The following is a 70064-nucleotide window of genomic DNA, read 5'->3' as shown; positions in this document are numbered from 1 at the left end:
CAGGGACTCGGTGCAAGCAGCCCTTGGCCTAGAAGGTCCTCAATATTTTTTTTTTCCTTTAAAGTCATTTTCCTCGGGTATTTGGGAACAGCCACGGAAAGCTGTCATGGAGACCCCGACGACGGGCAGCCAGGGGCATCTCTGTCCTCCTGCGGCCACTGGTCCCCGTGCACATGGGGGTTCCCTGGAGCCTGGAGCCTGGGCTGCACACCAGGCCTGTGGGCACCGGTGCCCTGCCCGGCCCTGGAGCTGGGGAAACGGAGGCCCGCAGTGGGGGCTCACGGGGGGCGAGGCTGCAGGGGGAGGCCGGCCAGGCCGGGCAGGGCAGGGCAGGGGGGGGCCGAGGCCACTTCCCTGAGCCCCCCGCAGGGCCTCCGCCTAATCCCGTTTTCTGCCCAGCTGAGCTGTCAGGAGGAGGCCTGTTTCTCATCCCATTTTAATGCAAAGGAGGCTGCCCGGGGCCTGGCTTGTTCTGAGCCTGGTGACAGTGGCCGTGAATGGGGACCCCAGTAACGGGGACAAAAATGTGACAGGGCCCTCCATCATGGTGTCGCCCGACAATCAGGACATTATGGCTGGTCCTGGAACCCACTCTGGGAAGGGCTGGGCCTCCGCCCGCTATGCTAAGCAGACAAGAGGCCAGGCCTCCGGGGCCGCCCGGGGCTGGTCAGGGGCTCCATTGTGTGGGGCGCTTGGACCTGAGGACTCAAAGGGTCCCCAGCTGCCCGTCCCTCCACCTCCTGCCACCGCGGGGGCCCCCAGATGGGGCAGTGGGGGAGGGGCTGCAGACTCCCCTCCGACCTGCTGTGTGTGCCTGGGGCAGGCGTCTCCCTCTCTGGGCCTGGGCTGGTATTATCTCAGCGAGGACAGTGACCACACCACAGGGACCCTTCACACCAACTCTCACGGTGGCCCCCGGGTGAGGGGGGGGAGCACTGGTCATTTCCAGTCCCCAGGGACACAGTCAAGTTTGGGGATGGGAAACTGGCCGGTCGCCCCATCTAAAAATCCAGCCAAAGACACGGGCGGGATCCAGTTCAGTGGCACAATTCCTGTGGCCACCTATCTCCCCTGCATCGGCTTCAGCTTTCGGTTTCTGTTGAAAAGGCTGTGAGCCGGACGCGGTGACCACGCCTGTCATCCCAGCGGCTCGGGAGGCTGAGGCAGGAGGATCGCAAGTTGGAGGCCAGCCTCAGATCCCGTCCCCGTGTGGACGGCCACACTGCGAAGGCTGGGGGCCTCTCTTTGGGCTTCCTCAGAGGGAGCAGCTTCTCCACGCTGTCCCCTGGGACGGAGGCGGGGGCAGTGGGGTCCCAAAGAAGGTTTCCCCGTGACAGATCTTCCCACACAGAGCCCAGTTTACAAAAGGTGTAGAAACAGAAGGTCACCCTGTCCAGAGGCGCACAGGGAGGGAGTGGCTGCCGAGCAGAAGTCCCCTGTGTCCTGTAGGGGTCTAGCTGGGCCAGTCTCACCCACACCCTGTTTGCTCTGGGGGCTCTGGTGAAAAATCAGGGACTGGATCCACCTTCAGGTCAGGCTGGCTCTATCCGCTGAGCCACGCAGGTAAGTCACTTGCCCTCTCTGTGCCGTTTCCCCAGGGGCAGGTCTAAGGTCCTTGCTTCAGGGTCAGGGGGGAGGTGAGAGTCGGGCAGTTCCCAGGCCAGGGCTGGAGGGTGCAGGTCCCCGGGGTCACGGCTCCCTCCTCCCCCCTCCTTCCTCTGCCCTCCCTCCCAGACCCCATTGATCAGCGGAGGCTCCTGTCCCCGACCGCAGAGTGGCCTCCCTGGCCAGGCCCGATCCTTTCCATTTGCGACTGGACAGTTTCCAGGCCGGAGCTGGGAGCGGCGGTAATGGGCCACCGGGTGAATTATGGAGCCGCGAGAGGCGACCTCAGAGGGAGGTGGCCGGGGCCTGGCCGCGGGCCCAGCCACCTCCCGGGGGCTCCTCCCGCCCAGCGTCTCCCCTGCCCGTCCTCCCTGAGTCCCCCTACTGCCCACGCTGGCAAATGGGACTGAGGCCAGAGGAGGAAAGGGCCGGTCGAAGGTCACACGAGAAGCCAACTCTGTCCCCTGGTCCCTCTGCCCCCCTCCACCTACCCACTGTGGTGCTAAAGGATGGAGTCCGCGTCCTTCATGCCTTCCCCGCTTGGTGCTGTGCGCGAGGGTGGCCAGGCCCCTTGTCAGATGCCCATGATTGGACAGGACAATGGACAGAACAGAGAGGGAACCGCATAGCCGGGGCCAACTTGACCTCGGGTCTCATTAATCAAGGTCTATGCCTTTAGATGAGGGAGTTGAATTTGGGGCTTTATGCTGCTCAGAGTTTTTTTCTGGGTCTGGTCCCCCGCCCCGGGGGTGGGTGGCTGAGAGGACCCAAAGCCAGGGCTGGGTGCAGACCGCGGGGGCCCTGTGGGACACGGGATCGGGGTGCTGTGTGCATTTAGGGAATCTAGATGTCAGAAGAGTCCCCAGCTTGGGAGAGGGAAGCTGGTCCCCAGGGGTGGGACAGCACCCAGTGAGGAGGGGACTGGGACAGGGCTTGCCACTGGCCTCGAGTGTCGGGAGGGGCTGGACTCGGGGACCCGCGGACCCTCCTGCTCCGAGCTGCGCGCTCAGCCGGGGAACAATGTTCCCAGGGAGCCTCGGCGACAACGGCTGCTGATTACAAATTGCTCCGCGATTTTCTCCCGTTGCCATGGCGACCGCAGGCGGCATCTCAAGCAGCTCAGGATGCAGCTGGACCCTTTCAGGCCTCGGCTCTGCGGCCTCCCTGCCCTGCCCCCCTCAGCCCGCCGCCGCCTCCCGGCTCCCGAGGCTCAGCCCTGCGTCCTGCTCGCCCTGAGACCCTTGCCTTCCCCTGGGGACGTCCCCGGGCCTCGGTCCCCGGCTGGGCACAGACCCTTATTCATCCACTCACTTTTTTCGGGTGCTGGGGACGGAGCCCAGGGGCCGAGCCCTGTCCCCAAGCCCCTTTGTGTGTTTTGTTGAGACACAGGGTCTCACCAGGTGGCTGAGGCTGGCCTCCAACTTGTGATCCTCCTGCCTCAGCCTCCCGAGCTGCTGGGATGACAGGCGTGGGCCGCTGTTCCCGGCTGTCCTTTGTTCACACTTGCATGGGTCCGTCGACCTGCGATGTGACAGTCGGTCCCCACCAGCCACGTGTGGCTACTGAGCACTTGGAACGTGGCTGTGCCGCAATGTGTGGAAGAAATATCTGGGCCGTGTTGAGTCACCTGCCTCTTTTTTTTTTTACCTTTTAGGACAATTGATGTCACCCACGTGGCTCATATGTCACTCCTCTGGCAAACGACCCTCAGCTCACATTGGGGATGCATGCTGGGTGGCAGGGGTGATGGCAGCCTCCTTGACAGGGCGTGGTGTCTCATTCACCTGGACGGAAGCCCCCGTGGGTGTTCCTGTTGGACAGGGAGGACATAGAGACCCAGAGAGGTGGGTGGCCTGCCTGTGGCACACTGTCCCAGGTGGCAGCAGGTGCCCTCGTCCCCCTTGGTCATATGCCCACGGCCATGGCGTTAACAGGCAGCCACTTCAGAGCTGCGTGGCCGGGGGGACACAGCTGTCGCCGGGCAAGCAGTGGGGTCAGTAGTGACGGCCAGTTGCTGTCCAGGTATCAGATCGTGGTCACCCTCGAGGGTCGCAGCGTGTCACCCTGAAGATCCTGCTCAGGTACCCCCAGGTGTGTGACGCCCTGGTCATTGGGCACCGTTGGTCCAAAGTCTCTGAGGTCACAGTCCATGGGAGAAAGCGGCTGGTCCCCAGGCCAGAGATGCCACCAGGCTGGCCTGGGTGGCTTCAGGACGCTTGCTGCTGGGTGGCCACCTGGGTCTTCTCTGCACAGCCCCGGGGAGCTCAGGACCCCGCGTCCACCGCCTGGACCCCCATGTGTCTCTGTGCCCCACTCCTTCTCCGGCGCCCACTGGACGGTGCCGTCCCTTGTCACAGTCCTCCTGGTTTCGAGGCACTTTGCCCCCGGAGTTGACTTTGGTTTGGGACACGGGACAGCGAACAGCGGCCACCTTACGGGGTGTCATGCAGGGCGTGGCAGGGTGGCTGGCTTGTCACCAGTGCTAGGCAAACAGCAGGGTCAAAGGGAGTCGGAAACACCAACCCGGGAGCCACTTGGCCCAGGCTCCGGTCCCGGTCCCTGGGCCCATTTCTGCCTGCTGTGTGACCTTGGGAAAGTTGCTTGGCCTCTCTGTGCCCGGCTTGTGTGGTTGTTAGACCTCCTGTGGGGGTCCCTTCGACACCCTGGACGCGCCCACAGCCAGCACTCACGGGTGGTAAACGTCGTCCCCTGTCATTTCCTCAAGCCCCCACATCCCCTTGTCCTCAGGGAGGGGGTCAGAGTCCGGAGCACCGTGTGGCCTTGACCATTGTTGACCTTGACCAGCGGCTGACCTTGACCAGGGGCTGACCGACCTCACGAAGGAGAAAGCTGGTTGAGCCCCGCGGCGTGAGGAGCCGCCTTGTCCTGTCTTCTCTGCTTCCCGCCCAGTGGAATGTCCCTTGTCCTTGTCACCTCCTGGTCCATGTGACCGCTGGCCGTGGACAGCATCCTGGTGAGGGTGGTCTCGTGGCGGGCGAGAGGCCCAGTGTCCCTCTTCTTCACCCCTTGCCACCCCCGCGGCCTCTTGCTTCGGCCCCACTCGGGGTGGTCACTCGTGTCGCCCGCTGTGACCGTCCAGGGGACTCGAGCTGGGCGCGAGCCTGGGCCTCCCCGGGCAGCGTCCCTGTCCCTCCACCTGTAACTGGAGCCGCGGCCCGGAGGCCGATCGCACAGGTATCGGCTGACGCCACTGTCCCACTTCCCTCCCTAGGAGGGCCAGGTGACAATGGCCACCAGTCCCCAGGGCCCGTCCCCCCCCCAGGGAGAGGCCGCGGTGCTATCGGGCCACACGATCTCGGCCTCGGAGGCCAGCCCGCCCGGGGGACACCGGCACAAACGGGGCCTTCACTGGGTGCCAGTGCCCGGGACCCGCCGTGCCAGCTGCGTGTCCCCCCATGTGACCTGCGACTCACACACCTGTCCCCCCGCCCGGCTTCGCCCGTGAAAGCCCTTTGTTCCTCGGCCTGGGAGAGACGGGTCCTGGCACCGTGAGGGGCACTCGCCCGCCACAGCCCGGGGGCCACCTGCCTGGGGACCCTGTGGCTGACCCCCTCTCCGTGGGGACCAGTCTGGGCTGGGAGTGGGGCTGGGTGGTGGCCCAGGGGACCAGGAGCTGCGGCTGCCCAGGCAAGGCTGCCTCGTCCCCCCCTGTCACCACCAGGTCCTTTGTTCTAGAACCTTCTGGGCAGCGCTCGGGGGGGAGGCCGGGGTTTGGGCCCAGTGCTGGCCCTGCCTCCCTGGTGGCCCGGGCAGCCCCTGCCCCCTCTGAGTCTTTGTCATGCTCCAGCACAGAATGGGGACCACGCTCTGTCCCTCCCAGGGGACCCTGAGATGGCATTGGCCAGGGGGTGGCCGGCCACAGAGCTGGGCAGAGGGTGGCCGTGTCCATGTGAGGTCTCCACCTGGGCACGGGGCGCAGCCTGCGCTCGGCCCTGACACTGGGAGCCAGGCCTTGGTGACTGCACCGGCCAGGGAGGGGACCAGCCAGGGAGGGGACAAGCCAGCGAGACCCAGTCGGACAGGGACCCGGGGAGCCTGGGACCTGGCGAGGTGGCTCTGCTTTGAAACGGGTCTGAGTTTACAAGGACCCCAGGTCCCAGCGGCTGCTCGTGCCCAGGGCCAGCTGGTCCACGTGTGGCCTTCACGTTCGGAGGCTGGACGGTCCAGCCTGACCGTCCCTCGGCCATCAGGGGCTTTGGTCTCAATTTTACTTTTTATTTGTCCACATTTTTCTTTTTGGTCCTGGGGATGGAACCCACCTGACCCCTGAGCCCCGTCCCCAGCCCTTTTTCTATTTTATTGAGAGACAGGGTCTCGCTGAGTTGCTTAGGGCCTCGCTAACTGGCTGAGGCTGGCCTCCACCTGGCGATCCTCCTGCCTCAGCCTCCGGAGCCGCTGGGATGACAGGCGTGGGCTCTGTGCCCGGCTGACCATGTGACTGTCCTTTGAAAGCCACTCTGTAGCTGGCTGAGGGTGCGGTGCCCAGAGCCAGGTCATCTGGGCTGCAGAATTCCTCAGATTCCTGTAGAATGGTGGGTCCCGTGGGGATGGGGGTGGAGGGTCTGCACAGAGAGCCCTGCCTGGACCCTGGGGACTGTCACCACTGCGTCCCACCCTGGCCATGGATGCTCAGCCCCCAGACCACGTGGCCCCGAGGAGGAGCAGGGCCGGGCCTGGACACCGGCCCCTCCGCCTTGGCTGCCCCCGCCCCTCAGCTGTCCAAACACGGGGACCCCCCAGGAGCGGCCCTGGGAAAGGCTGGGGCGGCGCAGGAAGCCCCTGTCCCTCGGCTTCCGTCCCTCCGGGGTCTGCTTTGCTCTGCAGCCGCTGCCCGCGGTGCGGGGTGACCTGGCCCGGGCCCAGCTGCTTCCCCCGAGGGTCCGGGAGCAGCAGCGTCCTCTCCTGCCAGGTCCAGGTCCCCGCCCAGCAGCAGGGACACGCTGTTTGTCACTCTGTCCTCGACGCCCCGGGAGGCTCGGGGGGACACGTACAGGCAGGTTCTCAAGGCCAGCTGGACCTGGGCACGGCCCTGGGCCTCCCTTCCCCAGAGTCCCCTGTCCCCGGGCCCTGGACTGGTCACCTGCAACTCCAGGTCCCCGGCCTCTGGCTCCCTCTGCCTCCCCTCACCCCTGTCACCTGCATAAATCAGCACCTGCCTCTGAGCATCTGGGGACTCTCGGTGGCCCTGATCACAGCCTTCCCTGGGGACGGTGGGGACAGGCCACCGCTGAGCTGACTGTTTGGCTCCCGGAGGCTCCAGACCCCCAGCTGGGGGTCGGGAGGGACAGGGCAGCCTAGGCTGGCTCAGAACGGCCATCCTCCTGCCTCAGGGCCGTCCAGGGACCGCTGGGGGGGGGCTTGAGCAGATTCCAGCCGGGCTCAGCCCCCCGGATGCGGGGGACAGAGGACGGTCCTCCCAGGGCCTGAGGGAGGAGCTGGCACTTCCTGTCCTCCTTCCCGGCTGGACAGGTGTGGCTTCTGGGGACAGTCACACAGCGCTGCTTCTCTAAATGCATAGGATCCAGGGCGCCGTGACGATGGACCACCCCAGGGTCCCCTCCGACGTCCCCAGCTGGAGCCCGGGGGACCCCATCTGCACAGCCTCACCCGGGGGGGGGGGGCTGTGTCCCCAGAGTGAGGCCGGTGGGCTCCCGCTGGTCGAAGCTCAGGAAGCAACTTGCACAACCGTCCTGGACGCGCCTGTCCACGCCGGCCACCCCTGGCCCTCGGCGGTCAGCGAGGGGGTGGCACTTTGGAGGAGATGTTTAATTCTCACCCTTGACCTGAGCGACTTCCGTGTGTGCTGCTTCCAAACACAAAGAAGGGCTGGCCCCGGGGACAGTGCCCACCCTGGGTCACCATCAGCGCCACGTAGAGATAAATAAGTGGCCCGTGGGGAGGAGAGGGGACACCATCCTGGCTTCTGATCCCTGTCCCCGTCTGGCTCTGGTGTGTTCCCGCCCCTGTCCCCTGTTCCCTGGACGGGCAGCCTCGCTGGACAGCCAGCCCCCAGCTGTGTGGAGGACGGGGCGGGTGGGGTCAGCCAGAGGGGCTGCGCTCAGAGGAAAGGCCAGCCACGTCCTCTCTGCCTCCTCTTTCCCTCCCCTTCTCTCCTGGTGACAAAGCCGTGACTCCCGAGCAGCCCCTGGGCCTCGGGGGAGAAATGTGATGGACCCCACAAGCACCAGGTGGAGCGCAGTTAAAATGGCCCTGGGAGCGGCTTCAGGAAGGGCTGGATCAAGCACACAGGGTCCATCCTGGCCTCCCATCCAGCGTCCACGCTGCTGCCAGAAGCCTGCTTCTCCTGCCTTACCTGCGTCTCAGAACCACTCGGCAAAACATGGACAACCTGATGACCAGCCTTGACATGGGGCAGGAAGGAGAGTCAGGCTTGAGCAGGGAGGGGAGTGGCTCAGGTCACCGCATGCTGGGACTCCAGGAACTCCGAGGAGGGGACCGTCTTGAAGGGAGGGAGGGTGGGGATGAGCAGGGCAGCGAGACCCAGCTGGGAAGCTCCAGTGGTGTCCACAAGGGAGCAGGGACATCCAGAATGCTGGTGGTCAGCAGGTGCCAGGCCCCAAGGACCTCTGGCCACAGCCGGGAGCTAAATGATTTCTGTTTTGATGGCACACGGTGCCTCAAGCACTGCTCTGTCCCCCATGATGCCATACCTCGGGCTCCAGAGTGACAGGCCTCACCTGCCCGGCCAGAAGCCTCCGAGCCCTGAGCAGAGGAACCTTTCTTCCTTATAAGCCCACGGCCTCAGGCATTGTGTTACAGTCACGGAGAGCCGACCACAAGAGCTTTCCCTGCCTTGGTGTCTGAATGTGACCTCCCAGCAGGGGGGTGGCACTGGGTCTCCTAACTGCATGTCCCCACCCAACACACACACATTTGTGAACACAGGGAACCTGCCATGGATCAGGTGACAGAGACTGCAGGAGACTACAGAGATCCAGCTGTGGCCCCTGAGCCATCTGCTTGGATGTGACCTTGTCTTTGGGGTGGCCCATGTGCCCTGGGCTCAGCCCATGACTGGGGTATGTCTGTTCCCCTCTGTAGGTGTCCACCGTCTGCTGGCCGTAAGGGCCCTGTGGGCCTCGGCCAGGGGTCTGTGTCGGGCCTGGGTCTCTGTGCAGGCCGGCCGCGGGGCTCCCTCCGCCATCCCAGGGCTGAACTAGGGGTGGTGGCCAGGGCTCTTCTGGTCTCCACAGCATTCCCCCAGGGCCAGAAGCGTTGTCCTGGCGACCAGTGGCTGTCTGTCAATGGAGCCCATGGGCCTGTGACCACGACGAGGGGGCTGGCACTGTCCCCACGCTTCCCTGCAAGGACGCACCTGCCCTTGTCCCTGGCTCCTGCAGGCACACGCCGCAGCTGAAGCCCAGGCAGGTGGCCTGGGGACCCTGGGAACAGGCCCGGGGTCTCTGTTCTTTCTTATTCAACGATGCTGACCCCACTGTGTGCCGGACACAGGGGACCCAGCAGCCACCAAGACAGTCCCCGCGAAGCTCAGGCTTCCACCAGAGTCCCGGGGCGTCTGTGGACTGTGACCAGGAATGAGTGAAGTCAGGGGCCACGGAGGGTGACCGCACCTTACGGGAGGGGCGTGTCCATGTGTGTGAGAGGGGCGTGCCTATGTGCATGAGGGGCGTGTTCACGTGAGGGGCGTGTCCATGTGCGCGAGGGGCGTATCCATGTGGGAGGGGCGTGTCCATTTGCATGAGGGCGTGTCCACGTGCTTGGGGGCGTGTCCATATGTGTGAGAGGGGGCGTGCCCATGTGCGTAAGAGGGGCATGCGCAAGGTGTGTGTTTGTGTGCGCGTGCGCAGAGCTCTGTGCACCCAGTGCAGGGGACCGACCAGGAGGAGCAGCTGCGTGAGGGACGTCCCGTGCGGCCCCCCTGGTTCCAGTGACAGCCCCCTGCCGCGCAGGGCGCCCACGGTGGCCTCAGAACACGGACCCCACCAGGTGGAAGGATTCTTTTTAATTAAATAAATTAATATCATTTTTTTTTTATCAGAATAAATCGTTAAATATCGCTATGCGGAGCCCGAAGGTCCAGAGTCCTGCCGAAACACTGTGTCCCTGCCACGAGGGACCCGGGGGCCGGGGGTGGAGTGGCGACAGGTGGGGGGTGGGCAGAGCCATCCAGGGCTGGCCGGCCTCCGCGGGGTCCACAGGGAGCAGAAAAGCCCAACGGGGGTCCTCTGTGAAGCTCTCCCACTGGGAGATCGCGGTGCAGTGGCAGTCCGGTCCCTCCTGCAATCTCATTTGCAGCCGGTCCCCCCTGAGATCTGGCTGGCAGCCAGTCCCCCCTGCGGTCCCACTGGCACCTGGTCTCTCCCTGCAGTCTCATTGGCATTCGGTCCCCCTGTGGTCCCACTGGCAGCCGGTCTCCCCTGTGGTCCCGCTGGCTGCCGGTCCCCCCGGAGATCTGGCTGGCAGCCGGTCACTTGCAGGTGTACATCTCGGTGCGCTCGCTGCAGGTGTTGCAGCGCACGAAGCAGCACCAGTGGAACTTGCAGTTGCACTGCCACACGCGCGCGTACTGGTGCGTGTTGTAGCCGCGGCCGCAGCACATGAGGTCGCAGCCGCTGGCCTGCGGCGCCGTCTTGTTGCAGGCGCGGCCCTGCGTGCCCACGCTGCCCGTCACCGGATCCTCCTCGCAGTAGTTGGGCGACTTCTCGATGTAGACCAGGTCGGTGTCCATGGGCTTGCGGTAGGACAGGGGCTTCTTGATCTTGAGGAAGGTGGGCCTCTTGTTGCGGCTGGCGCGCACGGGCTCCACGTGCACCGCCTCGTTGTACTTGTCCTTGAGCACGTAGCCCAGCTCGCGGAAGCGCGGCAGCGTGGTCCAGCAGGTCTTGGTGGTGCACGAGCCGGACACGCCGTGGCACTTGCACTCCAGCCGCATGTTCTCCTCCAGGATCTGCGGGGGACAGGCACAGGTCACTGGGTGCCCGCCAGCCCCGGGGGTCCCTCTACCCAGGCGTCACCCCGTGGGATCCCTCTTTGGCCCAGAGACCAGCCCAGCCCAGAGCTCTCCCAGATGTCCACTCTGGGCCCAGGGATTTGAGGTCCATTTTGCACTGACATCTAAAAACAGGGAGGACTCGTTGGCAAACATGGGCCATCAGGCAACGGCTGGGGTGATGTCCAGACACGTAAGAGCTGGAGAGCTGGGCATGGCACGGTGTCCACGCCCCTCATCCCAGCCGCTTGGGAGGCTGAGGCAGGAGGATCCCAAGTTGGAGGCCAGCCTCAGCAACTGAGTGAGGCCCTGAGCAGCTCAGTGAGGCCCTGTCTCTAAATAAATGCAAAATAAGGTTGGGGACGGGGCTCAGGGGTCGAGGGACCCTGAGTTCAATCCCTGGTTCCAAAAAATGAAGAACTGGGAGAGGTGGGCTCTGCCCACTGGCACAGATGCTGTCCCCAAGGCCAGCCCCTCAGCCCTACCCTGCAGGGGACGCAGTGGAGACACACCGGGAGACGTTTCCCAGTTCCCAACCACAGGGACACACACAGGACACAGAGGTCTCATGTCCTTGCCCTGTGGAACTCGCCTGGTATCATGTGCACAGTGAATAGGTCCCACAGTGTCCCTAGTAGCCACATCCCCAGGACCTCCAGCCCAGGTGCCAGATGGACGCCCATCCAAGCTGAGAGGACAAAGGGTGCTACCCACACTGTGTGGGCCGTGGGGGACAGAGACAGTGAACCTCACCAGCCAGCCCTGGGGACAGGAACGAGCCTCGGAGATGCAGGGGAGACAGAAGCTCGTCACTACAGCCAGGACCTGGCTTCTTTCCATCAGGCTCAAGGGTGGGCGGGACTAGACCCTGTCCCTTAGGAGCCCATTGGGGGGATCTGATGAGGACCTCAGATGTGGGGGAACTGGCCAGGGCCACCAGGGTCCCCTGGGGCAGTGGAAATCAGTTCCTGGATGTCCCTGGGGCCACGTGTGTTTGAGATGGCTCTTTAGTGACCACTGACACTCTTAGTAGAGTTTTGCACACACACCGGCTGTCCCCGTGGTAGGACGTGCCGTGGGTCTGACGGCCAAGAAGCAGGTGACAAGATGCCAACGTCCTTAGTCGGCAATAACATGCAGATCCAGGTCACAGGGAGACCTCCACCTCCCACTTGCTGGGGTGGCCGGGATGAGGACATGCGGTGGGTGACGATGTGCAGAAATGGGGACCCTCCCGCCCTGCTGTGGGGACTTAAAATGTCACTTGAGGAACGTCTGGAAACACGGACCCCAAGACCCGGTGTCTACAGACACCAAGGGACATGGAGACACGTCCACGTGGAAACCTGTGCATGGACGCCCGCAGCACCCACCAAGGGGACGTGGGCACCCAAGGCTCCCAGCTGACGGACGGGCACGTGGGGTGTGGCAGAGCCCTGTGTGGGTGCCTGTCCCTGTCACCCAGGGAGGGACCTGAGAGCCTTGCTCAGCAAGCTCCAGACCCGGGCAGCAGGTCTGAAGGCTCGTCTGTGTGTCCGGACAGGGTGACAGAGACGAGGGGTGCTGGAGGGGACACAGGGCGCAGCCCCAGGTTTCTTCTTAAGGTGACAGGATTCTATACAACTGAGTGTGACGTCACCTCAGTAAGGACAGCTGCTAACAACACGAGAGGCCATAGCTGGGGCAGGCAAGGGTGTGGACAGAGGGGTCTCTAGTGCATGGAGATCACGACGTTCAACTGGAAGAGCTTGTTGAGAGTCGGATGATGGCAGCCGGGGGCCGGGGAGAGGCGGGGCCGGGGAGAGGCGGGGCCGGGGAGAGGCGGGGCCGGGGAGAGGCGGGGCCGGGGAGAGGCGGGGCCGGGGAGAGGCGGGGCCGGGGAGAGGCGGGGCCGGGGAGAGGCGGGGCCGGGGAGAGGCGGGGCCGGGGAGAGGCGGGGCCGGGGAGAGGCGGGGCCGGGGAGAGGCGGGGCCGGGGAGAGGCGGGGCCGGGGAGAGGCGGGGCCGGGGAGAGGCGGGGCCGGGGAGAGGCGGGGCCGGGGAGAGGCGGGGCCGGGGAGAGGCGGGGCCGGGGAGAGGCGGGGCCGGGGAGAGGCGGGGCCGGGGCTGGTCAGCAGGTACTGTGTTAGACCGGAGCAGTGCGATCCACGGGCTGTTGCACGGTGGGGTGACTGTTCCAGAAGCCCTGCCAGGCCACCATGGGTAGCAGCGGGCTGTACATTTTTACAAGCCAAGGGGACGAGCCTCTGGGTGTCTTCCCCAAGAGCTTAAGTGGCTGTGTTCTGGGGTCTGTGAGTTACACCTGAGAAGGTGGTTTTGTTGAAAAAGGCAACGAGAACAGCCAGGGGCGGTGGCCCACGCGTGTCCTCGCAGCAGCTGGGGAGGCTGAGGCAGGAGGATCGCAAGTTGGAGGCCGGCCTCAGCCACGTAGTGAGGCCCCGTCTCTAAACATTTTAAAAAGTCTAAAAAGATAAAAATTTGAAAAGGCTGGGGCTGTGGGTCAGTGGTCAAATGGCCCTGGATTCGATCCCCAATCCCTACCCACTCCCCAAAACGGGAGGGCCCTGGAAGGCTCTGGGGAGACACCAACAGGAACCCTGGGCGCTGGCAGGTGGCACAGGGAGTGTGATTGCTTTGGGGACCCTGGGCACGATCCCCAGATCCCAGGGCTGGCCGCAGGGTCCCGGGTCCCTGGAGCTCCACTCCTGACCGGGTGGCCTGCCCCCTGAATGTCCTCTGTGGCCCTGATGGCCTGAGGCCCTGGCAGCGCTGAATGGGCCCAGGATCAGGTGACACCAACGAGACCTGCAAGCACTGCACTTCGGGAGCCTCGGTGATCACATTGTGTCCCCACTAAGCCGGGCACAATCACGGCTGCCCCAGCCAGGGCTGGTCACCCAGCGGGCACCGGCCTCTCCCCGAGGTCAGGGACAAGAGGACATACGGGAGGCACAGAGCTGCTCTCTCCCTCCCCCAGGCCTGGGGGGTGTCCAGTGCCTGGGCTGCCCCCAGGGGACACTGTCCTCCCCATCTCCTCCCATGGGACAGTCTGGCTCCTGTCCCTCGAGGCGTTGCTGGAGACCCCAAGGTGACAGCCCTGTGCCCACCTCCCCAGAGACGGCCCCACGACCTTGCCTAGCAAATGCCCCAACTCAGCCTTTGGCCTGCGCAGTCACCTGCGGAATGTTCCGGAAGCCCTGCCAGGCCACCAGGGTCAGACCTGCGAGGCTGGAGGGAGGTGAAGTCTGGCCCCGAGAGGGACCAAGCCGAGGGGTCAGCTGAGGGCTTGAAGCCACTGGCCTGAAGGACCTCAATACGGAGGTCTGCATGGTGCCTCGGGGTCCCGGGTTCGGGACCAGCTGCGTAAGAACACGGGGCTGCACCATGTGTCCTCCGGCCACCGCATTCCCCTGACCCACCTGCTGTTTTCATAGGTCACCCCCTGCAGCCTCTCTGTCAGGGGAGTCGGACCCCACGGGACCTTTGCTGGGTCCCACGTCCCTTGTTGGGCAAAGTTTCCAAGTTCATCCGTGGGGTAGCGTCTGGTGTGTCAGCTTCCTTTTTCCTGGCTGAATAGTATTCCGTAATACAGATGGACACACCTTGTCCACCCATCCCTCAGTGGCTCAGCCGTCCCTCCGTAAACTCTCTTTCACTTCTCAGTCCCAAAATGCCCAGTCACCTGGCCACCCATGCGGGGACATGTATTGCATGGCTTCTTGGTGGCAGGGCGGAGCCGACCCACAACCCCTTGACTCTGCCTGTTCCTTATGGGGAAGGCCCATCTTTGTCACCACTCCAGAGACCCAACACAGCAGGTGGCCCAGCAGGGACGTGGCCCACAGGGTGTTCCCGTGGCTGGACGCGGGCTCTGGGGACCGCCCTGGAGCAGGGTGGGCTGAAGGGACGGTGCTTACAGAGGCAGAGGGTGGCCCCGGCTGGAGGGGACCGTCCTGGGCCACAGAGCCTACCTCCGCCCCCAGGCACACCCGGCTGGCGTCCCTCCAGGTGACGGCTCCGTCCTGGGAGCGGCCGGGCCTGGACAGGGGCTTCCCGCAGCCTCTCTGGGGTGAGGCCACACACTGAGGCCCGTCTGTCCCCAGCAGAGCCCGGACCTGCTGGGGACAGGAAGGACATTCTGCATGGCCGGTCGGGGAATCCGTCCTCCTCTGACAGGTCCCCCGGGGAAGTGCCACCAGAGCCCAGGACGACTCGGGTGCGGGGCCCACGCCCAGGAGAGGAACTCTCCAGACAAGTCCTGCTTCCAAGGGCCAGACGGAGGTCATCGGGGTCCCCTCGCGGCCACCCAGGCCCTTACGGCTGCCCGTGGGAACGGGGGACTCGCCCGAGGGACTTGGATAGTGACCACAGGGTGGTGGCCCTGATGAGCGTGCAGAGTGCAGTCCCCTCCTCTCGGCCGGGGACCCCGCGTGGGTCCCCTCCCCTCCAGCTGCCTACCCTCCCCAGTAGAGGTCCCCAGCCTGGACATGTCCCTGGCCTTGTTCCCAAGCAGGTGGGGCCCAGCCTTGGGGCTCAGAGAGTGCTGGGTCCCCGCCACGGACACTAGGGTGCCCCTGTCACCCCCCAGGTCCCACCAGGTGTGCCTCAGGTCCCACCCATCTTTTCTAAGGGTGGCTGGTGACTCAGACCTGTCCCCTCCCCAGAGGGGACAAAGCAGCCCTGAGAAGTGGGTGGACTTGGGACCCGTGCATCTGGTCCCCAGGGCTCAGGTGCTCCTGGATCAAGCTGGACCTGAGTTCATTACCCAGGACCCCGATGGCTTCTCTGCCTTCTTACTCAAGACCCCCGTAGCACCCCGACGGGGACAGAGGTCCTTCCACACGCGTGGTGGACACGACCACACCCCAGGTGGCGGGTTTTAGCCGACAAGCAACTTGGAGCAGGCAGGAGTCGGGAGGCCAGGCGCTCAAGGTGGACAGGGAGCCAGCTGCAGCAGCAGGGATAGGTAGCCATGGTATAAAGTGTGATACCTGGAGCTTAGGCAGCCGTCTTGTGACCAACGGGCCAGAAACCCAGAGGCTAGCTGGGCAACCCTGGCAGAGGAGAAGGTCACCACGAAACCATCTCACAGAGTGACCGGCGGGGGGGGGGGCTCTAAAAGAAACTACGTCCAGGCCTTTCTTTTGCAAGAAAAAGGTGGCCAAACCCACGTCATCCAAGCCACGTCCAGTTCAGTGATTTTACTTGCAGCCAAATGCACCTCAGGTCACTTGTTCCCCTCTGTCAGGCAGAGGCAAGGCTCTCCTCCGAGGGGACATGGGGACTAAATAAGAGCAGGGACGTTGGCGGCCTGGTGCCCCACAAACGGTCACCGGCCTGTAGGAAGTGCTCTCCTTTTGCTCACTGAGGGGCCCGGGGAGCTGGCTCGGGCCACACCGCCGCGGTGGGGCATCGGGTCTAAGTGCTGGTTCTGCCTCCAGTGCTGTGTGGCTCTAGGCAAGTATGTTTCCCTCTCTGGGCCTTGGTTTTCCCCACGCATAGGATGCAGTTAGAAGGAGACAGTAGAGACAGGTGACAGGGACATCAGAGGACAGGGTCGGGTGGGGAACAGAAGCATGTTGGCACAAGTGTCAGGTTGTCCCCAGTGTCCCCGGAGTTCTGAGGGGCAGGAGCTGTGGAGACGCAGGAACTGGCCTCTCCTCGGGGGCCTCCCTCCTCTGCTTCCGGCCTCCCGTCCCCTCCTGGCCTCCCCCCCGCTGGCTGCCGGGCTTCCCTCGGCCACAGCTGTGCTCCTCTGGGAAACTCTGGGAAACTCGGGTCACAGTGGAAATGGCTTTTTTTTCCTCTGTAAACATCTGGAGTGTTTCCCTTTGGTCACATTCCTTAAGTCACCCGGATGCTCTGACATGGAGCTCCCGCCCGGCTCAGGTGGGGACTGCAGGGAAAGCCACACTCCTCTGGGACGCGGCTGTGTGGCCCGGACGGCACAAGGAGGCAGGGAGGCTGGCCCGGCCTCAACCAAACCCGACCTGAGGTCCCTGGTCCAGCCGGTTCTGAAGGGAGTATCTGCACGTCACAGCTGCTCCAGTGCCACCCGTGGCCCCTGTTGTCCTGGGGTCAAGGCCCAGATCTACTGCCTGGCCCTGGGGCCTCCAGGGCCCGGCCTCTGCCTCCCTTTGGGGCCTCTCCTGGGCAAACAGCTGGCTGCCTACTAGACACTCTGCTAGGTCCCGTTCTTGGCTCAGCGGTCTGCCTGGCCGTCACTGCCCCACACACCTGGCCTTGCACACGCAGGCTCACACACACTCACGTACACCCTCAGGCAGGAAGGGGGCCCAGGCCCGGCCTCCGCTCTGCCCACCTGCAAACTGGGGCAAACAGCAGCCCCGACCAGGGCGCCCTTCCCAGTCCCATCTCAGACGCGGAACAGCGGAGGCCCAGGAGGCTGCTCCCGGTGCAGCCTCCTGACCTGGCCTCTTTTTCCTGAGCGGCCGCACCTGGACCCAGCTGGGTTGATCCAGGGGCAGAGGCAGCCTCTGGTGTGGCCCAAAGTGCAGTTTGGGCGGGAACCGTGGCCTGTGGCCCAGAGTGACGCAGCCGGGTGACCCCGCTGTGTCAGGGAGGGACACGGACCCACCACACCCACACTTCCCTCCCCATCCCCGGTTCCTTCACCTGCTACCACGGGGCAGTTTTGTCCCTGCCCTGGGTGGGGGCCTTGAGTGGGAGAGGCCGGGGGTGGAGGCTGAGCCTCACCCATGGAGGCTCTGAAGGGAGGCAGCCCCCCACCTGCCTGGCAACGTTTTCAACAGAACCGGGCGAAGCACAGAGATGGGGTGTCGGTCAGCGGTGGGCACCGTCCCTTCTGCTCAGGGTGATGCCAGAGCGGGGGGTGACTCGGGGTCCACCTTCAAAGCCTTATGGGTGGCACGACAGGACACCTGGGGTCTGCCTGCCACCATCCCGGTGTGGGGGGCTGGGGTGGGGCCTCGTCAATGCCGAGGACCGCGGGACAGCGGTGGCTGTGGGCACTGGGGTGGCTTCATAGGGCCCTGGCTCTCTCCCCATCCACTCCCTCTGCGGCCTCCTGAGTCCCTCCGGGCCTCTTGCTGTCCCCACGTGGGCCTGTGCTCGCCTGTGACCCTACGGTTCCCTGTCCCCACGGCTTCCTCTCCTTCCACTGCCTGGTGACACGTCTGTGGCCTCCCTGTCCCTTCTGAGCCGCAGGGTCCGACACCCCGTGCTCTCCTGCTGGGCACCACACATCTGGAGTCCAGGGGCAGGGACAGGGGCTCTCTGTCCCCTGCTGTGTCCCCAGCCCCTAGGATGGTGCCAGGGACGCACTGGCTAATGACCGAGGCAGTGACAGAGGGACCCGGTGGCTGGGACTCGGTTCCTGTCTGCCCCATGGGTGACAGCGGAGCCAGTGTCCACACCGCCTGCTGGCCTGTGCCCTGCCCCACCCAGCACCTCGGGGACACGTCCCCTGCTCCATCCCTCCTCCCTCGGTGGCCAGAGAGCTAGGCTCCTGGAGGGACGATGGCGATGGTGGACTCTGGTCACACCAGGGATGTGCAGCTGCGTGGACACGGTCCACAGGGGTTCTTGGTGGCCATGTCACCAGAGCCAACAGGCCAGACACTCAGTGTCCCTCAGGGGACGGACGACCCTGAGAATTAATGGAGCCAGGTGGAGCCGTTCCTGTCATGGGCTGCTGAATGGTGGCCAGGGCCACCAGGAGGACAAGGACACTCTCCAGAGGCCACCTTCCTGCCAGGCCCACACGCCTTTCAGAGAAGTGACCCCACAGCCAGCCAGGACCTCAGGCCAGCTTCACATGGTGACAGCCCATCAGAGCCCACCCAAGTGCAGGGGACGGCCCTCAGGATCACCTGTGATACGTCTCTGTCCCCTCCCAGCTCCAGCCTCCCTGTGTCCTCTGCACAGATCGGAGGCCACCTGGCATGTGCGGGCTTCCCGGACCCCAAGCCCATTCTTGGTTGTTCCCACAGGACAGTCCCCTTAGTGGGGGTGGCCTCTGTGTTTCTCTTTGACCCCATGAACTCAGTTAAAAAAAAAAAAAAGCTGAGCCAGGCCTGGTGGCACTCGCCTGTCATCCCAGCCACTTGGGAGGCCAAGGCAGGAGGTTCACAAGCCGGAGGCCAGCCTCAGCCACTGAGCGAGGCGGTGTCTCTAATAGAATGTAAAAAGTGCTGGGGTGGGGCTCGGTGGCTGAGCACCCCTGGGTCAGTCCCTGGTATAAAGAAAAAGAAAGGCCTGAGACGCTGTCACTCAATCCCTGGGAACTGGGGACCACAGGGTCCCGACAGGGTCTGGGCCTCAGCCGCTGCCCCACATGCACGCAGCCCACCGGACTCTCCTCAAGTCTGCTCCTCAGGCGGGCACCCATAGAATGGGTGGGCCCCGCCCACCAGGAGCCCCGCCCACTAGGGCCCCACCCACAACGCCCCCGCCCATCACCAGCCACGCCTACGCCATGCACCGCTCACCACAGGCCCCGCCCACCACAGCCCCCCTCACCACGGGCCCGCCCATTGGGCTCCACCATAGGTTCCGCCCATGTAGACTCCGCCCACCACCAGCCATGCCTATGCTATACCATGCCCATCCAGGACCCCGCCCACAGGGGGGGCCTCACCACAAGCCCTGCCCAACACGGACCCCGCCCATCGGGCTCCATCATAGGTCCCACCCACAGTAGGTCACACCCACCCAGAGCCCCGCCCACCACCATGCCACGCCCACCTGGGACCCCGCCCATCGGGCTCCATCATAGGCCATGCCTACCACAGGTCCCGCCCAGTGTGGGCCACGCCCACCCAGGGCTCCACCCACCTGGCGTTTTCACAAGTTCCTCTGCCCCGTGTGTCCTTCTAGAACCATCCAATGGACTGTCCCCCACAGCCAGGGGGAGAGGGCCCTGGTCTGTCCTAGAACCATCCGGTGGACTGTCCCCACATCCAGGGCTCCTGCTGGGTGCCTGTGAGACGCACATCCCACAGGGCTTCTGTCCTCCAGAATTGGCCTGTGTGGCCCGGCGACCACGAGGCCAGGCAGCGTCTACCCACAGGAGACATGGCCCAAACAGGCCTGTGTGTCCTTCAAAGGGACTAGCAACCCGAGGGGCGCCGGGACCTTGCCCCAGGCCTGGGCCACTCTGCCACCCCGTCACATTGTGCCGATTTGGGTGACTTGCTTGTGACTTCCCTGTCTGGCTCCTGAGGCGCGCAGAGGTCACCTGCCCCTTGGGAGGTGCTCAGCCCACTCTCCGGGGAAGGGACACTGTGTGCATGGGGCCGCGTGGCCACCCTGGTGTGGGATCTGGGGGAGAGGCCGGGCTCCCCCCACAGAGGATCAAGGCTGAGCAGCCCGGGGAGGACGCAGGTGGGGCCTGGCTGAACCACACTGGGCTCTGACCACCCCCTGAGCTGCCCAGACCCTGGCAGGACGTGGCCTGGGTGGCCCCCGCCCTGGAACGGGGGTGAGGTGAGGGGGACAGAGCTGTCCTCTCCTCATTTCGTGTGGGGCTCGGGGGCCCCAAAGCTGGCATCCAGGACAGGGAGCTGGAGTCCGTCAGCTCTGTGACCAGCTGGGGACATGGGTGCAGACAGGCCTCCTCCGAGAGATGGGCCAGCCCCTGGTCAAGTCACGTTCTGGGGCTGGGCAACTGGGAACCACGGTCATCTCATCCCTTGACAGACTCCAGCTGAGGCTGGGCCTCTTCCCCCAGGCGGAGGTGGTGGAGGATGCTTGGGAAGTAACCAATTCCTCGGTGCTTTGAATTCAGAGTTTGTTTTTTGGTCCCAGGGATTGACCCCAGGAGCACTTAACCCCTGAGCCCCGTCCCCAGCCCTTTTTATACTTTATTTAGAGACAGGGTCTCACTGAGTTGCTCAGGGCCTCACTAAGTGGCTGAGGCTGGCCTCTAACTTTTGATCCTCCTGCCTCAGCCTCCTGAGCAGCTGGGATGACAGGCGTGGGCCATCACAGCCGGCTCCTAGGTGCTTTGAACTCTTAAGAAGCGCTGCTGAAGCTGAGACCCGAGTTCAGAGGGACTCGGGCTTTTGTCTCAGCCCTGCCACCGAGAGTTCCGTGACTTCAGGGGCCCACCCTCCTGCCATCACGGAGCCTCACTGGCCAGCCCCACTGTGTCCACAGGAGGGTGAGGGGATACAGAAGGCACTGACGCCATCCTGTGGGGGGGGCGGGAACCCCTCATGGCCTCCCCTTGCCTTCATCCCAGCACTTGGGAGGCTGAGGCAGGAGGATCGCCAGTTGGAGGCCAGCCTCAGCCACTTAGCCAGTTCCTAAGCCACTCAGGGAGACCCCTGTCTCTAAATAAAATGTAAAAAGGGGCTCAGTCATTGAGCACCCCGCCCTGGGGTTCCATCCCCAGTACCCAAAACAACCCTGTCCAACTTTACCCCCCTCGAATTCCTCTCTCTCTCTCTCTCTCTCTGACAACTGGGCCGACAAGCATTCAGGGTCACTAAATATAGAAATGGTGAGCAAGTAAATCACTCAGAGGTGCCACATGTGCCCAGGGCCTGTTTTACGCTTGAGTTGCGAACCATTGAGAGCCGGATCGGTCATTCAAATGCTGACAGCCTCCCAACTGGGAACCCGTCCAGGGGGCCGGGGGACCTCGCCCTGCGCACACCAGCCGAGGTCAGTGGCCTCCACCAGCTTCCAGGGCACAGCCAAAGCCAGGGGTGACGTGCCCACCTCCCCGGGCCCTCCTCCTCCTGATGACTAGCGTTTGTCACTCTCTGACAATAGAGTCTCTGCCCGTCGGACTGTTTGTCTGTGTCCTGGCTGGTCCCTGGAATGTCACCTCCCTAAAGGCCAGTGCCGCGTCTAATCCCAGAGCCCCAAAGAGCACCAGACACATAAATAGGTGCTTAATAAATATCTTTGCTGAATGAATGGACGCGCGGATTTCAGGCCTTTCTCTCGGCGGGTCGGGTGATCTCACTGGGAAGATGGCCAACTGTCCGCCAGTGAGCTCAGCTTCTCACCCCTCCGTGCGGCCAGCCAGCCTTCCACAGGACTGTCCACTCATGCATCTGTCCATCCAGCCAACCGTCCTCAGGTCCAGCCAGCCAGATGTGATATTCACCCCATCCACCCACCCGCCCATCCATCCACCATCCACCATCCACCCACCATCCATCCATCCATCACACACCCATCCATCCATCTATCCATCTACCTATATCCATCATCTGTCCATCATCCATCCACACACCCACCCACCCATCCACACACCCATTCCATCTACCCACCCACCCACCCGCCCATCCATCCACCACCTACCCATCTAATCATCCACTCACCATTCATCCATCCACCCATCCATCCACGTACCCATCCATTCATCTACCCATCCACCCACCCAACCACCCACCATCCATCCACCATCCACCATCCAACCACCATCCACCATCCACCATCCACCATCCACCATCCACCATCCACCCACCATCCACCATCCACCATCCATCCACCATCCACCATCTACCATCCATCCACCCACCATCCACCATCCACCCACCATCCACCCACCATCCACCATCCACCCACCATCCACCCACCCACCCATCCATCCACGTACCCATCCATTCATCTACCCACCCACCCACCTATCCATCCATCCATCTAGCATCCACCCATCCACCCATCCATCTGCCCACCATCCATCCATCTACCTGCTCACCCATCCACCCACCATCCACCCACCCATCTATCATCCATCCATCCACCCACCCATCCATCCATCTACCTATCCATCATATGTCCATCATCCACCCATCCATCCACCCACCATCCATCCACCCATCTATCATCCATCCATCCACCCACCCATCCATCCATCTACCTATCCATCATATGTCCATCATCCACCCATCCATCCACCCACCATCCACCCACCCATCTATCCATCCATTCATCCATACACCCATTCCATCTACCCACCCACCCATCCATCCATCCACCCACCCATCCCTCCATCATCCATCCGTCTGTCCATCCACACATGCACACATCCATCCATCCCTCCATCATCCATCCGTCTGTCCGTCCGTCCGCCCGTCTGTCAACCCACATACCCACCCCACCCTCCCATCTTGCCATCCACACATTTAAGCCGGTCCCCAAGCAGATGCCATCATCCTGGGTCCCCGTGCCCTCTGCCCCCTCCAGGTCCCTGCCTGGGGCCGCGAGTCCCCTTCTCCCTCTCTGGGACGTCAGCCCTCGGGGAGCAGAAACGCTCTCTTTGTCCCTGAGTCCCTGTGCCTAAAACCGAGCTGCGCACAGCAGGTCTCAGGAGAAGGTCGTTGAAGGGACACGCTCTCCCTGTTGTGGCCACAGCCTCGTAGCTTCCGCACAGAAGGCCTCTGGAGGCCCTTGGTGACCGCGTGAGTGGACAAAGGAGCCGGGCAGTGGGCCCCAGGCCCTCGCTCTGGCCATCAGCCCCGACCTGGAGTCCGGGACCCTGTGGGCCTCGGCCCCCTCGTCTGTCAGAGGGAGCCCCTTCCCGGGTCCCCTTGGGCTCGGGCCCCCTGAGTCCACAGAGAGGGAGGGCCCAGGGCAGCGTGGGGCTGGGGGCGTCTGAGTAAGACCTCTGCACCACGGGTCCCCGGAGCCAGTCCTGAAGGTAGAGGCTGGGGCCGAACACGGGTGGCCCTGGCTCGGCCGTCCCCAGCCACGCAGGGATTCCCTGGCAAACCTCCAATGTTATGTCAGGTGGCCACAGGGCTCTGTCCACAAACAACACGAGGAGACAGGAAGTGGCCGGCAGAGGGGAGGCCGGTCCAAATAGGGTGGTGGGAAGGGCCTCCTTGAGAGGTGACATTTGAGCAGAGACCGGAGGTGGGGGGTGTGGATATGGGGGGATAGCCGTCCAGGCAGGGGAGATGGCAAGTGCAAAGGTCCTGGGGTAGGGAGGGACCTGGTATGTTTGAGGAAGCCAGTGTCCGTGGGACAGAGCGGGCCAGGCGAGGATGGCAGAAGAGCAGTGGACCCAGGTCAGGTCCTGGTGACACCTTTACCATCTATTCAGAACGACGAGTGCCATTGTGAGGCTGTGGACAAAGGAGAGGGTCGAACTTCCATTTGAAGACCACAGGAAGCCAAGCAGGGACTTGGAAAGTGACATTGGTGGCTTGGGCCAGTGGCTGGGGGTTTAGGTAGTTATAGGGGTGCAGAGGGGCCTCAAGCAGGGAGCGTGGAATTTGGAAAGAGGCTGTGGGTGGCACTGGGCTGTGGTTCTTGGGGGGGGTCAGGAAAAGTCTGGACTCAAGTTCAAGTTGTTGTTATTTTCTTTTCTTTTTTTTTTGGTACCAGGGATGGAACCCAGGGTCCCTCGACCCCTGAGCCCCGTCCCCAGCCCTTTTTCATATTTTATTTAGAGACAGGGTCTCCCTGAGCTGCTCAGGGCCTCGCTAAGTGGCTGAGGCTGGCGGCCTCCGACTCGCGATCCTCCTGCCTCAGCCTCCAGAGCTGCTGGGATCCCAGGTCCGGCTGTCCCCCGCCCTCTGTGGGCACTGTCTCAGTCTGCACCAGATCTGAGGAGGACGTGGGCTCCTCCTGGCCTTTCCCCCAGGGCCAAGCTGAGGTGGCACAGTGACAGGCTGCCCAGTCGGGGCTGTGATGGAAACTCCCGGCCTCCCTGCCCAGAACAGAGGCCCAACCCAGCTCTCCCGGAGCCAGAGCAGGGTGTGACCCGCGGCCCCCACGGCCTCCGGCCAGGACTCTCCACGCCCAGGGGACAGGAGCTCCCTGCCAGCCTGGCCTGCAGAGTGGACCCAGGACCCGGTCACCCCAGAGTCTGCGATGCTGCTCTAGTCCCTCCCTGGACGGCCCCCTGGACAGTCCCCCGCCAGGCCGAGGTCCTTCTCAGGGACATCATCACACGGGGATTCTCCTCAAGAGACACCAAAGTGACCAGGATCAGGGACAGTGGCAGCTGCCGGCTCGGGGAGCCAGGTCCTCCAGATCCCCTGGCCCAGGCTCCAGGACACCCCGCCCCTCCCGCCCGTCCCCCCTGCAGATTTGATAACACCCAGGAGTCTCGGTCCCCTCCGAGGACAAAGGAGGCGATTGTCCCCTTGGACGCCTTTTGACTTGCTGTCACCGAGGTGTAACTGAGCCCACTCTCCCTGGGCCTCACCCTGTCCCCTCCCTCCCCGGCCAGTTTCAAAGGAGCCCCTGGCTGCGGGGCCAGAAGCCACCCTGGGAATGGCCCCGGGGGACGTCACGTGGCTGGCACTGAGACCCCTGGGCTGGCCCGAGGCCCCGGTGGACGGTGATCCCGGTTCCAGCCTCGGAGCAGAGCGCCGACTGTATACCCACGAGTACCCCACGCCACAGCCGTGCCCTGCCACTCCCCGCCACCGAGGGCCACATCGAGGGCCACACGTCACGGGGACCAAGGACCCGGACTTGCAGTCCAACCCATTCCGATGGACGTCAGCTTGAGCAGCCACCTGGACTGTGGTCACCGCCCCGGACGACAGCGCTCCAGACCCCTCGGACGTGTCCCCTCGGTCAGCCACCACGACACCCTGTGGTTACGGCCCTGTCTCAGGTGGGAAGGCCGAGGCACAGAGAGGCCAAGAGACTTACCCAAGGACACACAGGAAGCAGGGGAGCAAGGACGCACCCTTCGAAGGTGGCTAAGGGCTGGGTTGGGATCCCAGGGTAGCACCTGTCCGCTGTGCAGCCCCAGGCAACTTGCTTGACCTCTCTGTGCTTCCATTGTCCCATCTGCAGGACGGAGAGGACAGAGACCGCTCCTCACAGGGGTCCTCGGGGCTCTTGGGGCTCACATGAGCCCCCTGCCGCGAGCGCCGCCCTTCGAGTGACCTGCATCCTCGCGGCCACTAACGAGGCCACTTCCCGGTGTGAGTTCTGTCCCCCTCTCCCCCAGTCCGTAGGGACTAGGGGACAGGGACAGCTTCCTCACGTTGCTGTCCCCCAGGCTGGGCTGTCCACCACCTCCCCGCCCCAGGCTGCCTGTGTCCATGCCAGATTGGGGATGCCGGGGTCTCAGTGGCCCAGAGCACGGGGGACGCTGGGACCCACAGATGTTTCCCTTCTCCTCGGGAAGGGCTGGCCTCCCTTTATCTTGTCCCCTCCCTTCCTGGGCACTGACCACGGCTATCGCCCGTGGCATCAATGACGGGGCCCTCATGGGCCTCGCCCTTGCTGTGTCACTGGAGATGACTGGCAAACGTCCGGCCTCAGGAGCATCCTCCGCCCCGGGCCTCCCCGCCCTGATCTCCGTGGCTTCTGCCCTGGGGACCTGTCCTGGCTCCTTCCTGTGGGTCTGGCCACCGCCCAGGTCCCCCGCCGGCCCACAGGAGAGCTCCTAGTGCCACCTCAGCCCTTCATGCCAACCAGCACCTCACAGGAGCAGGAGGGAGGCTGAGCCGGGGCGGTCCCGGGTGCGAATCCTGCCCCTCTGCTCTCTCTCTCTCTGAGCCTGGCCCAATCTCCCGGGCGTGGACTCAGGAGTCCCCAGGGGGGAAGCGCCTCTAGCTGCACAACAAGGTGGCAGCTCTTGGAATGTTCCAGAAGCAGGTGTCTTCATGGGGCAGCAGAGGCTGGGCGTGGGGGGGGCCGGAGTTAGCTCCCCCAAATAGGCCAGACCTGAGACTAACACCTCCTGAAGCCCCTTCAAGATGGGTCACAGGAAAGGTCCCCCAGAGGGACTGGAATGGTGGGAGCTGGGACAGGGGTCCGTGTTACCTGGGGACAGAGTCGGAGCTGGTGACGCGAAGGTTTGAGGGGAAAAGCGCCTCCCGGGGGCAGACGCGGCATGTGCCAAGGTCCTGTGGTAGAAATAGCCCGACTCACCCCAGTTGGGAGCAGGGAGGGCAATTGGGCAGGACCTTGGAGTCTGGTGGTCCTCAGGACCCCGGGTCCTCCCCAGCCTCATGTCACAGAAATGAACCTTTATGGAGGGGGGGGATCTAAGGTCCCCGAGGCAGGAGATCTGCCCACTTCTGTGCCCGGATGCAGGTGGCCCGGGGAGGTGGGGCTCGGCCGCTCAGGCCCTTGACGTGCCCTGAGTCACCATCTGGTCCCTCTTAGCTGACCACTCTTTCTGGTCAAATATGCAAGTGGCCCTCAGGACGCAGCGAGGAGCATAGCTCAGCTGGCCTTATCTGGGCCCCGCCCCAGGGCCCAGGGGCCAGGTCCCTGCTGTCCCCCCTGGCTCACGGGGCTGCCCGGAGCTGGGGTGCACTGGGACTCCGGGGCCCAGGAGCACCCAGACCAGACCGGGAGGACAGGAAGGGACAAGACCGCAGCCCTCCATGCGCAAGAGCCTGGGCAGGGCCGGGAGGGGACTCCGCAGCCCGGTGACATTCCAACCCCCTGAGCTCACCTGCCCCGGGCAGTGGCACATTCCAGCAGGACCAGCCCCGCCGTCCCCGGCTGCTCTGCCGTCCCAAGCCCTGGAAGGGGCTGCCCAGGCCCCCAGAGCCGGCCTGGCATCTTGGGGACTTGGCCACCCCTGTCCCCGGGGCAGAGGTTGCAGAAATAGCAGAGGCCGGCTCAGGGCCACCCCGGGGGACGTTTTCTAGACTCTCAAGCGCATCTGGGTCCCATCTTCCAGGCCACAGGAGGACTGGACCTGTCAGCGGTCCATGCATCATGGCCACCTCCCCTGGGGGCCACCAGCCAGGAGCCTCCGCAGCCCGAGGGTCCCGGCACCTGCAGCCTGAGACAGCCGGACCTGCAGCCGGCTCCACACCCCGCACCAGCACCCGGGGGCACCCATTTCTCTTCCTTATCCAGTGCCCACGGCCTCAGCTCGGCTCCTGACCCCGGCCAGGGCGCCTTCGGCCACCCCAGGGGCCTTCCTGCAGGCCAGGCTTCCCAAGTGGCCTCCCCTCCACCTGCGCCAAGACCCAGCTGAGTTGAGCCACCAGAGCCCCCTCCTTCCTCTCCACCTTGTCCCCGGGGCCCTGCCACTGGAAGTCCCCAGGAGTCCTGTGTGACATGATCTGACTCCCTGAGCCGACCTCCAAGGCTCCGAGTGCCTCCAGCCTCCTCGGCCTCACCACCCCTCACCCTGAACTCTTGTCCCCTGGTGCGCAGCCCCGAGTCACCATCTGGTCCCTGTTAGCTGATGGGACTAGACTGAGTCCCCTGGAGGGCACGGGCCATGGGCAGTTCCCTTCCCCGCTGCCCAAAGTGCGGTGGCTCACGCCTGTCATCCCAGCGGCTCGGGAGGCTGAGGCAGGAGGATGGAGAGTGGGAGGCCGGCCTCAGCAGCTGAGTGACGCCTGTGTCCACACAGAAGGTGAAACGTGCTGGAGGGACGTGGTCGGACCCGGGGACCCGCCCTGAGGGTCCCACATCAGCCTCTGCGGCCTCCGGGCCTCCAGCCCCAGACCTGCCTCCCCAAGGCCACCTGCCGGGATGTGGGGGGCAGGTCTAGTGACCCAAGCCCAAGATCTGTGACGTCAATCGGGACCTTAAAGTGCCAGCAGCCACACTGGGATCCCGAGGGGACGCCCCTCCCCACACACGTCCCAAGTCCCCAAGGCCTGGCCACCCTGTGGGCCATGGGTAGTGTCACGGGGCAGCCACTGCGGCTGGCCCCGTCCCTCCAGCTCGGTGGCAGGGGCTGGGCTGTGGGCCAAAGTGCAGACCCTGAGGCACCAGGGACCCCGGTGACGTTTATTCTCCCTCCTCTGCCAGGTGGCACCCGGCTCCCCCGCAGCCCTGGGGACAGCTGGGACAGGCCTCAGGAGGCCGAGGGTCTGGTGGACTTCCTGCCCCACCCCTGCTCTCTGGTCCCTCCCCTGTGGGCGTCCCTGATGCCACCCACTGCTGCTCAGAACCATCTGTGGCTCCCCAGCACCCACCGGTGCCCACCCCTGCAGCGGGGTCAGGAATACGGCTTTGTCATAGTCCCCAGGAGGCTGGGTCCCCAGCCAGCTTACAGACTGAGGAGGAGGGACACCTCAGGACAGGTGACGTCCTCCTCCTCCTGTCCCTCCTCCTGTCCCCCCGCCTGCAGCTCCGCGGTATCTACTGCTTTAATTCTCAGCTCGGCCCTAACAGGTGGATGATAAGGTCAGTGCCGCGGGGGATGGAGGTCAGTGCTTTCCTTCTGTCCCCTCCAGGGACCGAGCCCTGCTGCTGTGACCTGTGACCCATGAGGGGACCTAACCCCAGAAAGAAGGAGGAAGAAGTAGCCGAGGACCCGCCGGGGGGGGGGGGCAGGTCCCACCCTGGACAGGGGCCCCCAGCCATGGACCTGCAGGGCCTCAAGGTGACCCCAGGAGGTCACCCTGGGGCAGCTCAGGGGAGCGTCCTCTCTGCGTGACTCAGCAGGGGACAGGATGGGGTCGGAGGCCCCAGAGGAGGCAGGGAGACCGGACGGGACAGGGGTCGCATTGCTTCTGCCAGCCGCAGGACCCTTAGCTCGTCCCTCACTCGACGGCTCCCTTTCCACCTGCCACAGGTGGCTAGGGACAGTGCCTCCTCAGAGGGACTCTGAGGAGACTCAGCCATCACAACGTCCGGGTCCAGCCGGGCTCGATGGCCCACGCCTGCCATCCCAGCAGCTCGGGAGGCTGAGGCAGGAGGATCACAAGTTGGAGGACAGCCTCCCAAGCCAGCAGGATTAGAGGTGTGGTCACCGTGCCCTGGTGATGGTGGCCTTATGTGTCCTTTTACAGCCATGGTCTGTCCCCAGCCCCAACAGGCGCCGAGCCCTCCCTCCCTGGCTCACAGACCCTCCAGAGCTCAGAATCATCGCCAGGGGACATTCACCTTCTCTGTTTTGCGCCGCAGACCTTCGTTAAGATGACCCAGGACAGGTTGGCTGCTCTGGCAGGTGACCCCGCGGACCCTCCCTCCCATTTCTGCACAGCAGAGCCCGCCCGCACCCCTCCATGGGGCTGAGTGACCCCAGAGCGGCCCTCATGGACCCTGAGCGAGACCCCTCTGGTGCACAGGTGGTGCCTCGGGGCGCCCCGAGGCTGCCGGACGCCGCGCGGCCCACCTTCCTGCCGGCCTCGTTGTTGTGCAGGTTCATGAGCGTGCGGGCGTTCTGCTTGATCTCCCGGGCGTCCACGAAGACCTTGGCGAAGCCGATGCCGTAGCGGATGTCGGCCGAGCAGCCGCCCCACTTCCAGCCCTCCTCGCGGTGGTACTGGCCCTGCTTCTCCTTGTCACAGCCGCAGTCGCTCAGGTTGCCCTGGGTGCAGGCCGCCGTGATGGCGTGGGCCACGCCCGCCGCGATGATGGCGTAGGTGAAGGCCGCCTCCCGGCTCCCTGGGGGGGACAGAGGGACGGGCTGTGGAGCCGGCTTCCAGGAAGGACCCCAGGTCCTGGGGAGGAGGCCCGGGGGCGAGGCCACGGCCTCCCCCAAAGACCTGTCCTCCATTCCTGGCCTCCTGGATGAGGCCAGTGACTACCTGATCGGTGTCCCCAAGGAGGCTAAAGACAGGGCTCAGCCTGGTGCCTGGCTCAGCAAACGTCCCCAAAGTAGGCACTCTGGGCCTCGCCCACCCCCTCAACTGCCCCTCCACCTCTGAGACTTGCAACGGGCATTATCTGAGCACCGACTGAGCGCACACACGCACACAGAAACCCTGGGGGACATCAAGGCCAAGGTGAGACCCTCAGAAGGCCCAGGGGGAGGGGTGGCTCTTCCTGGACTTTCCTGCTGTGTGACCTTGGGTGAGTCACCTAACCTCTCTGTGCCCGTTTGCTCCACTATAAAATGGGGGTGATAACAGGACCTGGGTTATTAGGGTGGTCAAAAAGCCACCGAGGTCACAGCACGGGGCAGAAGGAAGTGACCTCGACCTGGGCTATCGCACAGTTGCCCACAGGGCCTGCAGACACCCCGACCAGACCATGGACTGTCCCCACTAACTTGACGGGCAGCAGCTACGGAGAGACTGTGTCCCCGTCACCAGAGTGCAGTGTGGCAGAGGGGGAGGGGCGGGAGCCTGGCCTGTCCCCTGGCTTTGCCCGCCCCATTCTGAAGGCACCGGCCTCCCCTCCTGCTGCCCTCCAGCTGGTGGCCCGGCCAAGTCCCCAGAGCAGTGGACAGCACTGCAGGTCATGAGGAAATGGCCGGGACTGTGGCTTCTGTCCTCCCAGCTGGCCCATCCTGTCCCTGGAGACCAAGGCAGCTGCAGGGGGCAGTGGCCCATGCTGGTAACCAGGTGGCTCGGGAGGCTGAGGCAGGAGGATCACAAGGTGGAGGCCAGCCTCGGCCACTTAGCCAGGCCCTGAGCAACTCAGGGAGACCCTGTCTCTGAATAAAATAGAAAATAGGGCTGGGGACGGGGCTCAGTGGCTAAGTGGCCCTGGGGTCAATCCCTGGTACCAAGAAAAAAAAAAAAAACCCACAAAAAACCCCAGCAGAGGCCCAGCGGGTCCTTCCTGAATCACTGTCACTTGCTCTTGGATACACCAGCGTCACCGTCTTGCAGATGAAGAAACTGAGGGTCAGAGAAGCTCTGACCAGTCTGTGCTAAACAACTCCAGCCCCTGCCCGTCCTGCAAGGGGTGACCGGAGTCCTGGAGGGTCGTGGGGAGTCGGGGTGGGGGTGGAGGGGAGGTCCCAGGTGTTGGGCATCCATTAGGCACCAGATGCATGCACAGCCCTCTGCGGGGCTCCGTGACAGTCCCCGAGGCAGGTTCCACTGTCCAGGACCCTACAGTCACAGGCTCCGAGGAGAAAACCCATGTGCTGGGGTCCCCTGTCTAGAAGGTGACCGAGATGGGGTTCAGGCCCCAAGTCGGCAGTGTCCCCCCTCAGGTCCCGCCCTCCAAGGCCCACGTCCTGGGAGGTCCCTGGTAGAAGTCAGGACACTGGGAGGTGATGTCCCTGGAGGTCACCTACTGTCCCCACCCATTCCAGAGGGCTCCGGGGACCTGATGGTAGTGCACGGCTCTTGGGGCCACCTGGGTCATTTCCTGAGTGCCATCTTCTTGGCCTCTTAGGAGAGTGGCCCCAAGATGTCCTGCTTCATTGCTGATAGGCCTGGTGACGGGGACATGGCATAAAGCAGGGCCACCTCTTGTTGAACTATTTACTTTGGTGCCAGGGATGGAACCCCGGGGGGTCTTCACCCCCTGAGCCCCGTCCCCAGCCCTTGCTATATTTTATTTAGAGACAGGGTCTCGCTGAGTGGCTGAGGCTGGCCTCCAACTTGCCATCCTCCAGCCTCAGCCTCCCGAGCTGCTGGGATGACAGGCAGGTGCCACCGTGCCCAGCCCCGTCCCTCATTCTCAACCTACCTATATCTCCAGGGAAAGGCCAGCCCAGGGGACAGGGGGACGTCAGCTCAGGCCTGGGATGAGACGGAGCTCGCTGTCTAGTCTGCTGTCCCCGTTGGGTGACCCCGAGCAAGGCCACAGCCTCCTGAGTCTCAGCTGCCCATCTGTGACCTCGCAGTCCCCAGCAGGACACGGCCAGCCGGCTTGTGGGGACACTCTGGGCGTGTCCACGGGGTCTGGCTGGGAACCCCGGACACCCCCAGGTCCTTCTCTTCGTCTCTCTGCTGTTCCCAGCCCAGGGTCAGGGTGGGCGCCCTCCGGGTCACAGCGGCTGGCCTCCGTGACAGTCCGGAAAACAGATGGAAAAATGGCCCATGGCCTGGCCACTCACCGCCCCTCTGGGCCAGCAGCCACGTGGGGCTGTTCCTGTGCAGGGGGACCAGGGAGTCCCCGGCCGGAAAATGAGGGGGTGTCTGGGCTGTGGCGGGGGAGGGGCGTGGGCAGGTCCCCACCCCGTTCCCGCCCACCTCTGTCCCCGGCCTCTCCTGGGTGGCTGGGCCAGGGCACACGGTGGCCTGTCCACCCATGGGCAGCGCCCGCCCCAGCCTGCCCTTCCCTTCCCCATGCGGCTGGGTCCACCTGGGAATGTCCTTCCTGTCCTCTCCACTGGGAAGGGTCAGGGAGCCCCAGGTGGCCACACGCAGGCCCTGGAGGTGGGTAATGGGGGTTCACATCTGGTCCCCCCCAGTGCAGCTGGACCTCGGCCACGTGAGCTCCCTCCAGGCCTCGGTGGCCCCTCGTCCCCTGGTCAAATCAGTCTTCAAGAGGACTTTGCCCCGCCAGGGTTGAGGCTGAGGAGGCTGAGGCAGGAGGATCGCCAGGTGCTAAGATAACGAGACCAGGTTCCGCCTGCCAGGTCTCAGAGCACCGGGACACAGTGGGGACAGGAACTGGCCTGCCTGGCCGAGCACTCATCAGTGTTCCGTGAGTACCTACTGTGTGCCAGGAAGACACCATGAGCACCCACTGTGTGCCAGGGAGAGACCAGGAGCACTCACTGCATGCCAGGAAGAGATCAGGAGCACCTACTATGTGCCAGCCAAGGACAGGCCAGGAGCACCTACTGTGTACCAGGAAGAGATCAGGAGCACCTACTGTGTGCCAGGGAGAGACCAGGAGCACCTACTGCGTGCCAGGAAGAGATCAGGAGCACCTACTATGTGCCAGGAAGAGATCAGTAGCACCTACTGTGTGCCAGGAAGAGACCAGGAGCACCTACTGTGTGCCAGGAAGAGACCAGGAGCACCTACTGTGTGCCAGGGAGACACCAGGAGCACCTACTGTGTACCAGGGAGAGACCAGGAGCACCTACTGCGTGCCAGGAAGAGATTAGGAGCACCTACTGTGTGCCAGGAAGAGACCAGGAGCACCTACTGTGTGCCAGGAAGAGATAAGGAGCACCTACTGCGTGCCAGGAAGTGATCAGGAGCCTTGGGGTGGGCAGAAGCCTCACGTTGGATACATGTGACAAAGGTAAATCAGGTCCCCAGTGTAAGTGGAGAGGACTGAGGAGAGCGCAGCAGGGGTGCCCTGTGGGGCTCGTGGGGGGCTGTCTTGGGAGGGATGGTTGAGGACGCCTTCCTGGAGGAGGAGCCCTCTGAGTAGAGATGTGCATGATGTGGGCGGGGACAGGGACCCGCCACCACCCGGGTGCCTCTCCCAGGTGCCCCTTGTCCCCACCCTGCTCCAGAGAGGAGCTGGGGGAGGGGCCGGCTTCAGAACCACGGGGGGGGGGGGGGGCAATGTCCATGAAGCCCACTGTCCTCACTGACCCCTCCACATCCCAGGCACTGTGTCAGAGGCCTCTGCTCCCTGGGGAGCTTCCTTCCGGCCAGAGAGATGGACAATATTCCCGAGGGCACAACCAAGACACAGCACAGAGCCGGGCGCAGGGTCCCACGCCTGTCATCCCAGTGGCTCGGGAGGCCGAGGCAGGAGGATCACAAATTGGAGGCCAGCCTCAGGCACTTAGCGAGGCCCTAAGCAGCTCAGCGAGACCCTGTCTCTAAATAAAACACAAAATAGGGCTGGGGACGGGGCTCAGTGGCCGAGTGCTCCTGGGTTAAGTCCCCAGTATCCAAGACCCTGGTAGCTTAGCCTACCATGTCAGCGGAACACCGCCTCCTGCTATGGCCACCCGGAGCCCCGCCTCCTGCCATAGCCCCGCCTCCTGCCATAGCCCCACCTCCTGTCATAGCCCCGCCTCCTGCCATAGCCCCGCCTCCTGCCATAGCCCCGCCTCCTGCCATAGCCCCACCTCCTTCATAGCCACGCCTCCTGTCATAGCCCCGCCTCCTGCAGACCCCCCCCACCTCTCTGTTCTCTCTGCCTGGGGTCCCACTGACTGATCACCAGGTTTCTTTCCACTTTTCAAGACCCACTGGCCAGACCACTGCCCATCTTGGTCGTGTCACCTATGAGATTCCCCCCCACCCCACCGCCCGCACCGTGCTGGACCCTGCTGCCGTCTGGTCACTTGTGGCCATGGACTGAGTTACACGCACCCCGCGAATTCACATGTTGAAGGCTGGACCCCCACCCCACCCCCGGGATCCCCAAATGCGACTGCAATTGGAGAGAAGGTCTTTGAAGACCCGGTTAAGTTAAAATGGGGCCATTAGGGTGGCACCTGAGGCCATCTATTGTTCTTAAGCCAAAGGGGACAAGGACACGAGAGATCCAGGGCACTCATTGAGGGCAGACTCCGTGAGGACACCGAGGACATAGCAGCCTTATGCCAGCCGCAGGGAAACCAGCCCTGCTGCACCATGACCTTGAACTTGCAGCCTCGGGGGTGAGGGGCCAGTGGCCCCCGTTGATGTCCCAGGCTGAGGGGCTTGGGCACAGCCAGCCAGTCTGTCCCCGAGAGACCATCAGGGCAACACCAGCATGTGGCCTGTGGCCTCGGAGGCTGACTTGGGATGGACGCACGGGCCCTGCTGGCCACCGGAGCGAGTCTCCGGACCTCTGCAGCTGCTGCTGGCGTTGTGGCCCTGTGCTGGCGAAGGTCACCCTGCTGCCCCAAGACGTGGCTCTGGGGGAGCTGAAGGCCATGCTCCCTCTGGTCCAGGCCATCCTGAAGGCCAGCCCCGCGCCCTGGCTTTCCAGTTCTTGGGCATTTATAAAGTCCCTCTTTTGGCGGAGGTGGCCTGAGTGGGGCTTGGGGACCAGCATTCAAGGGGGACCGGACCTGCTGTTGCTGGGGGCCTTGATCTAGGCAGGAGACCCCAGAAGGAAGATGAACCAAGGAGCCGGCCCAAACTGAGGGCCATGGTGGAGGGTCGGGTGGGGAGGAGGGCAGGGCGAAGAACCTGAGGGCCAGCCGCCCACCCCACGTCCCTCACCCCTTCCCCCTTGCTCTGAGAGCCCAAGCCCTTCTCATGGTGGCTCTACAAAGAAAACTACATTTCCCAGCAGCCCTTGTAACTAGGCATGGCCATGTGACTGGATCTGGCCAATGAGATGTAGGCAGATGGTATGGGGGTGGAGCTTCTGGGAAGGCTTTTCAAAGGCAAGCCAATGCCCTGTGGTTCAGAGAGTGCCCAGGCTCCAGATGTCCAACGCCACCACCCTTGGTCCCCACCGTCAGAGAGCGGCCCTGGGTGGCTGTGTATCTCCAAAAGGCCACCCGAGAGGACAAGAGTCCCGATGTAGCAAGCCCCCATCCCCTCCTGCCTGGGAGGACTCACCAGGGGCCTTCCCTGCCCAGCCCAGCCGGCCTCATTCTTTTCCTCGACACACCCTTGCGGAGATCTTGTGGCCTCCAGTCACGGTGGCCGCTCCGAAGACATTTGGTAAATGCGTGACCAAATGAATGGATTCTGTACCAATGCACCTTCCAGAATTAGACTGGATCCTATGAAGCTGCCGATTGGGTAAGTCAATTATCACTGAAGAGCGGCAATTTCATATGGTTCAGGCCAAACTTTGGCATCCGAACCCACACGCAAAATCCTCCAACACCTCCCGCCAAACACCTGGGAGAGACCCCACGTGCCTGCTGGCTCCAGCCCCCACTCCCTTCCAGGTTCCCGGAGCATCGCTATCTCATGGGTTTTCTGGGGCTCTTCTTTTGGTCTGAATTCTCCCCGATCACCTCTACCTGCCTACCCTGCTAGAGCACCTCTTTTTTTTTTTGGTGGGGGGAGTACTGGGGATTGAACTCAGGGGCTCTCGACCCCTGAGCCCCCTCCCCAGCCCTATTTTCTATTTTATTTAGAGACAGGGTCTCTCTGAGTTGCTGAGCGCCTCGCTTTTGCTGAGGCTGGCCTCCCAACTTGCGATCCTCCTGCCTCAGCCTCCTGAGCCACAGGGATGACAGGCGTGTGACTTTGCCTCTCCCTGGGGTCTAGTTTTCCACTTGCAAAGGTGAGCCCTCAGGTCGGGAAGAGGGAGAGGAAGGGCAGGGGATTCGGGGCTCAATTTTCTGGACCAGCAAGATCTCAGAAAGGTGTGTGGATGGGCTCAAGGCTGGACCCCAAGCCCCCAAATCTGACCTGCCCTGACTCTCAGGGAGGGTCCCCAGGGCAGAGAAGGGTTTACTGCACTCTTGGTGCCCAAGTGCCCACAGGTGGAAAGATACTCTGCGAGGCCATTCCCCACGGGCCAGGGCCTCCTGGAGACCAGTATTGTTCTCCACTGCCTTCCTTCTAGAATCTTCTCACGATTGCCTCAGAAGTCAAACGTGTGGCTCAACCAACACTCTGGGCTTGCGTCTGCCGGCACGCCTGTGTGTGGCGGGCACACGTCACCGCACACACCCCGTCCCCAGAACACAGGGCTTGCAAAGTCCGGATCGTAAGGCACCAGATGGATCCGTCACAGACACAACAGGGAGTGGTGGGGATTGTGGCAACAAAGGGGCTGCCCGGGTCCATCTGCTGCAAGCTGCAGTCTCAGCTCCATCACACCCCGGTGGGACCATGGGCCAATTATTCAGAGAAGCAGGAAATCCCTATTTTGAAGTGCAATCGCTCATTTCAAATGTTGGGGGCTTCAGTTTCCAACAGCACAAACACTTTTTTTTACTAACCCCTGGACATTTGCACTGACCGATTGGGTGGTTTGCAATTGAGCCTGCCAACCCAACTCCTGGGTTCAAGTGGTGTCCCCCCCTATTGAGGGGCATTCTCGCATGGCATTCTAGAAGTCTCCCAAGAGCACGCCCGTGTCCCTCCGAGCCTGGAAGACCCCCGCCTGGGGTGCTGGGGTGAGCACGTACCCACTTTGAGCTCCTTCCCGAAGACGGTGCGCTCCCCCAGCGCTGAGCAGTTCCAGCGGCCATTGCGGAACTGAAACTGACACTCGTCTAGGCCCATTTGGGAGCCTTCTCCGATGACGATGATGGCGTCGGGCCGGCTCTGGCAGATCGCCCGCTGTCTGGGGGCCAGGCCTGGGATCTTGTTACAGATGATGCTCGCGCCCAGAGCCACCACGGAGGAGAAGCCACTGGAGAGGGGGCACAGAGAGACAGAGGTTGAGACCCAGGGGAGCTAGCAGGTGCTGCAGGTGGCTGGAGGGACCCGGGGAACCCGTGGCTCAGACCTGTCATCCCAGTGGCTCAGGAGGCTGAGGCAGGAGGATCGCAGCCTCGGCAACTTAGCGAGGCCCTAAGCACCTCAGTGAGACCCAGTCTCTAAATAAAACACAAAATAGGGCTGAGGATGTGGCTCGGTGGTCTAGCGCCCTTGAGTTCAATCCCCGGGTACCACCCCTCTCCAAAAAGAAACCTTCAGAGGCACCGCACAGGGTCCCTGAGCTGGTTAGGATTGCCATGTGGGCTTTGGCTCTCTGACTGTGTGACTCTGAGCTAGTTACCCACCCTCTCTGTACTTCAGTTTTTCCATGGCTAAATAAAGGGTGTTGGCAACTAGTCCTAATCTGATAGGGTTGCTGTCACCATCAAATGTGCTAAAACAGAAAGGGCTTAGAAGGTGCGGAGGGAGAGGTGGGGGCTGGTGCGTAATCACTAAATGTGGCCTCTGTTTGTTATTTGGGGACCTGATCGCTGTTCCAAGAGGCTGGCGCAGCTGGGATCTCCTGAATGAGGCCCATCAATGAATCCCACCCATGCGCCAGTCTCCTCCCCAGGAACAGGGTTGAAACCCCCTTTCACGGGGGCACTGGGCCACTTCTCGGGGATGTTGTCACTTTGACCCCCGGGGGTCCCTTTTACAGATGGAAAACAGAGACCCAGGGCGCATCAGGGCCCTGCCCAAAGCCACCCGGCCCCTCCCACCTCTTAACCTGGGCCTCTCCCGCGCTGCAGAGGCCAGCCTCGGGCGGAAGGCCGGCGGCGCCCTGCCTGGCTCGCTCCCCAGGTCCCTCCGGGGGACACGGCTGGGTCCCCGCAGGGCCGATGGGCCACAGGCGCCAGGGGCGGGGTGGGGGGGTGTCCACCGGGCGGGGCTGCAGGGAGGTTATTTTCTGCTATTTCCCCTTTCTGTGTCCCCTCCCGGGTGTCTCCGCCCCGATTCTAATTAAAAAGGAGATAATGTCGCACGCGGGCGGCCAGGGGGGCCCATCAGCCCGGCTTCCCGGATGCTGGAGGAGCGCGCGGGGCTGCGGGTCGCCCAGCCAAGATGCAGATGGGAGCTGGGAAAGCCAACCAGACGCGGGCCAATCAATAGCACTTAGAGCTCAGCGCGCGCGCTCGGCCCCCGCGGTCGCCTCTCCGCCCGCGGTCGGGGCCGGTGGCCGCCTGGTCCACTCTGCGCGGCGCACCTGCTGGCCGCCGCGGCTGTCCGCTGGCCAACCCCCCCCCCCACTCCAGGGACGCGGGGGATGGGGAGGTGGCTGCACCCGGGGTGGCAGTGTCAAAAACACAAAGGACCTGACACACTCACACACACACACACACACACCCCTCGCCAAGGCCCCATCGCTGCCCCCCTCTCCCCCCCCAAAAAAAAGAGGCGGACGGGAGTTCACAGCCAGGGGACAGAGGGGCAGGTGGCCCTTCAGCGCCCGCCCTTACTGCCATCGCCACCCACCCCCCTTGGGGCCTCGCGTGCATTATCTCCCAAGTACAAAGGGCCCTGCAAATGCAGCCCGAGGAGCGACCCCCGTCGCCTCCTGCGCTTCCAGACGGAGAGAGGCGCGCACCCCACTTCGCAGACAATTTTGGGGTGCAGCCCGAGGGCGGCCGAGGTGTCCCGCTTCTCTTTGGGGCTGTCCCTGCGGCTGCTCTCTCCCCCTCTCCTACCTTTGTGTGTGTGTGTGTGTGTGTCGGGGGGCGGAGGCGCTGTCCCCTAGACTTGGGGAGAACTCTGGGCACCTGAGGGTCCCTAGGCATTGGGTGGTGCCAGGGCTCTGAGCGTCGGTCGGTTTATGTTTTGGCCAGCGAAGGTCCCTCCCTCCCTCCGGGTACCTGTCCCCTGTTTGCAGGGACCGGCCCCCTCTGCCACCTGGGGACTGCCCTGTCTCTGGGAGCGGCGGTGCCCGCGCCTCCTTTGCGGAGTTGCTCCTGCGCCACCGGAGCCGATGCGATCCCGGCTCAGCGTTCCTGCAGGACCTGCTGTCCCCATGGCCTGGAGGGTCCCAGCCGGCGCTCTCTGTGTTTGGGGGCTTCCAGATGGGCTCGGGATGCCCAGTCCCCTGGCCCGCGCGTGTGGAGCGAGGTGCGCCCCCCGCGGGGGGCGTCCTCCTGCGGGGAGCCTTTGTGCGCGCCCGGGCTCCGGCCCCCCAGCGCCCACCCGGCTCCCGCGGGGGGACCCAGGAAGTTGGTGTCCTTGGCCTCGCCAACTTTGCCGGGACGCGCGCGCGGAGGGGACGCGAGGGCCCTTACCCGATCCGGAGGTAGACCATGCCCAGGCTGAGAAAGAGGTGGCCCAGGCAGCGCCGCGCTTTCCGGTTCATAGTCCCCGCTGGTGGCCGGGGCCGCGGGCCGGGCAGTGCAGATCCCCGCGGGCCGGCCCCGGCGGGACAATCAGCATAGCCCGCCCGCCCGGGTGGCGCGGGCCGAGGCGTCCCCGGGGCCGTCGGTCTGGGCGCCCGTCCGCGCGCTCGGGGCCGAGAGTCGCCGGGAGCGCGGGAGCCGCGCCGCGCAGGAGGGAGGAGGAGCGAGCGCCGCGCGGGGCTGCGCCGGGCTGCGCGCGAGCGAGCGGTGCAAGTGCAGCCCGCGCGGGGGGTGCGGGGGGGGACGCTGCTGTCGCCCGCCCGGTCCCTCCCTCCTCCCCCCTCCGTCCCTCCCGGCCCCTCCCCCGCCCGCCTCCCCGGAGCGCCCGCCTCGCGTCTGAGCGCCCGAGGGACAGCGCCCCCTGCGCCGGGCGCGCTCCTTCTCGGCTCCGGGCGCGGGTGGGCAGCTGCGGGACCCCAATCGTCCCCCACCTGTCGCCCGATCGCAGGTGTCCTCGGGTGGAGGGGACCAGGATCCAGCCGGTGGGGAACTCTGGAGCCTCGTCCAGCTGCCCCGTCGCCTGGGAGCTGGAGGTGTCGGGGCGCACCTCGGTTCCCCAGGGCCAGGATGGAGGGGCCCGGCTTCGGGGGAGCGGGGGTGACCGAAGGGACCTAGTCCCTCATCCCTTCTGTTACCCCGAGAGGGGCGGCAGGTGGGAGCCTGGGTGGGACAGTCCCTCCCCCGTGGGGTCCCGCTACCGGAATGGGGTGGCCGCGCATCCAACCCAGTCGTGGGGCGCGGGAGCTGCCCGAGGGCTGGGGCGCCCCTTGGTGGCTCAGCGCGCTCTCGAGGCGACACCTGGCGGGGGCGGCGGGCGGTGCATCCCGGCCTCGTTCAAGGGGACGGAACTGGAGAGGTGCTGACCCCTGCCTTTGATATGCACCCGATCAGGGGAGCTGGGGGTATTGGACCCAATTTCAGGCTAAGGAACCCAAGGCCCACGGAGGCGAAGGTGTTTCCCCAAAGTCACCAGCCAGGGTGGGGCAGAGCCGGTTTGCAAGAAAGGTGTCCCCGACTCTCGTAGACCCCCCTTTCCACCACCCTGTCGCATGACCTCCCTACATGGCTGTCACCACTGTCTGCATGAATCTCTCTCCCTCTCTGACACCGCAAGTCCCTTCTCCCCTGGAAGTGACCACATGGTTCCACCACATTGTTTCCTGCATAGCCGTGGGCATCGCAGATCCAAGGAACAGAAAAGGCAGGTGTTGCTAGGGGTCAGAGGACCAGTGAGCAAGGCCAGTCTTCCAAATGGCTCGGGCTCAAGTGATGATAAGAGGACGAGTTGGCGGGAAAGAGAACTCTGGGCACCAGAGGGTTATTTCAGATCTGAAGAGATGGCATTGGAGCAGAGCCCTGAAGGACACCGGATCTGGTGCTTGGCATTCCAGGAAGGGGACCGGCCAGTGTCAAAGCTCCGAGGTGGGCATGAGCCCAGGAGGGGATGCTGGGGCCATGCTGGACAGACAGAAGTCCAGGGGGGTGAGAGGAGACAGCGCCATGCAGAGCCCAGAACTGTGCGCAGGTTGCCAGCGAGGAGTTCAGTGGGAAGACTCTGAGGACGAAGGAGGGGTGAGTCACTGGGTTGGTGGGTCCAAGTGTCCCTTTGCTGCTCTAAAAGAGACTCCACCAGGGGGTGGGGAGAGCCAGGCAGGCCACAGAGACCCCACTGTGGGTCCAGGCACCAGGCTCCGTGGTGCACACCTGTCATCCTAGAGGCTCAGGAGGCTGAGGCAGGAGGATGGCAAGTTGGAGGCCAGCGTCAGCCACTCAGCAAGGCCGTAAGCAACTCGGTGAGACCCTGTCTCTAAATAAAATATAAAAAGGGCTGGGGACGGGGCTCAGTGGTTCAGTGCCCCTGAGTTCAGTCCTGGTACCGAGAGAGAGAGAGAGAGAGAGAGAGAGAGAGAGAGAGGGAGATTAGAAAGACACACTGCTTGTATGGTTGGCTGGGACATTTCTGCTGGATCTCAGAGCCACTATGGAAGGTGACTGGAGGTTGCCTGGTGAGGGAGCCAGGGATATGAGGGGCCACTTCAGTCTGGGGCCTTGATTGATTGCGTGACTGCAGTTACCCACCCCAGTTGCCCAGGTGTGTGAAGGTCTCCAGAGGATCCCAGCCCCCGGCCATCTAGTCATTCTGGCCACCAAGTCTACCCAGTTGAGGCATCGTGCACATGGGCTAGTGTGTCATCCTGAACGTCCCCTGTCTAAACTCCTGCACTCCTGGGTCCCCCGCCCCCGCCGGCCCATCATCCTCAGATACGGTCCACTCCAACCCTGCATAGGCTGCTTCCAAAACACCTTTCAGATGCATCATTATGACCTCAGGGCAAAGCCTCATCCATGTCACATGTTGAGGGACCCTCTTGACCTGGACATTGGGACGGATATTACAGAGAGACCAGTGCATCAGGGCAGATGGGCGAGGCAGATGTGCCAGGTGGTGGCACTCAGAGATCCGGCCTCTGATAGTGCTATCATGCAGATGTTATTATTATCATCACACGCATCATTATTTTATAGAACAGGAAATGTCAATCGTGGAGGGATAAAGAAAAATCCCAAATGCCCACAGCCAGCACCTGGTGGAATTGAGACTTAACCCTAGAGAGTATTGAGAGGGCTATGTAAGTCAGCTTTCCGTTACTGTAACAAAATGCCCGAGATAAATCAAGTTGTAAGCGGAAAAAAGGTTTATTCTGGCTCCTAGTTTCAGAAGTTTCAGTCCAAGGTTGGTTGGCCCTGTTGTCTTTGGGTCTGTCATGTCCTTTTCTGTGAGCACATAGTGGAGGTGACTGTCCCATCGTGGCAGTCAGGAAGCAGGGAGAGAGAGACACAGGGAGAAGATCAGGTCCAGACTGTAATAGAAGAAGACATCGCACACCATGAGGTTCCCAGGGCGGAGTCTGTTTGGGGCTTTCTGTGTGTGGGGGTATGTGTGTGCACATGGAGGGTCGGTGGGAGGTGACTGGGAGGTCCTTTTCCCATAGTTGTGAGGCCACTCCTCCACCCTGATGTCCCTGTGCAGACACCCGGGGTGCCTTTAGCCCTCCCTTCCACCGGGCCCACTCCTAGATCATCCTCAACTCAGGCAAACGGCTGCCTTGATCAGTCTGGCCTCTACCCCAGGCCGAAGGAGGATGGTGACCGTCCCCCTGTGGGGTGAGGTGCTGGACGCAGGGCCAGAGCCGCTCTTTGAAGAGGTCACATTTGAAGGCATTCCTTCCTTGGTGCTGATCTTGGGCGATCCCTCCCTCCCCTGTCTCCTCGGTTCCAATGTCACCTCCTTGGGAGAAAGACCCTGTCTCCTCCACCTGTGTCCCCAGCCCTGGTATTAAAAGGTGACACTGTGGGGTCAGCTCTGCCACCTCTGAGCGTCGAGATCCAGGCGGGTGGCACTTGCTGGGGTTCTTGGGCCTCTCGATTTCTCGGTCATTCAGTCCTTGGTGGGCTGGGGGGGGGGGGTCCCTTGTCCTAGGACCCCAGACCAAGGGGAAGACCTGTTTTTGTGATTCAGTGGGACTCGCTGCAGAAAGCTGACCCCAGATCTCTCTGCCCAGTGGGTCCCCTCTGCTGGGACCCAGGGAAGCAGAGGATGCCTCTCAGCCGCTGAGGCTCAGGTTGAGCCCAAACCCGCGACTCTGGGGCAGGTGACAATTGGCCGCGTGCTTTGGCGCCACCTGCTGGACACAGCAGGGAAGGCCGCTGAGGTTCCCCCGGCACAATAAGGCTCATCACTGTCGCGCAGGGAGCCCCCCCCCCCCCGGGAGTGCCCAGGGTTTTCATTTTCCTTCCTTTGCTCTTTGGGAAATTTCAGCGTAGAAAAAGCTTTGACTGATAAACTATTTAGTACCACGCTGGCTCAATCATCAATCAATCAATCAATCAATCATCTATCTGTATCAATATGTGGGTCCTGGGGATGGAACCCAGGGGCCCTCGACCCCTGAGCCCTGTCCCCAGCCCTATTTATTTTTTATTTAGAGACAGGGTCTCGCTGAGTTGCTCAGGGCCTTGCTAAGTGGCTGAGGCTGGCCTCCACCTTGCGATCCTCCTGTCTCAGCCTCAGACGTTCACAGATCCACGCGAGGAGAGCGAGAGAAATGGCCGTAAAAGCCATGAGGTGTCCACGTAGGGCTGTGACCCTGTCCATTGCGGGCCTTCCCTCGAGAGCCTCCTCCAGCGTTTGGCCCCATTGTGACAGGCACGGGGTTCTCTGCCCGGGGAAGATCCTCGCTGGGTCCCAGCTGTGAAAGCTCTTGCTCCTCCCCACTGTGTTGAAGCTGTCACCTCTAGGCTCTGTCTCCCAGAGGAGCACAGGTGGGACAAGATGGGGCCTGGGGATCCCTGCCCACAAAAGCTGGGCAGCCACCAGAACCCAGAACCTCCCTGTGCCCCGTCAGTCTGCTTTCCTTGACTGTGACAAAATGCCTGAGGTAATCCACCAAAAATCAGGGAAGGCCGATTCTGGGTTAGGGTTCCAGAGGGTTTCAGTCCATTATCTGGTGACCCCTGGGCTGGAGGCCACGGCAGAGGGGACCTATTCACCTAAGGTAGGGGGAAGCCAAAGGGGGGCGGGGAGGAGAAAGGGCCAGGGTCAAGGACATGCTCTGAGTGACCTAACTTTGTCCTATGGGACTCCACCTCCTAAATATTTGACCACCTCCCAGGAGTGTCACAGCCTGGGGAACCAAGCCTTGATCACCTGGGCCTTTGGGGACACTTAAGATCCAAACTGTCCACCTTCCACCTGGTCTAATAAGGACCCAGCCCCTCCCTCTGAACTGTGGCTGCACAAATCGTTTATTGAGCATCTACTACAAGGTGCCCTCTCTACCCGGTGACCTGGAGCAAGGGACTCATGTCCAAGGTCACCCTGGTGTGACAGTGTCTCTTTCCACAAAGCATCTGGAGTGTGGCTGTTCTTGGGTGCCTCCGGGTTCTCTGGGCTGCATTGTACCTCACTGGTCACTGGCCTGCTGACCGCCGGCTCCTGGTCACCTTGGGAAGAGGAGCTTATCGCGGTCCCACCCCGAGGCCTTCCTGAGGATGCTCCCTGGCCGGGGCAGCTCATCCCGTGGGCCGGGCCCTTCCTCTGGGCCTGGAATCTGTCCCTCCCTTCAGATCTCCTGGGTCAGGCCTGTGACCCTGGCCACGTGACTTCCTCCGGGGCCTGGCCCTGGTTCCCTGCCTGCCTCCCAGCCCTCTCTGCCTGGTTAGTGACTCATCCTGGGCCTGACGTACCAGGCAGGGCTCAGCTGGGGACAAGGACGCCCACAGCTTGTCATGTTGGGGAGAAAGTGCATCTTGGGGTCCAGCCCTGACCCTGGCCCAACAGCACTTGTGCCTCCAGGGAGAGCCTCTCCGCATGTCCCCTGCTCCTGGTGTGCACACACTCCCTGAGAGGCCTCTGTCCCCGATGTCCTGGAGTCGAGAAGACCTCTTTGGAGAGCTCTGAGGACACGTCCCAGTGCCACTCTGCCCTTGCTGTGTGACTTTCGGAAAGTGAATCCACTTCTCTGGGTCTTAGTTTCCCTGTTTTTTTTCAATTCAAAGAAAAAAGCCTCCATCTTTAGAACGTGTGACAGTTAAATAAAATGACACACGTGTCCTGGTGCCTGGGCCCCAGCGCCAACGGATAAAATAGGGATCTCTGGGGAGAAGATCTCAGGAATTGGATTCTATTAAAACTTTCAGGGAGGCTGGGGCCGGGGCTCAGGGGCAGAGCACTTGTCTAGCATGTGCGAGGCCCTGGGTTCGATCCTCAGCACAGCATAAAAATAAATAAATAAATAAAGGTTTTGGATCAACTAAAAAAATATTTTTTGGGGGTGCCAGGGATTGAACTCAGGGGCACCCGACCCCTGAGCCCCATCCCCAGCCCTCTTTTGTATTTTATTTAGAGACAGGGTCTCACTGAGTTGCTCAGGGCCTTGCTTTTGCTGAGGCTGGCCTCCAACTCGCGATCCTCCTGCCTCAGCCTCCCCAGCCGCTGGGAGGACAGGTGTGCACCACCGCGCACGGCTCTTTACTCTTGATGCCAACATTCAAGTCCTAAACCTCAGGGCCCCTGTGTCTCCCCTGAGCAAAATTTTTTTTTGTACCAGGGACAGAACCAGAGGTGTTTGACCACCGAGCCCCGTCCCCAGCCCCCCTTTTAAAAAAATGCATTTTGAGACAGAAATTTTTAATGACTAAGTGGACGTGGTCTTCTATCAAATACGGGTTTGGGTCACCAAAGAAAGAGGTCACGTTGGCAATGGCTTCTCTTTCACCAGAATTTGTTTTTTCTTTTCTTAAATTCAAGTTAAAATGAATAAAATGAATAAAAATAAAACCCCCATCAACCTAACCCACCTGGTGCGCCCTGGGCGCAGTGTGATCTCCCCACGTTGGACGTGCGGAGCCGCGCATTGGACACCAGGTGGCGCCAGAGCTGCGCCTAAACTCTCCCTGCAGCCACAGCCTTGGGCTCTGCTCATCAGCCTGGTTCCTGGTAAACCTTCAGGATTCCTCTTAAGAGCAGCAACTAGTTTTAGTGTCACTCAGTGAATTTGATGTATGGGATGAATTTTCCCGCCAGGAAAGGGAGGATTATTGCACTCTGCCCAGAGTGTTTTGGGTCCATTTTCTTGGAAAGCAAAATACACAATGAGATCCCCAAGTGAGATGAGGGTCTGAATTCAGCCTTGGCCTCAAACTCATCTTGAAATGTGAGTCTTCTTGGAGTCCAGGTTTCCTTCCATCTTCCAAGAAACCAGTGGCATTTCTCCAAACTCCAGAGGTCCACGTAGAAAATCTATCCTCAAGATTTTGTCTTGCAATTCTGGATCTCAAGCCCAGGACCCCCATAGGTGCTAGGTAAATTCTTAGAGAGACCCTGCCTCAAAATTTTAATAAAAGGGTTGAGGACATAGCTCAGTCACAGAGTGCCCCCCGGGGTTCAATCCCAGGGACCCAAAAGAAAAAAATTGCTAAGGAAATGTGACATGTGAAAGATTGGAGAATAGAGGGTGACTTTTAAGAATTCAGAACTCAAGTAGATATTTGCTTAAAACTTTAAATGGCCTCCAACTCGCGATCCTCCTGCCTCAGCCTCCCGAGCCGCTGGGAGGACAGGTGAATTTTTTTTTTTAAATTTCAACCTTTAATTGACGTGACATCTTGACTTATATCTGGAGTACACTATTATAAATCTATACAGGTTTAAATTGTTTTGTGATCACATTATGGTAATTAACCATAATTTATTTTCTCAAATTGTATCATTTCTAGGTAGTAAGGAGGCTCAGAATTCTTCCCCTCTACTGAGTTGTTTTTAATACATAAAAATGTCATGCGTCCTTTTGCACAAACTTGTTTGAATTACTAATTCAAATGATGCTTGAAAGAATGATATTATATCTAACTATTTAGAGTCAACATATAAATATTCATTTATGACATTTTAACGTGAAAATGTGCAGTGATTGTTGTGAAATTGCTTTCTCTCATGCCATATTTGGAAAAGGGAGGGTTTGCTTTCATTGCATTTAATTCATTTAAAAAGTTGAGGTACCCAAATACAGTAAAACTCTTATAGCCTGCTAAAATCACCTGTAAATTGGTGCATCCGATGGAATTATATTCGTGTTACTTCAAATAATGTAGTTACGGAAATATAAAAATTTTGGATAAAGCAGGGATGAGAAGAAGACATGGATTTTCAATGCTGTTCAGAAATTAAGACCTCAGTTCATCGTTGCTTTAAAATGACTGGAAAGTCCTATTTTTCTGAAGGTAAAATTCCACAATAGCAGCAAGAAAAATGAGTCTCCTTTCTCCAGAGCAGAAACAAGAGTGAGAGGACATTTCTAACTACAAAACCTAACTGTGCAGAATGGGCGAGGTCACACACGTCTGGTGTTATCCCGCTGGGTCCAACATTTTTTGGTGGAGGATGTGTACCCAGGGGTGTGTGTCCACTGAACCACATTCTAAGTCACCTCCACCTCTTTTTTAAATTAAGAGACAGGATCGTGCTAAGTTACACAGGGCCCTCCTGCATGGCTGAGGCTGGCTTTGAAATCGCGATCCTCCTGCCTCAGCCTCCCATGCTGCTGGGATTTCAGGCCTGCACCACCACACCCAGCTTCTCTCCAAATTTTCTATCACACACTAATGTATCCGTTCAACAAACCCATCAAATACATGCAACTTACTCACTGAAATATTACATGTAAGTATTTTAAAGATAGGTGTGTAGCTATGTCTGGGTTAATATCTCATTTTTATTAGAAAGGCATGGGGGTGTGTGCCTGTGATTGCAGCATTTGGGAAGCTGAGGCTAGAGGATCGTAACTGCAAAGCCAGCCTCAGCCACTAAGCGAGGCCCTAAAAATCTTAGCAAAACCTTCTCTCTAAATAAGATTATAAAAAGGGCTGAGGATGTGGTTCAGGGGTTAAGCACCCAGGGTTCAATCCCTGGTACCAAAATAATAATACTTTGCTGGGTCCTTGTCATGTCCTTAAAACTCACCAGGGCTCCCGTCACCTTCTGTATCCTAAGGTAAAAATGGAAGAAAGAGATCCTGAAGGTCGACTGGCCCAAAGCTGTCAGGACTGGGACATGCAAATGTACCTGCAGGAGGATCTGTGTCCCTGATGAGCTCAATAAAGACACGAGTCAAGTGCAATTTGCTTAAAGGTGAAGAACATAACAGGGTGCACATTTTTTTTTCTCTGCAAATGCATTTGCATGAAAAGATGCCATTTAAAAAAAATATGCATGAGCCTACAGACCTGAGTGGGATGAGGCTCAACTTCTCTAAATAGTCTTCCTAACAAAATGCCTCTCAGACCATTCATTATCAGGGAAATGGGAAGAAGAATTCTTTCTCCCTCCAATATGCAAATTTCCATGGCAGCCTCTGGAAGCCACTCCTCCTTCTCTCTTTTCCCTTCATCGCCCAACCATGCCTGGATTCTATTTGATGCAAATTACAAAAATTTCCTTTAGACATTAAAAAAAAATGACCATATGTCCTAGAAATCGTTCCTTGGGATGACCTTGAATTTTCATGGGGATATCTTCCTGCAAGGGAGATTTCTTGGGCTCTCTCCATGCATCCTCATCCAGGAACATGGCACGTACAGTAAACTGTACAATATTTGGTAAATTAAAGTCATATACGTTGCATTGGAAAGAAGACCCTCCAAAGCAAAGAGAGTCAGTCTCTTGGACGACCCGGATTTACGATAGTTTTCTGTTGCCTTCATTCTGGTTGGTTTAGGAACAAGGTGATTTTCTTAGCACATCCTACCAGAAAATACCAAGAATTGCACCCTCTGAAGTCAGATGGCTTGCAAGGGTCAATAAGATCTGCCCTTGAAAGGGTGAGTATCCGACCTTGAGAAGCCCAGGAGCCTTAGCTCCTGTCACCTGTAAATGGCAGCCAGACTCATCAGGTGAGTCCTGGAGATCGAGTGGCTGCAACAGGGTGAAGCACGTGTGCAAATCCGGGAGGGCTTCCTGCCACCAGTGGTCCCTGTGGAATGGCTCTGTTTTTCACAGTTGACCCTCATCCGTGTCACTTGGTCGACTTCACAGAGTTCTCTTAATATCGGATCCCCTCCATCACCCACTCAGAAAGGCTGAAAAATCTCCATAATGTCTGAGTCTGTTGGCCATCTCGGTCCAGAGACAGGTGGTGGAATTTTAGGTCTATTTGAATCCCCCTCTACAGCTGCATAATTTTGATATTTTTCTTATCACAAGTTGGCCCATGGGAGCCAAGTCCAGTTATTAAATATTAAGCAAGAACACACTTGGATATTTTTTTCCTAGTTCAATAGGTGGAATCTCTGTGGTCCACAGAACCATAATTCACACAGTTTCAGGTTCCCTGCATTTTAAGGTGATAATTAAGAATAAGGATCCAACCTAACCTGGAAGTCTGAGTCCTCTCAGAGTCCAGGTTTTTCTCCTACTTCCAGAGAGCATGGGCATTTGTCCAGACTCAAGAGGCCCAGGTATAAAATTGATACTGGATTTTTTTTTCTTGCATTGCAGAGGATCAAGTCCAGGACTGCACACATGGCAGGCAAGGTCTTTACCACTGAGCCCCACCCCACCCCATATTCTAGAACATTCTTTATTGACTTACTGGCAGAGTATTTTCCTGGACAACACACGTATTTCCTTTCATCCAAGCCTCTCCCATATGTAATGACTGAGATTTAATGTGTGTTTTCCCATTCAGAACCACAATATCACCTGAAAAGCAATGTCTTAAGGTTAAAGCAGCTCATGAGCTTACACATGTGAACGGTGGATACTAAAGAATCCCCACCAGCTCATGAGGCTCGGACAGAAGGGTCCTGAGTTCAAGGCCAGACTCAGCAACTGAGTGAGTCCCTATGTAACTGAGCAAGAACCTGCCTCTCAGTAAAATATAAGAAGGGCTGAGAATGTCGTTCAGAGTGTAAGCATCTCCAGGCTCAATCCCTGATACTAAAATAATAACAGGTCAGAGTTCCCAATGGCAGTAAGACCCTAACCATATTTTTTCAAGTCTGTCTTGAGCAACCTAAGAAGAAAAAATTACTTTTCTAATATCCAGAAACTCCAAAGGAGCTTCATCACAACCCTGAACTGTCATTACTGAGAGACCCACACGAACCTGCAGGAGAAGGTCTCCACGATTAACCGATTCATGATGTGAGTCAAGTCCAAGATGCTTAAGGGAGAAGAAAAGGAGATTAGCTCACATTTTCTTGTAAATGCATTTGCATGAAAAGATGTACTTTAAAAAAAATCAAAGCACGAGCATTCATACCTGCACAGGATGAGCTCCAACATCTCCAAGTCTTCTTTCTAATAATATTTATTAGATTCTCTTCAAGTACATTCAATCTTAGGGAATTGGGAAGGAGAATAACGTAAATGAATAATGAAAGGAGAAAATACGAATGGCCCTAAATATTCTTCCAACCAAAGTGTTGCAAATTACATTCCAGGGTCTTTTGGAGCAGGGAAAGGTGTTCACCATCAGGTTCAATTATCTTTTTCATATTTTATGTGAAAGGGACGTCAGGGTCACAGCCTTCTCCCTTGAAATTTGATAATGCGCAGAACATATGCTTTGGACGGGGCACCATTGATTTTCAATTTAATTAAATGGAGGACCAGAAAGATTTTATGAAAATCTAAAAATAAATGCTTGTAGCCATGGGAGGCACTAATTTTCCCTCTCAAATGTAACAGAGGACGTCACTTAGGAAGTCTTCTTTCAGTGCATTTTACAGAGGACTATTGTCTGGTGGAGTATAGATGTCTATATACTGAGCTGGATGTCTCTTCTCAAGCAACCAGAAACTGCACTAAGAGACCCAATTTGCCCCCTTCCCTTCTCCTCCCAGAAACCCGTGCACCTACTCCCTACATCTGTGCAGCAGAGAGGCACCTACCTGGATGAATGGATGCAGGGCACTTGGTGCACCTGAGAACAGCCTGCCTAATTTTAAGGAAAGGGGTGCTGTGAGCTCATCTCTCTGCAGCCTGTCATTTTAGCATCCTTAGTAAGGTGACAGGATCCCTCTGGGGAGCATAGGACTATGGAGTCCCCAGAGGAATATTTCACTTGCCCCTTGATTGGATCCTGTTGTGGATAACCGCCATTTGGGGAGACGGGTGCTCCAATTTTCTCTTAAATTCCCTTGACAAAAATTAGTTTGTGCTGACACAACTTTTCTCCACTGGATCCAAAGTTCAAATGAGCCCACAGCCATTCCACAGGATGTGATGCCTGAATGTGAGGAGAGAGAGTCCTGGTGTCCCCTGTCGCTCTGAAGATCCCCTCACTTCAGTGTCTGATGGGCTCCCTATTTCCCACTCCATTCTCATGTGGATCACCTGCTTTCTTCATGTTACTGCTCAGGTACTTTGTGATTTCCATCATGAAAATTTCAGGATTCAAACTGTGCATCCCATGAAAGTGCACATGGAACAAAACAGAAAACACAGGCAGATCTGGAGGCCAAGGTTGAGGTCCAATGGCAGGGAGGTCGAACGGACAGGACGCTCAGGCAGAGTCTGAGTCCGACTCCTCCCTGCTGGGAACCTGAGTGATCAACCCTCAAGATGTTGATATGTTGTGTCAATATTCTCATGGACCCCTAAGGATTTTTAAATTCATTTCTGATTTCTTCTGATATCCATTGATTATTCCATAGTATGTTATTTAGTCTCTATGTGTGAGAGTAATTTCAATTTTTATTTTATTGTTGATCTCTTTTTAAAAAATATTTAGTTTTTAGTAGTGGCTGGACACAATACATTTATTTATTTGTATGTGGCGAACCCAGGGCCTCCCACATGCTAGGTGAATGCTCTACAGCTGAGTCCCAGCCCCAGCCCTTTATTATTGATTTCTAAATTTATTCCACTAGGATCTGATAGGATGCAAGGTATTATCCCTATGGTTTGGTGTTTACTGAGAGTTGCTTTGTGGCCTGAGATATGGTCCCTTTTAGAGAAGCATCTGTGTTCTGCTGAGAAGAAAGTGCATTCCATCATTGATGCATGAAATGCTCTGTATGTCTGTGAAGTCCAAGTGACTGGTTGGATCATGTAGTTCTCTACAGTCTTTGTTGAGTAGTTGTTTGGTGGATCTGTGCATCAGGAGAGCGGTGTGTGAAAGGGACCCAGAATTATTCTGTTGTGACGGATATCATTGTTGAAGTGGAGAAGGGTTTGTTGGATGTATGCAGATGCTCCATTGTTTGGGGCATAAATGTTCAATATTTATGTTTTGTTGATGTCTAATTTTTCTCAGCCATCTGAAATGTCCTTCTTTGTCCCTTATGATGAACTTTGGCTTGAAGTCCATTTTATCTGATAGGAGGATGGACCCCCCTGCTTACTTACCTACGAGACCCATGTGAGTGATGATTTTAGCTCATTTACCTTCCAATTATCCTTGAGACATGATTTGCATTTCCAGTCATTTTGGTTTCTTTCTTGTTTTTAAGTTGAGTTGGTTTCTCCTTTGATTTTTTTCTTCATTTAGTATAGTTCTTCCCTTTGCTTGTCTTGACTTATATTTTTCATTTCTTCTTCATGAAACATTTTATCGAGTATATTTTGTTTGACAGGCTTTCTCGTGGTGAATTCTTTTCAACTTTGTTTATCATGAAAGGTTTTTATTTCACCGTCGATTCTGAGGTTTTATTTTTCGGGGTATATAGTATTCTTGGCTGGCATTCATTTTCTGTCAGGGCTCAGAATGTATTATTCCAAGAAATCCTAGTTTTCAGATTCTTGGTTGAAAAAATCAGCAGAGATCCAGATTGGTTTCCCCTCTAAGTGTGTCCCATTATTTTCTCTGAAAAGCCTTTAAAATTCTATCCTTATTTTTATATTAGGCATTTTCATAACAATGCACCTTGGTGTGGGTCTGTTGTAATTTTGTATATTTGGGGTTCTGTGCATCTCTTGTATTTGATTTTCTTTTTTATTTATTTTGTTTATTCATTTTTATGTGGTGCTGAGGATCGAACCCAGTGCCTCACAGGTGCAACGCAAGTGCTCTACCACTGAGCCCCAGCCACAACCCCTTTCCTTCAGTTTCAAGGTTATATATTTTTGTCTTCTTTTCCTGAAACTCTGTCTTCCATGAGATCCAGTCTGCTGCTGATGCTTTCCCATGAATTTTCAAGTTGGCTCACTGACCCCTTCATTTTGAGGATTTTGGACTGATTCTTCTTGAGGATGTCTACCTCCTTATTAAAGGGATCGCTCATTTTTTTTGTATTTTCTCTGATTTTCTTTCTTGCATCACATTTTATCTTGCAGACCAACGTTACCATGAACCTTTCTGAGTTCCATCTCTGACCCTTTGTCCACGTGGTATCCATGGAGTTGGGTGCTGAGGTATTCTGTGCTGTTGGGGATGGATTGTTCCCTCGCCTGTTCATACTGTTTGGTGGTCTCCCCATCTCTCTGGATATATCGGAAGCCATCGGATTCCTACCTAATGAGCTCACAGCGCCTCTGTGTTCCAGTACCTCACAGACTCGGGGATGGGAGCCCCACCGTGGCACCAGCGTATACAGACAATATACCGCAGACGGCTAGGTCCACAGTTCCTAGGTGATATCTACAGTGTCAGTTGTTGCAATGTCCAGGAAGCAGGTTGAGCCATCTGCATCAGTTAAAAGAAAAAAGTAAAATAATCATGAATCAGGTCTGGCCTAGATAAAGACTAGAAATGGGGAGAGAGAAACAAGGGTGTATATGTATAGGACTTCTTGAGTCACTTAGTACACAAATAATATACAAAAAAAAAAAAGAAAAGAAAAATCAAAAATCAAAACAAAATAACAACAGCAAAAGAAAAGTGAGAAAACTTGGTGAAATGTTCATGAATGAAGGAGTCCTTTCCACCGTGGTGGAGAAGATAATCAGTGAGCATGGGATTGTCCCTTCTTGGGTGATGGGCATGGGTGGGCTGGGGGCTGTGGCTGGGTGGTGACACAGCTGGCTACATCCAGTGGGCCTGGCTGGCCTGGGCTTGTGGATCAGGGCTGGTCGATGGGCCTGGCTGGCCATTGATGAAGCAGGGGAGTAAGCAGGGCTGGGCAGGCCTGGCAGCAAAGTGTTGGCCAGGGAGCCTGGGCGATGGGCTGGTGGCGCATCTCTAGGCCTAGTAGGAAGATCAGTGGTTTAGGTAGGGGACCTGGGTGGTAGGGGACTTGGATATGGGTGGCCAAGGGGCTTGGTTGTGTGCTGGACTGATGCTAGATCTGGTGTTTACCATGGACCTGGGGAACTGGTGGGTGATGGACCAGGTGGGACAGGCGAGTGCTAGTGGCCTGTTGGGTATCAGAAACTGGGCAGCTGATGGACCTGGTGGGTTCTAAGGACCCAGGGAGCTTGGATGGCTCTGGGGACTGGGCTGGTTCTGGGACCCAGCAGAGACCAGCCTGAGTGGCCCCCAGGAACTCAGATGGTGCTGGACTGGCAGTCACTGGGGCCCACTGGTCGGACTGCTGGCCTGGTTATTCTTTGTGAGCCACAGGACTCACAGGGTTGGGGAGAGTTGGGGGGTCTCTCTAGCATCTCCAACTTGTGTCCATCTGGACAAAATGCTCTCGGTTTCTGATTTTCCATGGTTTGGAAGGCTAGTTAAGCCTTTGCTAGGCTCACATAGGTTCATGTGGACCTTGCTCTGGACACACAGGACTGGGTTTCCAGTCCCCATCGGTTCCTTGGAACTGAAGATGGGTTACTTATTTCAAGTAAACCATCTTAAGCTCCCCTCTATTTCTATAGTGAGTTCAATCTATGGCTCTCCCAGTCCTCAGAGTGCATATTATTGGGTTGTCTTGTTATTTTCTGCTTCGACCTCACGAGTTCCTATTAATCTTCACCAAGGAAGAGATAAGTGCTATCCCAAGAATTTTATTTCACATCTTGATTTTCCTTCTCTCGTCTCCATAAATCAATTCAAAATAATTTTTTTTCAGCTTTTACTTCTCTGACCTGAGATCCTGAGAAAGAATCTATACACTGAAATGCTTTTCAGTTATTCAGAAGGAGCTGCTGATTCTTCACATTGTATAATTATGAAGACAGTTCAAACTCACATTTCTAGCAAACGTCTAATTGCGTTTTCTTTTTATGCAGATACACTTCGTCTCAGTTTTGATCTCCCAAAAGTAAACCAGTGGTGCTCTGGCTATGGGGGGGGGGGCGGTGTGTCAAGCTGGATCAGAGACCAGGGGCTGCGATTGCTTAATTTTACAACCAAAGTGGTGAGAGTAGTGACCGCCTCTTCCTGACTTCCAAAGTGTCCCATGGTGTCCTCTCTCCAAAGAGAAAAGGGATGTTAGTGGAGAGGTGACGGTGAACTTGTTCTGTGTGATGACAAGAAGTGACATCTGCCCTTTCATGTACCCAATGTCCATCACTAAATGAGGATGCAAATCACAGTATTTATATTCACTTCAGGACCTTCTTCTCCCTGATGGGAATCCTCCGGGACATCTTCCTCATGGGGCTCATGGTCCTCTCCAATGGGTACATGGTGGCCCTCCTGTGCAGGCATAAGAGGCAGTGCCAGCACCTCCACAGCACCAGCCTGTCCCCGAGAGCCTCCCCAGAACTGAGGGCCACCAGGACCATCCTGCTGCTCATGGGACTCTTTGTGCTCATGTACTTTGTGGACTGTGTGTTCTCCTCCTCTTCGGGACAGATGCACAGCGAGGACCCCACTCGCCTGGGGGTCCAGATGCTGGCGGGCAATGGCTACGCCACCCTCAGTGCCTTGATACTCATCTGTGCTGATCCACAGACACTCAGGTTCCTCCAGTGCACATTAGAAAAGGAGAGGAAGTATTTCTGTCGGGCTGGGCGACCCGTCATTTTGTCGTCCCACATCATTTATTTCTAAATGTCCACAAACGTTTTTATGTTGAAAAAAAAAATGGGCTGTTTTGTTACTGTGCCTGCCCAAGGCTGATACCTTGCACTGTCCAAGTAACACTGCAGATTCTGTCATCAAAATCATACCTGTGGTTCGTGCCTCCATCTTTCTGGGAGAGAGCGGGAGACCGAGAAAGCCGTATCAGCGGCTGAGAAACGGTTCTCTACTCCAACATGTACAGAACCAAAGTGGGCTTGAAGGACCGCCAGCAGCTCTACAAGCTGATCATTAGCCAGCTGCTCTATGATGGCTACATCAGCATTGCTAATGGCCTCATAAATGAAATCAAGCCTCAATCTGTCTGCGCACCCTTGGAGCAGCTCCTGCATCTCATCAAACTAGGAATGGAAAACGATGACACAGCGGTTCAGTATGCAATTGGTCGATCAGATACAGTTGCCCCTGGCACCGGGATTGACTTGGAGTTTGATGCAGATGTTCAGACAATGTCCCCAGAGGCTTCTGAATATGAAACATGCTATGTCACATCCCATAAAGGACCATGCCGTGTAGCTACCTATAGTAGAGATGGGCAGTTGATAGCTACTGGATCTGCTGATGCTTCCATAAAGATACTCGACACAGAAAGAATGTTGGCCAAAAGTGCTATGCCAATAGAGGTCATGATGAATGAGACTGCACGGCAGAACATGGAGAACCACCCAGTCATTCGAACACTCTATGATCACGTGGATGAAGTCACATGTCTCCCTTTCCACCCAACAGAACAGATCCTGGCATCTGGTTCGAGGGATTACACCCTTAAATTATTTGATTATTCCAAGCCATCTGCAAAAAGAGCCTTCAAATACATTCAGGAAGCTGAAATGTTGCGCTCCATCTCTTTTCATCCTTCGGGAGACTTTATACTTGTTGGAACTCAGCACCCAACTCTTCGCCTTTATGATATCAACACCTTTCAGTGTTTCGTCTCTTGCAATCCTCAAGATCAGCACACTGATGCTATATGTTCTGTCAATTACAATCCCAGTGCCAATATGTATGTAACTGGTAGCAAGGACGGCTGCATCAAATTATGGGATGGTGTTTCAAATCGATGCATCACAACTTTTGAAAAAGCACATGACGGAGCCGAAGTCTGTTCTGCCATTTTTTCCAAAAATTCTAAATACATTCTTTCAAGTGGAAAAGACTCTGTAGCTAAACTTTGGGAAATATCAACAGGACGAACACTGGTCAGATACACGGGTGCGGGTCTGAGTGGACGGCAGGTGCACCGGACACAGGGTGTCTTTAACACGGAGGACTATGTGTTGCTGCCTGATGAAAGGACGATCAGCCTCTGCTGCTGGGACTCCAGGACAGCTGAGCGGAGGAACCTGCTGTCTTTGGGGCACAACAACATTGTACGCTGCATAGTATACTCACCCACCAACCCCGGATTTATGACATGCAGTGACGACTTCAGAGCCCGGTTTTGGTACCGGAGATCAACCACCGACTGAGCCACCTTCATTACGAGGGTTCTTGTCTCTAGGACTCTGCCTTCCTCCCCTGTGTCCTGTCACCAGCTTCCATAGTAAGTCATTGCACCATCTTTGACAGTTGTGCTGCCAGCTCTGTCTGCATCCTTCTTGGATTTGTACAAAAGAATCTTTTTTTACCTTGATGTAGAATCATGGTGGAAAAAGTTGGAAACACAGATCTGTGCAGTTATTCTACATTCACTGATTATTACAGTGTGACTTTCATCGATTTTGTAAATACAGGACTTGCCATTTCTTTGGAATCTCTTGATCATTTGGAGGATAAAATATTAAAGTGCTTTCTAGATTTCAAGTGAATCTGTCATGAGGAACTTTCATTTGGTACTTTGTCAACGTCCATGCCTCTTCCACTACACTCTGTATCTTTCCTTCCCAGATACATTGGCATGCAAGTAGCCATGTGGCTCTGAGGATCCAGAGTTTGTACCGTGTTGAACCATTTTTGAGACACTCGGTTCTATCATTAAATGACATCATTCTGATAATAAAGCTCACATATGCAACTTCAGTGTTAACATACTTTTCACTTCAAATGAATGGCCAGTGCTCCCTGAAGATCTGTAGGAACCATATCTGTTGTCAGACCTCCCACGTTATCCTTTCAGTCCAGCAGAGCTCATCTTTAGTGAATGTATTTCCAATAAAATTACAACAATTTGGTGGAAAACAATAATAAGAATATATTCGATCTAAGCAAATTAGGGAAGCCTGCCATTGCTCTCAGGAATTTCTGAGGTAATTTTAAATCTTTCGTTTCTCTTTAGCAGGACTATAACTTATCACAGATACACATGGCAGCTGCATTCTTCAAAGATTTGTAGTGAACCACCTCATAGAGGTTCTCTTTTTTTTCTTGACGTTTTTAGAATGTGGTAGTAATTCTCTGGATTCAGTTCTATCTGGGTAAGAGAACTTACAAACATAAACTTTGCTTTATTCCGCAAAAACAAATAACTCATGATCTGGGTAGGAGTACCTAGAAATAAGAGTCTGGGATCATTTGATAAAAAGAGTAAATAGGTTAAAATAAAAATAATTGCTTTATATTATAGGAATTTCTTGAAGTTATTGCATAGAAATTCTTTAGTCATCATCCTTGAGGACTATTTTAACTCCTTGGTCTATATAAAATCATTTATCCATTAAGTTTTCTTTTTGTTTTGTTTTGTTTTTGAGATAGGGTCTTACTATGTTGCCAAGGCTGGTCTCAAACTCCTGGGCTCAAGTATCCCTGTTGCCTCAGCCTCCCAAGGAGCTGGGATGTCAGGCATGTACCACCATGCCTGGTTCATCTTAAACATTCTTAACATGTTAAAACACAAAATTTTAGTTGAGATTTCCAAAGAGCTATATTTTTGGTCCATAGTTAATGTATATTTTCCAGTTTTATTTTTCATTCTGATTTCCAGTATTTGAAGTTGGCTATCTAGGAGTGCTACTTTGATAAGATTAGAAGAAAGCTACTAAACAGGAACAAGGATAACCAGTTCTACCAAAAATTATCAAGCAGAACTCCCCAATTTTTTTTCAACCTCCCTTTTGCCTCTGAAACTGACAGCAGAGGTTTATCCCTTCTGTATTCTGCTGGCTGGTGTCCTGAAGTGACCACACTGCACTCCTGATACAAGCATCATTGGATCTTTTCAGTTGTTCATGAAATAAGGTGGCAATGCCTTTTTTGTTTGTTTGTTTTTAGACTAAGCAATGGTTCCATAGTTTCAGAACTTATTCATAAGATTTTGAGATCAAGGTACTTTTGTGTTTCCAAAATAGGTTTTGTTTTTGTTTTTGAATTTTAAAAGTTTAAAGTGTTGAGCTGGTGTAAGTGCCAAGAGTATTGTATGGACTTATATTTGCACCTCATTCACTTGTACCACATAACATCCTGGCATTCAAGTGATGAACAAGCTGGGCACAGTGGCACACGCCTGTATCCCCAGCAACCATGGAGGAGACTGAGGCAGGAGGATCACAAGTTCGAGAGCAGCCTCAGCAACTTAGCAAAACACTGTCTTGAACTTTTAAGAATAAAAAGGGCTGGGGATATAGCCCAGCTGGAGAGCACCCCTGAATTCATTCCCCTGTACTGGAAAAAGAAAAATACTTGGTTAGAATGAGAACGTATACCTTCTGTGTTATTTTTTTTAAAAGATGTGATTTCTAAAATAAAATTTTTGTATATAATGATAAAAAAAATCATACCTGTATTCTCCATGTATTTTTTCAACTGCATTTTTTATTTTAATTTTGGTCAATATTATTTTATTTTCATCTAAATGATAAACCCATCGTGAGGGTAGAAAAGGAAGAATTAGCCAATCTTAGCCTGGCTCCTGCACAAGGATTTAAATTCATAAAGCATGCCACAATAAAAATAAATAAGTAATAGGTACTATCTGTGCACACACATTTTATGTATATATTAACCATTAATGACCATAGTCATGTTGAGAGGGCAGGGTCTTGCTGAGTTGCTTTATGCCTTGCTAAGAGGCTGAGGCTGGCTTTGAACCCATGATCCTCCTGCCTCAGCCTCCCATGCTGCTGGGATTACAGGTGTTGGCCACCATGCCCACCAATGACCTTTAGTTTAAGTGGCACTCAGGAGTCACAGCAAAGGCTGCAGAGAACCCGGAGCTAAAATGCCAACCCCAGTCCCGCACCCTTCTATCTCTAAAGCACAGAGGATGGCAGGTTTTAACCTGTGGTGACGTGGCCTTAACTCAGGAAGTCCGGCTGCTGGATTGAACCCAAGGTCAATGTGAAAGCTGTTCAGTGGCTGCATTTGTCACCCCCTGGAGGACAGCCCAAGACACCACCTTCCTCCTCCTAGCATGTGAAGACTCCAGCTGCATTTCTGTGGGTACTGCGGGGGGCTCCATGGTCACTGGTCCCCAAGAATCAAGGAGGCTGCCATTCCTCCTGACTCTCAAAATGTCCACTCTAACCAGAGGAAGAATGTCCGACATGGGGGCCTCCATCTTGCAAGTTACCAACCCTGTGCCAGAAGATACTCAGATACTGTTTTCTGCTTCTCAGGAGGAAATCTTGCTCTGTTGCAGAGGCTGGTCTTGAACCCCTGAGCTCCAGGGATCCTCCTGCCTCAGCCTCCTGAGTAGCAGGACCCACAGCTGGACCTGCTGGGCCCAGCTCAAACATGGCAGCAGATTCAAAGTCGTGCTGAGCCTACGGTATTGCCTGCCTCTCCAGCAGTGTCTTCTGACCTCACACCACGGGCTGTGACCCTGCACCCCTGGGGCACTGGTGAGTTCTTTCCTGGGCTGGGGATCTAGCTCAGTTGGTAGGGTGCTTGCTTTGCAGGCACAAGGCCCTGGGTTCAATCCCCTGCAACACACACACAGCTCTTTGCTTTTTAGCAATTGGGATAGCCATTCTGGTGATTAGGGGCACTTGGTAAGGTCCTTCCATCTCAGTTGAAGCTTGTCTTCTTTACAGGTCTTGATTAAATCCACGATGCCACGCTGCACGGGATGGATCGTGAACTCCAGGGGAGGCGTCTGAGCCCAAGTTCATAATGAACGCACCAGCAAACAGACAGACAATCTCGAAACATCCACAGATCAAGTCTGCCCACGCAGGAGGTCAACAAGTTTGTAGGTGTCAAATGGACTCAGAATAGATTGATTGTGACTCTGAGGGAACTTTTTGTGATGTCCATCAGGCACGCCCATAGGAAAGCCCTTCCTCCACCATCTCCCAGGGCCACTTACTGTTGGATGGACTGACACAAAGGTACATCTCAAGTCACAGAAAAGAACTATCATCTGATCCCGTGAATGCCCACGTCTGGCTGTGTGTGGTTGGACTCTCCTGCCAGGCGTCTGAGACCAAGTTGGACCATTTTCCTATCTACTCTGAGATTTGTGGGGTATCACTCTTGGGAACCTGGGAGAACCCTCTTGGCCCCTTTCGCTGTTTCTCTACGAGTTGGGCCATGTGACAGGGTGGGTCAGAGTCTTGCTGAACAACTGTTGCTTCTCTTGATGTATCCAAAAATATTTCCCTGACCACTCAGTGACCCTCTGTGCAGAATGTGCTCTGGCTGGATTCCTGTTTTCTGAGGTCCTTTCAATCCCTCTGAACACGCTTTTGGGTGCCTTACACCAGTGCTTAGGGACCTGAGAGGGACACCATATCTCCCTGGATCCTGGCTGACCTCAGAGAGCCAGGGCCCAAATATTGGCTTCTATTTCCTTGACCCTTTTACTTCCTTAACTTTGGTCTCCAGGATTTGGTTTTAAACATCGAGCAAGTCAGTTTCTCCAGTCTTGAAGTCGGAGTACTGGGTTTTCATTTCAGTGCATATCATTTTATAGTGACCCCTTCAACTTAATTGGGGTCATTGTTAATACTGAAAGTGGGTTGTATCTTCTACGTAAAGGCTAATTGTCTCAACTGAACTCAGGTGTTCTTTTAGATGTAGTGTTTCTGCAAAAACACCAAACAGGCAACAGCTACAAAGTTTTACAAAGAAAATCCAAAATGAAATTAAGAAGAGTAAAACTGTGTTCAGTTGGTATAGTAGCTATGAACCAAAAAATGCATTTTATCCAAATCTTTTATTAGTCCCATATTATATCCCTGGTTCTTTTTTTTACATGACAGGAATCTTTACAATAAAAAAAATGTATCTTGGGAATGTAACATTAATTGTGCTTCATTCTGGCCTACTTTGGAGACATCCTGACTTGGTGCAAGGTGAGAGGCAGAGCATTATCTCAGGGGAGGTGGGGTCCATGGCAAATTTTAGGTAAAATGCTTTATTTCTGCAGCTGATCTTTGCCTTAAATATCTTAAATGGCAGCCTTCAGCCATTTTCCCCTTGAAGGAGCCTGCCTGACCCCCACATTGGAGAAACAAATCCCTGATGATTTTGCAGGATCTGGTGTACTCCCCTCTGAGCCCATCAATGTCCACCAGGTGAAGAGGCTTTTCCAGTGAACTTGAGGTGGAGACCATTGCATGGCCATTTTACACTAAGTACCCACGGGTGTGTGTGCACGTGCTTATTTGGAGTTTGCTGGCATCAGAATCCCCAGGAGAAGGCCTTGTTCACATCCACAGGGCTCCCCCCTTGCCCAGTTCAGATGCAGCCCACCTGGGGTGTGACCTGAGCACGCGTATTTCTAACCAGTGTCCAGGAGATGGTGAGGGCCTTCCTTAGAGCCCATGGGAGGCAGGAGTGAGGTCGAGGGGGTCTCTGGCCACCTGACTCTGGAACCCAAGGCAAGCGCTTTGCTCTATGTGACTGCCACACTCCAGCTGGTGGGATGAGAAGTTTGGACGCGTCTAACGCCTTGTCCCAGGGAAAGAGTCAGTCCTGAGTCCCGTTATGCCATAAGGAGTCTAGACCCTGGTGCCTCCTGTGTGAAATCTCACGTGCACCCAGGAAGCCCCTGGGGGACCACAGCGGCAGGCTTCACTCCTGCTTTGGGGATGCAAACTGGCAGCAGAAGACAGACAGCTCCCACCAGCCTCATCTCCCCTCTCTATCAGGGGACCTTGAGCAGGGGACTCCTCTCTGACTTCATTCTGGTGTGGAAGGGTCACTGAGAAGTCACTTAGAAGCACTGATGTTCCTCTGTCAGGTTTAGCGAGTGGAGGTGGGCGGAGCCCAAGTGCTGGGCGGAGCTCTGAGGCCAACCCTTAGGAGCAGCGGGCAGGGCGGGGCCTAGGGAGGGAGTGAAACCCGAGGAATGGGCGGAGCTGAGTGGAAAGCGTGGAGCCCGGCGAATGGGTGGAGCTGGGGGCGGAGCCAAGCGGGACCAAATGAAGCCCAGCGAATGGGTGGAGCTGGGGGCGGAGCTGAGTGGGAAGCGTGGAGCCTGGCGAATGGGCGGTGCTGGGGGCGGGGCCGAGCAGAGCGAGGGGAGCCCAGTGAATGGGTGGAGCTGGGGGCGGAGCCAAGCGGGACCAAATGAAGCCCAGCGAATGGGTGGAGCTGGGGGCGGAGCCGAGTGGAGCCCCACCCCTAGGAGGAGCGGGGGGCGGGGCCAGCGGAACCACTAGCGAGGCGCGCCCCGCCCCGGGCTCCCAGGTGAGCGCCGCACGAGGACCAGAAGCTGAGGGCGGGGCGGGCGCGTCCTTAAGAGGGAAGGAGCCTGACAGGCCGTGGGTCTGGGAATCCCGCCAGAGGTCGCTGCGGACCCTGCCGACAGTGTGCCTTTGGGCTCCAGCGGGCCAAGTGACCCCAGAGTCCGCTCCGCCGGCCGCAGTTCCCCCCTCACACGGGAGGCCGCGGAGGGAGGCCGAGGACCCGCTGCGCAGCCTCCTTCGTCCCTCCTCACGGACGCGGTGGACTCTCCGTGTGTCCAGGTGGGTTGGGGTCCGGGGGTCTCTGGGAGGGTCCTGGGCATGTCGCCTTGGAGACTGGTTTCTGGGGGCGACCGTGGTCCCGGCGTGTCGCGGAGACCCCTCCTGGTGCCTGCGGTGTAGACGGCGTGACCTGGAGGCCGAGAGGGTGGCGTGTGGCGCGGCTGTCACCGCTGGTCCTGGGGTGGCCCCTGCGGTCCCCCGCACTGACCTGGGCAGGGCGTCCTGGCCCTGGGCAGGGGGAGAAGTGGGGACAGGGAGCGGCCTCGACCCGCCAGGGCGACCTTGGGGACTCGCTGCAGCAGGATGCGTGGGACACCGCCTGTCAGGCTGGAGAGAGGACAGCCCAGCCCTGGGGTCTCTAAGGGAAGGTTTGGCGGTGGCTGGGCAGGGATGACGGCGACGTCGTGGAGACAGACACGTAACATGTAACATGGTGGCGTGACCAGGTGACGGGGACAAAAGTGGTTGGACCTGGTATATTTATTTAAACTTACGTACATGTTCTCTACACGTATGTGTTATATGCACGTATTCACGAGGTTGTGTGATATATATACAGACACATGTTGATAATTTTGTCTCAAAAAAGAAGCGGGGATTTGTGACGCAGTGGTGTGGGGGAGGGGCCCAAAGACCAGGGACACTCCCTGAATCTTCATCTGGAGCCAGCTGGGGGGTGGCTGACCCCCCATCCTGGAAAATACTGCCATGAGGCTGAGGGTGACCTGGGGTGAGCACGGAGAGGCGCAGGGAGCCTTGCTGTGTGCCCGGGACCCACCTCCATGGAGTGACATGGGGAAGAGGGCAAGTCTATGAAGGAGGCGGACAGCAAGGGCATCAGGAAGGGCCACGGAAAACTGGGAGATGGAATGACACGGACTTCTGGGAAAGGCGAGGCCTCTTGTCCTGAGCCCACTCAGAAGTGAACTAGAGGGTGACAAGGCGAGAGCGTTAGATTTGGTACCATGGAGGTGTCTGAGGGTCTCAGTGGCCCCCTGTCCGCAGGTGGAGGGAACTGAAGACAAATGAGGCGTTAGGGGGGAAGCTGGCCCAGGAAGGGCAGCAGCTGGAGCTTGTCTTTCTGATTGCAGATGGTGACACGTGGGGACACCCGGGCAGGTGCTAACACGGGAGGTCTCTGGAAAGTGCATTATTCTGTTGTTGGGTTATAGTTAAAGCTTTGGCCTGGGGTTTCATAAACTGACTTCCAGACCACTCACATATAATTGAGTCAAGCCTTTATTGAAGCACACCGGCGGCAGCTGGCCAGAATATAAAGCTGCGTCCCTGATCAGCCCCGGACAATTGCAAGGGCGCTTCTTATAAGCCTAAAACCACAAAAGGGATGTTCAGGGGGGTCTAGCCAATGCAAGCAAGCCAGGTCACAGAAGCAGGAGAGTGCAGTCAGGTGGCGGAAGCCTAACCAATCACAGCCCAGTCACCCCAGTTACAGAAACAATGCCCCATTAGGTAGTTCCATGTTCTTAAAGGTTTCCATAGCAAAAGGAAAAGAACATCTTGCCCCAGTCATGACCCTTGTACTTGGCCTGGTTGTTTGACAGAACGGAGTCACAAAACAAAACGGAGTCACATTTGCTTTTACTATCACAGACCCCACTGGTTTTAGTGGGTTTGATGTCAATCTCGCACATCATTAGGCCTCAGTTTCTTTCCCATCCTTCTGTGACTAAGGGACCATACTGGGCTCACAAGCCCATAAGTCGGACCTCACCTACATTCTTGTGTATATGGTTTAGGAGGGTTTTTAAGAGGCAGCGTCCTACAGGAATCCCAATCAGGAGAAGGGGCCCAACTACGGCTGAAATGATGATACTCGACCAAGGGGACCTTGAGAATAAGTTTTGGAACCAATTGCCTGAAGTGTCTTGTGCTTCCTTTCTTTCCTTTAACCTGTTTCTCATTAGCACCAAACTGTCCTTGATTATCCCCGAATGGTTTGCATAGAAACAACAAGTTTCTCCTAGGGCCATACAAAGTCCTCCTTGTTCTAGAAAGAGACCATCTAGACCTCATCAATTTAGTAAGACTGTTTCTGTCAGAGCGTCTAGGGACACCTCTAGTTTGGAGACTGACCTTTCTAGTTCTCCTAAATCTCTATCTATCTGAGGCTGAGGGACTTAACATTCTTAGAGCCTATGGTCAGAGCTGCCTTCCTAAAGCAGCAGATCCAGCTATTCCCAAACCAGCCAGGAGGGGAACTCCAATGGGGGCAGCCCCTCTGGGTTGATAAATCAGTGGGCCCTGGCCTTCAAATAAGTCCAGGTGTTCCTTTCCTTTTAAACTCCATCAAAATAGTAGGTTCCATAGTTCAGAAATATTGACAGTTTGGAGACTTGGGCAAGGAGTTCGAAGTGGGACCCGGGAAGCACAATTTTTGGTGAACAGGGAGTTGTCCCACTTACAAGTTGGGTTGTGGAAGCAAGTGTCTCTTTCTGGGAGGTCACCCAGGGTGGTCTTGGGAGTAGTTTTCCAGGTCCATCTTCCTGAGCCAGACATAGTGGCGAACATCTATACTGATCGTGATTTTCCCCCTAATGTTAGGGACCTCCTACTGGTTAGGAAAAGGGCGATGACTGTTCTTGCTTTGATCCGAGAGGGGAGCAATGTGCAGTGGGCAGCAGTTTGGAGTACTTTTTTAGAAACTGAGTGGGTCAAGGAGTCCATGGTAAAAATCTAATTCAGGAAGACCAGGATGTAAATTCACGTGGGGTGGGCACCTCTATGATGGAAACAAAGACATGAGTAGTGAAACAGGATTACCACAAAATAGCAGTTGTAGCATCTGGAATCTGTCCATGAATATCATGAAAATGACAGAAATCAATAATTGCTTACCAGGAGGTGGAGGGAAATTGTCCTCATAGCAAGGCCTATCAAAGCCTTTTACCTTAAAGACTTTTATACCTGAAAGATATGAGCACATTTAATTTGTAGAGAAGAGTAACGTGCCACACTTTTATTGATGTTTTTATATTGACCAAGGTTAGCTTTTAAACAAATCTAGACTCTGTAACGTAGGACAATACTTTAAAGTAACACTTGCTGTCTAACCACAGATGTACAAACCTTAATTTTTCCAAGATTACTTGCTCTAGGGGATAAAACTTAACACACAATGTAACTTATATTTTTAGAAGTTTTTGTCATTTGAAGACATAAATATATCAGAACATTAATATTTGTCCTTAGTTAAAATTATTCAAGGTTGTTCCCTATTTGTGTTACATATATAACCAGCTTAGTTACATATAAACCTTTTAATATTTATCTCTTATTTATAGATCTTTACATTATTAAACCCTTGTGGTTTACTTGGACGTATTCTAATTATACTGTACCACATAGATTTTTTTTTTTTAACCTGGAAACGTTTTTTTACTAAATATATTCTTATACTTAGGACTTTTTGATCATTTTAAATCCACTGATCCTTCTTTTTGTTTGTACCTTAAAATAACCCTTATAAATTTCTAAATTTAGATAAGTATTTTACCTTATTAAAATGGATTAATTTTTGTTATTTACAGTACTTTAATTGAACTGCAGTTGAAACCTCTTGACTCCTTGTATGTAGAATTATACCTGTTGGGACTTTTAATTTATAGTAACCTTGTTTTTATGATAACACAAAATAATTTTAATTTTTTTTAGTTACACAATTTATGAAAACACCAAGTTTGTGTGTGTGTGTGTGTGTGTGTGTGTACCTTATGGAACTTAAGGAGTTAAGAGTTCTTGATATTACATTTAACAGTTAGCATTTTAACTTTGTAAACCAATTAGATGTCTCTAACAAACACATTCATGATTATACATTTAAGTGTAATTTACGTATCTTTTTTTTTTAAAAACGAAGTATCAGACAAGTGCATTGAATAGTATTAGTAATCTTTTCCTGTTAAAGAAAAATCCTAGAGACCATGGATGTCACTTTGTAGACATTAACATTTTAACAGCTGTTTAACCATCTAGAAACAAAACTGTACATTAGTAACTTTAAAGACATTTGTACTTTTATTTATTTTTCCAATTTAAATTGAACTTTTAAAATCATATTAACCAAAGGTATTTGGATCCATTTTTTTAAAACTTTTAATTTATGAGCTCACAGATCAATTTTTTTTTGTATCAAATATATACACCAGTGAACCCACACAAAGCAAACAAACAAAAGCCTTGTAGCTTATTTTTTAAAACCTATTAGATCAAGAGTTAACCCTTGTAAGTTGGCCTTAGAATAAAGCAGAGTGTAATCAGAAAACCATATTAACAAAGGCATATTGGATCAAAATGATGAATTTAACAAATATAGAATTTTAAGTTTTTTCTGACCTTTTCCACTAGGGATTGAACCCAGGGCACTTAACCACTGAGCCACATCCCAGATCATTTTATTTATATTTTTATTTAGAGACAGGGCCTCACTGAGTTGCTTAGGGCCTTGCTCACTTGCTGAGGCTGGCCTCCACCTTGTGATCCTCCCCATGTAGCCTCCTGAACCACTGGGACTCTAGGTGTTTTTACCCGTGTTTTGCTAGAGTTCCAGGGATGACCTCTGTATTGAGACACTGTGCTCTTAGGGGATGTGCAGGTAACTTCTCTCATTGTCAGCTGGATCCTTTTCTCTGTTCTTGCTTTCCTTACTGTGCAGAAGCTGTTGGTTTGATGACGTTACACTTGCCTGTTTATGATTCTGTCCCGTGTCATAGTGTCACACCTAAGGGACCATTTCCTAAAGCAATGTTGTCAGACTTTTGTGTTTTCTTTTTATATTTTACTCACCAAGTTATTCTTCTTTGATTTTAGATAGAAACATAATAACTTTGCCTGCTAATCAGTACAGCATGATATTCAGATCCACGTCACACTCTGTAGGGATCCAACTAGAATCAAGATGATACGCATCACTTTAGAAGGATGGGGAGGGGTGGGTACATGGGGCCCCAGGATTTTCCTCTAGGAAGGTTACAGATTCAAGTCTCACCATTCACTTTTTTCCCTTTTGAGTTGATCTTTGGTATGGTATGGTGGGAGATAAGTCTTTGATTTCTCTCCTCTGCATGTGGATATCAAGTGTCCTCAGCACCGTTTGTCAAAGAGACTGTCCTTTATCTATTATGGGCTCACTGGTCAAAGCTGAGTGTGCAGCAAGCCCTTGGGGGATCACTCTGGCATTGGTCTGTAGATTGTGAACTTTTTTAGCACCACAGTGTTTTAATTTCTATAGGTTTGTAATTCTTGGATTCTTTTTTTTTTTTTGCGTTGGTTACAGTGAGTTACAGTTGACAGTGAAACGCATTGACACATCATATATAAATGGAGTATAACTTCACATCCTCCTTGCCATACAGGATGTGGAAATACACCAGTCATGTGATCGTATGTGCATGTGGGGTAATAATGTCTGACTGGTTCCACTGTCCTTCCCCCCTCCCACCCCCTCCCTCCACTCCCCTCTCTACTCCAAACAACCTCCATCCCCCCCCAGTGCCTCCCTTGTGATTAGCATCTGCATATCAGGGGACATTTGCTCATATATTGGTTGATGGGTTGTGTTTTTTCCTTTGTGAAGTGTCTGTTCAGTTCCTTTGCCCATTTACTGATCGGCTTTTGTGTGTGTGTGTGTGTGTGTTAAAGTTTTTTGAGTTCTTTATAGATTCTTGAGATCAATGCTCTGAGGTGCATGTGGTAAACAGTTTCTCCCATTCTGTAGATTCTCTCTCTCTGTATGACTGATTGCTTCATTTGCTGAGATGAAGCTTTTTACTTTGAATTCCTCTCATTTATTGATTCTTGATTTTTTTTTTTTTTTTTTGTGTGTGTATGTGCTTTAGGGGTCTTGTTAAGGAAGTCAGCTCCTAAGCCGACATGGTGGAGATTTGGGGCTAATTTCTTCTTCCATTGGGTTCAGGGTCTCTGCTGTAGTGCCAAAGT

At 56.8% G+C, this 70064-nt stretch overlaps 1 protein-coding gene and 1 pseudogene across 1 annotated transcript; one reads left to right on the top strand and one right to left on the bottom strand.

The window, feature by feature from the left end:
- Positions 1–10075: 10075 nt before the first annotated feature.
- Positions 10076–39756, bottom strand: Wnt7a (Wnt family member 7A). Its single transcript, XM_027931959.2, has 4 exons — positions 39686–39756; positions 37121–37347; positions 29606–29877; positions 10076–10555 (listed from the first exon to the last, which is right to left on the bottom strand). The coding sequence occupies exons 1-4, from the start codon at positions 39754–39756 to the stop codon at positions 10076–10078; spliced, it is 1050 nt and encodes a 349-aa protein (XP_027787760.1).
- A 16612-nt stretch (positions 39757–56368) lies between these two features.
- Positions 56369–58276, top strand: LOC139703040 (cleavage stimulation factor subunit 1 pseudogene; annotated as a pseudogene).
- Positions 58277–70064: the final 11788 nt, after the last annotated feature.

Source organism: Marmota flaviventris, chromosome 20 (assembly GCF_047511675.1).
Source record: "Marmota flaviventris isolate mMarFla1 chromosome 20, mMarFla1.hap1, whole genome shotgun sequence".
NCBI lineage: Eukaryota > Metazoa > Chordata > Mammalia > Rodentia > Sciuridae > Marmota > Marmota flaviventris.
Note: the sequence above shows the minus strand (reverse complement) of the source record. Positions and strands in the feature narration are given on the sequence as shown.

Excerpts from the sequence above, each read along its gene's own strand:
- Wnt7a (XM_027931959.2), bottom strand. The coding sequence starts at position 39,756 with ATGAACCGGAAAGCGCGGCGCTGCCTGGGCCACCTCTTTCTCAGCCTG. Across the intron at positions 29,878-37,120 it reads CGGGAAGGAGCTCAAAGTGG|GGAGCCGGGAGGCGGCCTTC; the intron begins GTACGTGCTCAC and ends TGTCCCCCCCAG. Across the intron at positions 10,556-29,605 it reads ACAACGAGGCCGGCAGGAAG|ATCCTGGAGGAGAACATGCG; the intron begins GTGGGCCGCGCG and ends TGTCCCCCGCAG.